This window comes from Hyperolius riggenbachi, chromosome 2 (genome assembly GCF_040937935.1).
Source record: "Hyperolius riggenbachi isolate aHypRig1 chromosome 2, aHypRig1.pri, whole genome shotgun sequence".
Classification (NCBI taxonomy): Eukaryota; Metazoa; Chordata; class Amphibia; order Anura; family Hyperoliidae; genus Hyperolius; species Hyperolius riggenbachi.
In genome coordinates, this window is record NC_090647.1 from 338,203,183 (window position 1) to 338,275,271 (window position 72,089).

At 44.1% G+C, this 72,089-nt stretch overlaps 1 protein-coding gene across 3 annotated transcripts; it reads right to left on the reverse strand.

Moving 5' to 3' along the window:
- Window positions 1–2,662: 2,662 nt before the first annotated feature.
- Window positions 2,663–56,250, reverse strand: LOC137546677 (tubby-related protein 1-like). Of its 3 annotated transcripts, none has more exons than XM_068269419.1 (13): window positions 56,126–56,250; window positions 41,196–41,301; window positions 38,901–39,041; window positions 30,040–30,138; window positions 26,978–27,088; window positions 25,816–25,935; window positions 21,702–21,796; window positions 17,893–18,063; window positions 17,597–17,709; window positions 7,916–8,024; window positions 4,208–4,306; window positions 3,863–4,034; window positions 2,663–2,872 (listed from the first exon to the last, which is right to left on the reverse strand). In XM_068269419.1, exons 1-13 carry the CDS (start codon window positions 56,138–56,140, stop codon window positions 2,739–2,741), a joined length of 1,485 nt encoding a protein of 494 aa, XP_068125520.1. In that variant the 5' UTR covers window positions 56,141–56,250; the 3' UTR covers window positions 2,663–2,738. The 3 variants fall into 3 exon arrangements, with proteins under 3 accessions (XP_068125520.1, XP_068125519.1, XP_068125522.1); XM_068269418.1 differs by having other exon boundaries at window positions 21,702–21,799; XM_068269421.1 differs by lacking the exon at window positions 25,816–25,935 and having other exon boundaries at window positions 21,702–21,799.
- Window positions 56,251–72,089: the final 15,839 nt, after the last annotated feature.

Sequence of the window (72,089 nt, forward strand, 5' to 3'; positions counted from 1 at the left end):
GTGGGCAGCAGTCATCAGAAAATAATCGTAATGTGGGCAGCAGCCAGCAGTCATCAGAAAATAATCGAAATGTGGGCAGGAGTCACCAGAAAATAATCGTAAAGTGGGCAGCAGTCACCAGAAAATCGCAATGTTCTGACTCACGTCTCTCTTCACCGGCTCTCTTCACCGGCTGCCGCTGCTCAGATTCAGGAGGCACTTCCGGTCTCAGTGCGAGGGAGTGGTTCCAGACACCCGGAACACCCCCTTCCGTGCGCCAGTGCTAAGGGTCTGCTCACAAATGTGAAGTATACACAGGCCCAGATTTACCTCACAGGAGCCTAGAAGCACAGATGTCCTGGCACTCTAGACTTCCCCCTCCATGTACCTACAAACCCCCACACTGCAAGTGTACTGGCTGTCCCAACTGTCACTTCTCCCTTACTTCCCTTGCCATCATAGCTGGTGTCCCATAGCCAGAGGTACCCTCAATATTAAGTAGCTAGAGGTGCCCTCAAGTATTAGGAGGCTATAGCAGCACACAGGGAGTAACTTCGGCGCCATCAGAAGACGGAGCTGAAGTTACTTTTAAAACACTATAATTCGGCCTCCAGCAATTGCTGGAAGCCAAATTATTTCATTCCCAACTATCCATGGCGGCCTGGATCGGGAATAGTATTTAACACGGCCGGGACTTGTGCAGGAGCAGGATAAGCCATACCGCTGTATCCTGCGCCCAAGTCTCCCGCACCGATTCCTCTCCTGCATCCAAGTCTCCCGCACTGATTCCTCTCCTGCATCCAAGTCTCCAGCGCCGATTCCTCTCCTGCGTCCAAGTCTCCCGCACCGATTCCTCTCCTGCATCCAAGTCTCCAGCGCCGATTCCTCTCTTGCGTCCAAGTCTCCCGAGCCGATTCCTCGCTAGAGGAGCCCCTTAAAAATTAGGTAGCTAAAAGGAACCTCAGCATTAAGTAGCCAGAGGTACCCTCAGTATTAAGTAGCTAGAGTCTCATTTACACTCTCATCAGGGCTCTGCATAGGGAAAGAGGGAGGGAGGCGCTCGGGCAGGGGACAGAGCCGCCTTCCCATCATCAGGCGCCTGTAGGCACGTGCCTACAGTGCCTTATGGTGAATCCAGCCGAGTATACAGTTTGCTTACCTGGCACATTTTCTATGGAACCCAAGCTGCTATTTCCTGATCAGCAAAGTATTCTTCTGGTAAGTTGGACAACCCCTAGTGTTTTCTGCCTTGCCTGAAACTCCTAACATTATACTGCTGCAAAACTGCACCTTGCTTGGCTAGAAGTCACAGAGGTGGTCTGCCACCCCAAGAAAATAGCACAATTAAGGTAGAAAACAGCCATGAAAGGAAAGAATTTATATCTTATCCTATCCTATAATATGTAAAAACATATTTTGATGCCACTGTTGTGGTTGAAAGTATCTTGTAAATTCAAAAAGATTAACAAAATGGGGAGTTATGAGTATATTTCAAAATCTTATTTATTGCCTTTGTGCAGCAATTTGCTTTTATTTTGTACATGTAGGCTATAAGGGTCCTTGCACACTGTGCACAATGCATAATGCACGTGTGAACTGTAATGGAGACTAGACTAATGCAGAGCCTGAATGCAGTGAGTTAGATATAATGATTCGTTACAGCACCATAGAATTGTATGGGCATTGAGTTGGCATGCAGAATTATTCTGCAACGCAATTGATGCAGTGTTCAAGAGCCTAAAAGAAAACTTTTATTAGAATTTGTTTCTGCACTTATGATAATAGGTGAAACAAAAGCACCAACAAGATTAAAATACACAGAAAACTGTTTAAAAAGGGAAGAAGTGGTGGGCTTGCCTCTCCTTCAGAAGACAAAAGTGATCTATTTCAAAAACACTTTTATTTAGACAATAAAATCCACATGCAATGCATTTTGTAGGTCACACCTGCTTCCTCAGTCAAACAAATAAAGGAGTATCTGTTTCTGGAACACTGAGTTCTGCACCTTCTGAAATAGACTCCTTGTCTTACTTTCAGATACAACAGAGAGCAACATCTTAACCTAAATAGGATTGGGTTTATTCTCCCCACCCGCCTGTACAGTGGCAGCCTATCAGGTAAGGTAACCCATGTTTGTGAGTATTACTGTATCTTAAGCTGAAAAGGTAACCCATTATCGGTACATATACCATATCGGACTCTCAGTCTCACCTTTTGTGTTTCCTTAAGCTGTTTCTGTACGTGGCTGTGTTACAGAGCGGCCCTTCGGTGGTGATTGAGGTTGCCTTCCATGTTTGGTAGTTTGAGCAGCACCACTGCACAAAATCCTTTATGTGGAAGAGTATTTGTAAATGTTATGCCACTCTGTGGGAGGACACAACAGTGTGTGACAGACACAGTTGAAAAGGGACAGACTTGCAGCTGCACTGCTAATCTTATGTGCAACTAATCTCTCTGCTTAAAAACTCTCAGTGGCAGTTACCTGTGCTTGTGGGGCAAAAAGATTAGTGAGCACTGGCCTTTCACAACGCTGTAAAGCATCTGTGCATGGTAAGGCTGAGAGGACGATAGTCACAAAAGTGAGTAGACCGGCCTAGAAATGAAGGTAAACTTTAATGCCAAAGTCCTTCCATTTCCTCATGGCAACATATGTTAAGTATCTTCAAAAATAAATGCATAAATGTTAAAATTTTCTGGTCTTTTATTATAAATATTCTTTTCAAGTAGCATGTACACATTTAAATAATGTCCTTGACACATCATTCACATGCCAATTTTCCATCAAAGCTAGACAGTGCAATAGCAAAAGCTTGAACAGCACACATGGGGTACTTGTAGTCCATTGTGAATGCGTCGTCAGCTATGCGACCAAACTGCATGATGATGTAATCGACTGGAAATAGAAAAGTACCCAAGTTAGTACAAACAATTTTTAAAGGTTTAGCTACTTTTCTCATATATTGTTATATTAGAGCACATATAGTATCCCGCTGCTCTGCTGGGTGCTAAACAAGATAGCAACTGGTGGAACTAGGAGGACTAACATTCATTTCTGAGTTGCTTTTAAGATTTGACTAAGATAAATAAAAATGTAAACACATATTTTACTCCACTAAGGCTGCACAGATATTATAACTTTTTAACGTACAACCCCATTTCCTATAAAGATAGGGCAGTGTGTGCTTGTATAACAGGAAACGGAGGAGTTGTATGTATAACACGGACCTTACCCAATCTTATCCTGGTACTCCTATATTATTTAATTAACCATATGCACCCAGCCAGCAACACCACTGCCTTCACTAACTGAAACCACACTATGAAATGTCTACTAGCCAAGGGACAGCTGCTCCTTTATACAAATATGTGGCCATTTTTGGGGTGAACAGATAGCACTACAAAACCTCACTCATATTACCAGAATTGCGTTTATCAAAGGGCTCCTATGCCCATCAGCAGTGGACAAGGTTCTGTGGAAGGGAAATAGGGAATATGTTACATGTCCGTCTCTGGGACTTGACCCACTGCTGTCATAGTTGGAAGCCTTGTTTTATATATTAAAAAACAAAACAAAACACTCTGTGGCTACAGAGTTTTGGTAAATCACTCATTACATTTTTTTTTAAAAGTTAATTAATGTGAACATTACACAAATGCATTCCCTCATGCATAATTACATGTTAAATGAATGCATACCTGTACCCATGGCTGTTAAATGTTTTTGCATGTGGAGATGGTGAAGCAAAGGCAACAAAATTCTCCAAAAAGGAGCTAAACTAGGCACCAAGGAAGTTTACGGCATGGTAACATATGAGGCAGGATACACTGCCATTTTATGGGGAAAAAAATCAGTGAGTATTTTAACACCATGAACTATACTTACGATCATCAGAGTGGACAATCTGAAAGTTTTTGACAGAAGGGTGAGTGACACGCCCATGGAAGTTGAGAACATAGGATTGTGTTTCATCATTCCATGTAGGACTCTTGTTATGCAGTTCAATGACATTGTCCATGTTCTTGTTTTGCCACCGCTGGAGCAGCCCATCATTGTCCTTAGGAGGAGAAGGCTTAGTTAATATGAATCATTCCAATTAGTTAAGCCGTGCATTTATTGACCACTAATAAACATTTTGTAAATCTATTTTGCTACCTATTTAAATGTATGTCAAACAGGATCAACAAAAACGTCTGCACTACAGCATGGTGAAACCTTTATTCAACTTACATTACGAGGACGAATAGGCACCCTTTCACAATCTTCATCCATTCCTGGTATTAAAACAGTCATTTTCCTAGGACCTTTAAAACCCAGTACATTTGTTTCCTGAGCAAGAAAGGTAAAATCATATTTTGCATTCAAAATGGTTTCAAAACATATCAAACAATATCAAAGTATGTTCAACACAGCAGAAATAAAAACAAGAACAAGAAAAATGTACGAAACCTATACTGACTTCCAATAGTATTTAATTTTTGAAAACAGTAAAAGCTTACACATGTGCCATGATACAGTGGGTTGCAAAAGTATTCGGCCCCCTTGAAGTTTTCCACATTTTGTCATATTACTGCCTCAAACATGAATCAATTTTATTGGAATTCCACATGAAAGACCAATACAAAGTGGTGTACACATGAGAAGTGGAACGAAAATCATACATGATTTCAAACATTTTTTTTACAAATAAATAACTGCAAAGTGGTGTGTGCATAATTATTCGGCCCCCTTTGATCTGAGTGCAGTCAGTTGCCTATAGGCGTTGCCTGATGAGTGCTAATGACTAAATAGAGCACCTGTGTGTAATCTAATGTCAGTACAACTACAGCTGCTCTGTGAGGGCCTAAGAGGCTGTCTAAGAGAATATTGGGAGCAACAGAGCAACAACACCGTGAAGTCCAAAGAACACACAAGACAGGTCAGGGATCAAGTTATTGAGAAATTTAAAGCAGGCTTAGGCTGCAGAAAGATTTCCAAAGCCTTGAACATCCCACACAGCACTGTTCAAGCGATCATTCAGAAATGGAAGGAGTATGGCACAACTGTAAACCTACCAAGACAAGGCCATCCACCTAAACTCACAGGCCGAACAAGGAGAGCGCTGATCAGAAATGCAGTCAAGAGGCCAATGGTGACTCTGGACGAGCTGCGGAGATCTACAGCTCAGGTGGGAGACTCTGTCCATAGGACAACTATTAGTCATGCACTGCACAAAGTTGGCCTTTATGGAAGAGTGGCAAGAAGAAAGGCATTGTTAACAGAAAGCATAAGAAGTCCCGTTTGCAGTGTGCCACAAGCCATGTGGGGGACACAGCAACCATGTGGAAGAAGGTGCTCTGGTCAGATGAGACCAAAATCGAACTTTTTGGCCAAAATGCAAAACGCTTTGGCCTCTATTCATAAAACGTTACCACAAGTTTACCGCTCAAAACAGCTGACTTTCCCGACCATTTAGCAAAGTGTGCATTCATAAAAGCTATTTCCGCATAAAAAGTTACAATTCCCCAGCAGAGCAATAAATTTCAGCCTTGTGCAGTGATTTTCTAGATTTATCTAGAAAAAGTAACAAAATGTCCATTCATAAAGATTAGAGGATGTGGTATGTGGACGGGAAATACCGCTTCCTCGGATGTAGCAAGAAGCGTGCGGAATACATGCAAGTGAATGGAGACAGACCTCCCAAGCAGCAGCAGAGAGAGCAGCGCACGGAGGGACTCTGCCAGCTTCTGTGTTTCCGCATGCCTTCCGACAGCTTACCGCCATCCTACAGCGGGAAATCTCCGCACTGCTATCGCAGCTGGAAACATTTTTATGAATGACCACCTTTGTGTGGCGGAAAACTAACACTGCACATCACTCTGAACACACCATCCCCACTGTCAAATATGGTGGTGGCAGCATCATGCTCGGGTGGTGCATCTCTTCAGCAGGGACAGGGAAGCTGGTCAGAGTTGATGGGAAGATGGATGGAGCCAAATACAGGGCAAACTTGGAAGAAAACCTCTTGGAGACTGCAAAAGACTTGAGACTGGGGCGGTGGTTCACCTTCCAGCAGGACAGTGACCCTAAACATAAAGCCAGGGCAACAATGGAATGGTTTAAAACAAAACATATCCATGTGTTAGAATGGCCCAGCCAAAGTCCAGATCTAAATCCAATCGAGAATCTGTGGCAAGATCTGAAAACTGCTGTTCACAAACGCTGTCCATCTAATCTGACTGAGCTGGAGCTGTTTTGCAAAGAAGAATGGGCAAGGATTTCAGTCTCTAGATGTGCAAAGCTGGTAGAGACATACCCTAAAAGACTGGCAGCTGTAATTGCAGCAAAAGGTGGTTCTACAAAGTATTGACTCAGGGGGCCGAATAATTACGCACACCCCACTTTGCAGTTATTTATTTGAAAAAAACGTTTGGAATGATGTATGATTTTCGATCCACTTCTCACATGTACACCACTTTGTATTGATCTTTCACGGGGAATTCCAATAAAATTGATGCATGTTTGTGGCAGTAATGTGACAAAATGTGGAAAACTTCAAGGGGGCTGAATACTTTTGCAACCCACTGTAGATCGCTAAACTACATTAGAGAGCTAATTACCAGTGATCATTCTAGGTGACAGTAACTGAGCCTCTGTATGTAGTTTTTGCTTTCAGTGTCAAGTATGAAAGTACTTTAAGATATATACAGTATTTGATTATACTTTACACCTTGCACCAATGCTACTGCAGGGAATATTAGAAAATGAAAAGCAATGGTCCATATGAAATTAACTTTTTTTTCCCCTGAGTTTTTCTCCTAGGAGATAACTTTTAGCATAGCTTTTCAACACTTTGCAATTGAAAAAGTACAAAGAAGTAGGTGAAAAAGTACTATCACAATTATTTTAAGTATTTTCTTGCTTACTGGTGATTTAAAAGGCATTTTATTGACAAGTTTGAAAACATCATTTTGGAGAAAACTCTGGAGAAAAAAAGTTAAAGCAGGATTGTCAGCCACAATATCAAATTCCATTTACCCACTGCACTGTGTTTATTATGCAGTCTGCAACCTAACCCTGAATTGCAAGCATTCCAATCTAATCATAAATGTGTCTGCTTAAATAAATCTTATCTCTATCAGCCTGGCTCTATTTGGTACATTGCCGAGAAGAAGGAAGCTTATCATCTCCCCTCCTGCTCCTCATTGATTGGCTGAGTGCAGTTCAGCGTGACACAAGGCTCAGAAGGGAAAAGCTGCTGAAATATGATCCATGCTGTGATCACATGTATTTACAAAGCAAGCTAGATATGGCAGTTTCCAGAAGAAAAGAAGCATAAGGAAGGAAAAAACATTGAGATTGGCTTTGGTCAGAAGGAGTAAAAATAGAAAATGCCAGGACAATGTTTCTCTTTATTTACTATATAAAAATCACTGAAATCAAAATGTGGACAGTACAAAACATATGTTATGCAAGTAAAACAAGTATTTATCTACTTATATATGTGTTTTTTTCCCCCTAGGATAGTATGACTGTCCCTGCTGCTTTAATAGCATATGAGCCAAGTGAGAGTTTTCTGACCCAATAATAGCAATCAAGTAATAAAACGTATATTTTAATTACAATACTCTTTAATAGTAAAATATGACAAACAGTTAAAATATGACAAACAGTAAAAGCCTGAAAACCCTCGCCTTGTTTTCTGTTTTCTAATTTGCTGCCTGATCGAGGGGTGGCTGACTTACCAACTGATATTGTTGTATACTAGTACAGGAAACGTCACATAGTTTAGCATTTTTAGTCGTACATTCTCTTTTCCCAGACAGAAAACACTAACTTTTAAGTGAGAGCTAAAAGGGGAAAATGTTACAACAACAACTAAAAATCTTGGTGGTTCTGGCTTCTGGCTTCTCTAAATGAGATTTAGTGAGGCTTAATTAAAAACTCTTACATACTTACATAAACAATTGCCGAAAGCTCCTGCCGTACATTGGACCAGTCTGAATTTGCTCTATCAGGATTTGCACCATTGTCAAATACTGTAAACTTTGTACCCATTAGATTAGACCTAAGACAATAAGCGATAAGTATGTGAAACAAACAGTAATCCTAATTTAAGTTCTAGAATTAATCTATTTTAAAAGGTATTTTTGATTGAACTGATACGTTTCTGGACAAAACTGATTGAATCCCCTTCTGTACAGCTGAATCATTTCAGAAAAGTAAATGCTGCATCCAAAACTATGCACTTTGAAGACCTATAGTACAGTGTCTGCTGCTATATTCTACACGTCAGACAAATGTTATTTAGAAAAATAAAAGTAATTAAAACACAGAAGGTTCCCTAACTGCTTATACATCTCCCTTAAAGAGAATCTGTAATAAAAAAAAAATAGTGCCCCTGGGGGTACTTACCTCGGGAAGGAGAAGCCTCTAGATCAGGCATGGGCAAACTCGGCCCTCCAGCTGTTACGGAACTACAAGTCCCACAATGCATTTGCCTTTATGAGTCATGACTGTGGCTGTCAGACTCCTGCAATGCATTGTGGGACTTGTAGTTCCTTAACAGCTGGAGGGCCAAGTTTGCCCATGCCTGCTCTAGATCCTAATGAGGTTTCCCCATCCTCCGTAGTAGCCCTAACCCAGCACTGGGACCCCCAGACAGCTGCAGACGGCAATATTTACCTGTTGGATCCAGCACAGGCACAGTACCATTTCCCCCACTTGGGCTCCAGTGGAAATAGCCAAGCTTGATCGGGCCTGCTCTACTGTGCAGGCACAGGTGTCTCATGCGTACGCAGTAGAGTGGACCCGATTGGGTTAGTTCCGCCGGAGCTTCAGGGGGAAGATGGTACTGTGCCAGCACTGGATCCAAAGGGTAAATATCGCTGCATGCTACAGGAGCTACAGCACCTGCATGCATCCTCTGACAAGCTTGTCTGTGGATTTTTGGGGAGAACCAGCGCTGGATCGGGACTACTGTGGAGGACTGGGGAAGCCTCATTAGAATCCAGAGCCCCCCCCCCCCAAGGTAAGTACCCCCCATGGGCACTTTAAAACTGCCAAAGTTGATTAGTCAGGCAATAGTAATTCTAAGAGGGGATATTAATAGCAGCCTCAATTTCTAGTGAATGATCAATTTTTTTTATAAGATCATTCAAATTGAAAGAGAAGATTGTTTTTCAATTATCCATTCCATTACAGAATCCAACGTATGATCAAATCTCCACAAGTTATAATAATATCTATGAAAAAATCTGCTAAGCAGAACGAATTAGAGATGAGCGTAATGACCTAATTACGATTTTGCGAAATTTCGCGTAATTAGTGTAATTACGATTATGGCCGTAAGTACATAATCGTAATGAAGAAGGATTTCGCGAAATTTCGCGTAAGCGTAATTTTCGCGTAATTTTCGCATTACAGTCGCATCATGCCGTAATTTCGCATTAAACGCTACCGTAATTTCGCGTTAAACCGTAACGCTCCGTATAATATAAAAAAGCCGCCGACTTTAAGGGTTAATAGCAAAGCCCCCTTAAATGCTAAGAGCCTCAAATTTGGAGAATATATTAAGGAGATCAGGAGGAATAAGAGGAAAACATTTTTTTTCAAAAAGACCTTATAGTTTTTGAGAAAATCGATGTTAAAGTTTCAAAGGAAAAATGTAAACATTTAAAAACCCGCCGACTTTAACGGTTAATAGCAAAGCCTGCTTAAAGTTTAGGAACACCAAATTCCCAGGGTATATTAAGGGGATCAGTGGGAATAAGAGGAAAAAAACATTTTTCAAAAAGACCTTATAGTTTTTGAGAAAATCGATTTTTAAGTTTCAAGGGCGAAAATGTCTTTTAAATGCGGAAAATGTCAGTTTTTTTTGCACAGGTAACAATAGTGTATTATTTTCATAGATTCCCCCAAGTGGGAAGAGTTTTACTTACTTCGTTCTGAGTGTGGGAAATATAAAAAAAAACGACGTGGGGTCCCCCCTCCCAGACCTCTTTAACCCCTTGTCCCCATGCAGGCTGGGATAGCCAGAATGCGGAGCACCGGCCGCGTGGGGCTCCGCACCCTGACTATACCAGCCCGCATGGTCCATGGATTAGGGGGTCTCGGAAGGGGAGGGGCATCCAAGCTTTCCCCTCCCCCTCCGAGCCCTTGTCCAATCCAAGGACAAGGGGCTCTTCTCCACCTCCGATGGGCGGTGGAGGTGGAGGCCGCGATTTCCTGGGGGGGAGGTTCATGGTGGAATCTGGGAGTCCCCTTTAAAAAGGGGTCCCCCAGATGCCCACCCCCCCTCCCAGGAGAAATGAGTATAGAGGTACTTGTACCCCATACCCATTTCCTTTAAGAGTTAAAGTAAATAAACACACAGACACTTAGAAAAAGTATTTTAATTGAACAAAAAACATAACCACGAAAAAAGTCCTTTAATATTCTTAATTAACCATTAATACTTACCTGTCCCTTTAAATAAATGATCCCTCGCAATATCCTCGGAAATGTTCTATCAGTTACAATGTAACAAAGTTATTACAATGTAACAACTTTGTTACATTGTAACTACGCCGCACCCGACGCCACTCGCCGCTCAGCCGCCGCATACGCGTCCGTGCAGGACGCTAAGTCCCCGCAGCTCCCGCTGTCCACCCCGCCCACATCTGTCACCCACATGTCACCCACATGTGGGTGACATGTGGGTGACATGTGGGAGAGGCGGGGAGGGCAGCGGAGCCGGCGGGGACTTAGCGTCCTGCACGGACCCGACAGAGCTCTGAGCTATATAGCTCAGAGCTCTGAGAAGCATCTTTGTATTTGGGCTCCAAGGAGCCCCATTGGTCCTTAGCAGACCAATGGGGTTCCTTCAAATCAGAAGGAACCCCATTGGTCTGCTAAGGACCAATGGGGCTCCTTGGAGCCCAAATACAAAGATGCTTTATAGCTATATAGCTCAGAGCTCTGTCGGGTCCGTGCAGGACGCTAAGTCCCCGCCGGCTCCGCTGCCCTCCCCGCCTCTCCCACATGTCACCCACATGTCACCCACATGTGGGTGACATGTGGGTGACAGATGTGGGCGGGGTGGACAGCGGGAGCTGCGGGGACTTAGCGTCCTGCACGGACGCGTATGCGGCGGCTGAGCGGCGAGTGGCGTCGGGTGCGGCGTAGTTACAATGTAACAAAGTTGTTACATTGTAATAACTTTGTTACATTGTAACTGATAGAACATTTCCGAGGATATTGCGAGGGATCATTTATTTAAAGGGACAGGTAAGTATTAATGGTTAATTAAGAATATTAAAGGACTTTTTTCGTGGTTATGTTTTTTGTTCAATTAAAATACTTTTTCTAAGTGTCTGTGTGTTTATTTACTTTAACTCTTAAAGGAAATGGGTATGGGGTACAAGTACCTCTATACTCATTTCTCCTGGGAGGGGGGGTGGGCATCTGGGGGACCCCTTTTTAAAGGGGACTCCCAGATTCCACCATGAACCTCCCCCCCAGGAAATCGCGGCCTCCACCTCCACCGCCCATCGGAGGTGGAGAAGAGCCCCTTGTCCTTGGATTGGACAAGGGCTCGGAGGGGGAGGGGAAAGCTTGGATGCCCCTCCCCTTCCGAGACCCCCCAATCCATGGACCATGCGGGCTGGTATAGTCAGGGTGCGGAGCCCCACGCGGCCGGTGCTCCGCATTCTGGCTATCCCAGCCTGCATGGGGGACAAGGGGTTAAAGAGGTCTGGGAGGGGGGACCCCACGTCGTTTTTTTTTTATATTTCCCACACTCAGAACGAAGTAAGTAAAACTCTTCCCACTTGGGGGAATCTATGAAAATAATACACTATTGTTACCTGTGCAAAAAAAACTGACATTTTCCGCATTTAAAAGACATTTTCGCCCTTGAAACTTAAAAATCGATTTTCTCAAAAACTATAAGGTCTTTTTGAAAAAAAAATTTTTCCTCTTATTCCCACTGATCCCCTTAATATACCCTAGGAATTTGGTGTTCCTAAACTTTAAGCAGGCTTTGCTATTAACCGTTAAAGTCGGCGGGTTTTTAAATGTATACATTTTTACTTTGAAACTTTAACATCGATTTTCTCAAAAACTATAAGGTCTTTTTGAAAAAAAAAATTTTCCTCTTATTCCTCCTGATCTCCTTAATATATTCTCCAAATTTGAGGCTCTTAGCATTTAAGGGGGCTTTGCTATTAACCCTTAAAGTCGGCGGCTTTTTTATATTATACGTAGCGTTACGGTTTAACGCGAAATTACGGTAGCGTTTAATGCGAAATTACGGCATGAACGAAACGCGAAATTTCGCGTTGAAAATTACGCTTACGGTATTTTCAATTACGATTTTAATGGCAATTTCGCTACGCTAATTTCGCATCGTAATCGCAAATTTCGCATGCGTAATTATAGTAATGCGAAATTACGAAAATTTCAGCTCAACTCTAAGAACGATTATTTGATTATTGATAATGCAATTGTTTAGGATCAATTTGGCCCATCAACTTCTCGGTTTTCATGCATTTCGATCTGAATAATCTGATTAATGATACCATCGTTCACTAAAAAAATTTACCATTAACTCCCCTCACTTGACATGTCCTTTAATTCTACACTGCCTTGAAAAGGGAACTTGTGCAGTCCTTGTCTGTTGGTGAAACCTCTAATGCTGGATACACACGGTTCGTTCCCGCACTCGATTCTCGTCGATGCGGTGCTCGATTCCCGTCGATTCGTTTATTTCAGACATGTCCGATTTGCATTTCGATGGATCGTTAAGTCGATTTGCCATACTTTACTTGGCAATCGACCTAAAAATCATCGAAATGCGCTCGGAAATGTTCGGGAATAATCTATTCGTCGGGAATCGAGCGGCGCATTCGATGCGGGAACGAACCGTGTGTATTCGCCATAAGAGATAGTGCTCTGCATCCTTTGACCATTTTCTATGTTGGTGCCAGTCATTAAAGTTGGTCACATCAGCCATAGAGATTCATAGGGGCAGCATGGGCAGCATGGTGGCGTAGTGGTTAGCTCTCTCGCCTTGCAGCGCTGGGTCCCTGGTTCGAATCCCAGCCAGGGCACTATCTGCAAAGAGTTTGTATGTTCTCTCCGTGTCTGCGTGGGTTTCCTCCGGGCACTCCGGTTTCCTCCCACATTCCAAAAACATACGGATAAGTTAATTGGCTCCCTCTAAAATTGGCCCTAGACTACAGTATTTACACTACATAATATAGACATATGGCAATGGTAGGGATTAGATTGTGAGCTCCTTTGAGGGACAGTTAGTGACAAGACAATATATATATATACACTGTACAGCGCTGCGTAATATGTCGGCGCTATATAAATACTAAATAATAATAATAATAATAGGGGTTTATTTGAATTTCTTGCTGCAGTTGATGTCACTAGCCACTTCAGGCTGCCAAATGCCCTACCAGAGTATATAAATAGAGACTGCAAGCAACATAGGGAGAAGCCTATCAATAATAAAGGCAGTGTTCTCCCCAGGGCCAATTAGGTGGGCGGGCCGCCCGGCTGTTTTCAAACCCCGCCCAGCTGCTCTTATTCGCCCTCTTAGCAAGAAAAAAAAACAGCGCTTAATAAACTGCAGGCAGAAGCGCTCCATTGCCTGCTAGCAACAGCGCCCAGCTCTGGTACACTACCGAAAGCTGATGCTGTACACTGCAGGAGCGCTCCTCTGCCTTTCACCTCACGCTTTCTGGTGGAGCAAGGATTGGCTGGGCGGCACCATGCGCTTCATCTAGCTGGAAACTCCAGCTTCATCTCTTCCTCCCGCCCTCCAATGAATAACAGGCTTTATTATCCCGGCACCTCTCTGTCCAATGAAAAGAGAGGTAGCCAAGGAAGCACACCCACACATCCTGTCAGCAGCCTGCAGGAGTTATGAGAGAGGAGACCACGTGGGTTCAGCAATCAGGGACAGCCATCAGGGATAGCTCATTCATTCTCTGTTTCCCCAGACAACGACCATGCCGGTGTATTTAGATAAGGAGCTGCTGGTCTAATCCAGCTACGGAGAGCAGAAGAGGTGATAGGACTTCAGAGCTCAGCTTTTTTTTTGTTTACGTTCATTCGGGGGACAGAGGACAGAGCAGTACACAGCATGTACAGTGACAGGGTGGTTCTGAAGCAGCCTCCTGTGCATTCCTCTCTAAAGCTGGCCATACACTAGGTCGATTCCCCGCCGATTGACAGCAGATTCGATCACTGGGATCGAATCTGCTGTCACATCGTTCACGCTACACACTAAATTTCGATCTATTTCGTCCGGAAATAGATCGATCCCGTCGATCGCTCCGTGCAGGAAATTACCGTTGATCGCCCGCGGGTAGGGAGCGCGTTGCTAGCGGCGTTCGAGTGCCCGACGACCGACGCAATAGAGCGGCAATGCATTACCTGCTCCGCCAGCGCGACTCCCCAGGTCTCCGCTGTCTTCTCCGCTCTGGTCTGGTCTCCGGGTCCGGCATGCTTCACTTCCTCCTGTCCCGGCAGGAAGTTTAAACAGTAGAGGGCTATACTGTTTAAACTTTCTGCCGGGACAGGAGGAAGTGAAGCATGCCAGACCCGGAGACCAGACCAGAGCGGAGAAGACAGCGGAGACCTGGGGAGTCGCGCCGGCGGAGCAGGTAATGTATGCGGGCGGGCGGGGGCAGAGGCAGCACCACCACCACAGATTGTGAACGGTTTCAGGCTGAAATCGGTTCACAATCTGTTTGCAGTAAAGGCAGCCATACGATCCCTCTCTGATCAGATTCGATCAGAGAGGGATCTATCTGTTGATTGAATCTGATGGCAAATCGACCAGTGTATGGCTACCTTAAGTCTCTCCTCTGCTCCCGAGTCCCAAACTGAAAGTTAAATAAAAAGTGCAATCTGCTCCCCTTCTGTGTCTGTCTCCCCCCTGCTTGCATCCTGTTTGAAGTGCTCTCCCTCCCCCTCTAACAATCACACTGCAGGAACAAAGGGGACCTGAACTCTTGCACAGAAGGAAAACGTAGTGAAATGTACTCTGTATGTATTTAGAGTCTAGCCTGTCTAATTAGCCCTCTTGTTTAATCACAATTTGTAATTTTAGTTCTCCCCTGCGTCACCTGATGCCATGGCAGATAAACTCATTTGAAAGCACAGAAGGATAACAATATGTCTGCTTCCTTGAAAGCAGTAGGTAGAAACAGTGCAGATTTATTGTAGAATTTGTATCGGCTGTAACAATTAAATGTTTTTCTTTAAAGTTTATTATGTTGTTGCTTATCTGTTAGAGGAGAGAGGAAGTTCTGAGTGCTGTTGTGCTTTAAAGGGACCTGAGCACCATAATCTGAAATAATTAATCCCTAATGCTAGGTGCACACAATGCAATTTTCTGACAGATTTACTGTCAGATTGACTATTTCCAACATGTCCGATCTGATTTCTGATCAAATTTGTGCTCAATTTCCCATAGAAGTGAACAGAAAATCAATTGAAAATCGGATTGAACATGTTGGAAATAGTTGATCTGAAAGTAAATCTGTCAGAAAATTGCATTGTATGTACCTAGCAGGTACAGTGGGTTGCAAAAGTATTCGGCCCCCTTGAAGTTTTACACATTTTGTCATATTACGGCCACAAACATGAATCAATTTTATTGGAATTCCACGTCAAAGACCAATACAAAGTGGTGTACACGTGAGAAGTGGAACGAAAATCATACATGATTCCAAACATTTTTTACAAATCAATAACTGCAAAGTGGGGTGTGCGTAATTATTGAGCCCCCTTTGGTCTGAGTGCAGTCAGTTGTCCATAGACATTGCCTGATGAGTGCTAATGACTAAATAGAGTGCACCTGTGTGTAATCTAATGTCAGTACAAATACAGCTGGTCTGTGACGGCCTCAGAAGTTGTCCAAGAGAATATTGGGAGCAACAACACTATTAAGGCTAAAGAACACACCAGACAGGTCAGGGATAAAATTATTGAGAAATTTAAAGCAAGCTTAGGCTACAAAAAGATTTCCAAAGCCTTGAACATCCCAAGGAGCACTGTTCAAGCGATCATTCAGAAATAGAAGGAGAATGGCACAACTGTAAACCTACCAAGACAAGGACATCCACCTAAACTCACAGGCCGAACAAGGAGAGCACTGATCAGAAATGCAGTCAAGAGGCCCATGGTGACTCTGGACGAGCTGCAGAGATCTACAGCTCAGGTGGGGGAATCTGTCCATAGGACAACTATCAGTCGTGCACTGCACAAAGTTGGCCTTTATGGAAGAGTGGCAAGAAGAAAGCCATTGTTAACAGAAAAGCATAAGAAGTCCCGTTTGCAGTTTGCCACAAGCCATGTGGGGGACACAGCAAACAAGTGGAAGAAGGTGCTCTGGTCAGATGAGACCAAAATCAAACTTTTTGGCCAAAATGCAAAACGCTATGTGTGGCAGAAAACGAACACTGCACATCACTCAGAATGCACCATCTCCACTGTCAAATATGGTGGTGGCAGCATCATGCTTGGGGGGTGCATCTCTTCAGCAGGGACAGGGAAGCTGGTCAGAGGTGATGGGAAGATGGATGGAGCCAAATACAGGGCAATCTTGGAAGAAAACCTGTTTGAGTCTGCAAAAGACTTGAGGCTGGGGCGGAGGTTCACCTTCCAGCAGGACAATGACCCTAAACATAAAGCCAGGGCAACAATGGAATGGTTTAAAACAAAACATATTCATGTGTTACAATGGCCCAGTCAAAGTCCAGATCTAAATCCAATCGAGAATCTGTGGCAAGATCTGAAAACTGCTGTTCACAAACTCTGTCCATCTAATCTGACTGAGCTGGAGCTCTTTTGCAAAGAAGAATGGGGAAGGATTTCAGTCTCTAGATGTGCAAAGCTGGTAGAGACATACCCTAAAAGACTGGCAGCTGTAATTGCAGCAAAAGGTGGTTCTACAAAGTATTGACTCAGGGGGCCGAATAATTACGCACACCCCACTTTGCAGTTATTGATTTGTAAAAAATGTTTGGAACCATGTATGATTTTCGTTCCACTTCTCACATGTACACCACTTTGTATTGGGCTTTCACGGGGAATTCCAATAAAATTGATTCATGTTTGTGGCGGTAATGTGACAAAATGTGGAAAACTTCAAGGGGGCCGAATACTTTTGCAAGCCACTGTACATCAGCTCGTCTCTCCTCATCCTCCTATGCTGTAAGCAGAGTTGTACTGGTCCTGCATTCCCCCGTCGCACCCCACCCGGCTATTTTTTCATGCCACCTGGCTGCAAAAAAATCCTGCGGAGAACACTGAAAGGAGACATTGCATTACATATCAAAACGTAATATTATTTTCCTATCAAACTGATTTCCCCCAACTGTTAGGAGAAGTTATTAGGAGGCAGATGTTATAACACTCGTCTACTTGCTATTTCTGTGACACCACACTAATGTGACTGTTTGGCTCTGTCCCTCCCATTAACAAATAAAATCACCTTTGCAGCATAAAGTAATTTTCTATCACTGCAACGCCAGGGCCTAAAAGGAGTACTTATGACATATGTAAACAATTGTGCCAAATTTAGCATGTGTAGCAGTTGTTTAGGACAAAAACATATTCTTTAGGTCTGTTTTTTACCTCAGCTTCCCAATGAAATTATCTCCTCCTCGTGACAGATCTGTTGCATCAATAGAAATTAAGTAGTTGGAAGTCTTACTCTTTTTCCGCTTTCTACCAGCCAATAAGAACACCTGAAATGTAACACATAAAAATTCAACTAGTGACTGACCAATAAAAATGACATATAACACCTGCATCTTTTTAAGCATCGATCATACGGACAAGATAGGACATAAAAACTTATTTCCATGGATGACTTTATAATAAAATAAATGTACTAATTTGAAACTGAAACATCACAGAGTGTCCCATACCTTTTTATCATTATCAAGGTGAACATAATAGGTTGGATACCACCCCCTGTCCATTCCTTTCTTATCTCGTGTTACTTTGCATTTGATGGTTATGCCTTGAGGGGCTGGACGCAGTACAAATTCTTCCAAATTATCAACTTCAATAACAGGTGACGGAGGGCGTTCTTCCTTCTGAAAACACAATACAACTGGATAGTGTTATACCAACTGGATAATTCTCTAAGGGCCTGAGCTCACTAATGCAGTTGTGTCTGCTTTTCAGTTACAAATCAATGTTACAGATGCTGAAAAGTGGACAGAGGTGGACACAACTGCGTTAGTGCGCTCAGGCCCTAAAGACATGAAGGAACATAAATAAACAAGACATCCAACAGTGAGCACATCTTAAGATTTCTGTGCAAGCACATGAATTGAAATACCACTCTAAGTTTTATTCCTTTACTAAGCAAAACTAGACACAACATATACATTAGGTTTAAAACAAGTGTAACAACCGGGGGAGCAGGGGCTATGGTAGCCCACACCTCCTCCCTCCCACCTTGCAGAGTAGCAAAGGGAGTGGTGTCATTTTATCAGTTCCATGCTGCATCTGGTCTCCTCTTCCTCTTGCTTTATTCTGCCGTCCTCCAGCTCCCAATCACATGACATGCATCGGGAGTCGGGTATGCAGCATAGAGCGCGTGGCTGCGGGGAGGAAGAGGAGACCCAAAGCAGCAGGAGCAGGTAAATATTTGGGGGGGGGGGGGGCTTGGGATCATGGGGGGATTCTGACTGGGCATACGTGCATGGAGGGATCAAGCAGCTGCAAGGGGCATTGTTGTTATGCTCTTGCACTAAATGCAATTTATACCAGCCAGATGAAAGATACCATGGCAAAGTTAAAACAACAACAATAAAAAAAACAAACCTAACTTACAATTCACATAAGAGGTGTGGAAATTGTGCTAACAAACAGTATCAGTTGCACATTTATTGAACTGTGGGAAAGGAAAGTGATTCCTCCTCATGTGTTACAGGTTAGATAAGCAGAAACCGCAACACTGACCCAACTGTAAAGGTAGTGGCCAGCAGAGTTATCCCCCTCTAATCTGAATCTGAGAATCTGAATCAGAGAAGAATCAAATCCTTTCACACACTGCACAAAGATTTTTAATAGATTTCAGCATGACATCTATTAAAAATCTAATGATCCGCAGCATTACACTGTTCTAAGCAGTGCAACGATATTGGGCCATCAATCTAACGCTGTTCCTCCCCTGCCACGATTGATTGAGATTTTCCATCCGATCAATAATTTAGATAGATTTTGGCAAAAACCCATTGAAATTACCATCAATTAGCCATGCTGTGGTACAGATTCCCGGGAAAAGGTGATCAGAGTGATCAAATCTGCTAGGAATTGACTGGGAACATCAACGTGTTTATGGCCTGCTTTACTCTTTATTGCTGAATTCCTATGATTAATATATGTATATTTAACATGATATACATCAGGACTATCTGCTGAAAGATACAATTTAGAGAAACCGAGAGCCCAATATAGTTATGCAAAAATAAAGTAAGGATAATCAGTGAGAAGAGTATACTCACAAGCGTTGGTTACCACATAAGCAACCACTGTATAGGCAGGCGAGGAGATTAGACCTGTCCTCACTCAGGGAAAAGAAGTCGCTCTCTGTAGATCAGAAAAAGGGGTAGATCACTCCTCCACCTGGGGTGGACACGGTATAGCAGTAGGAGAACAGAGACACCAGCAGGATAAAACTGGATAAAACCTTTAAAATTTGCTTGGATGAAGTGGTGGACTTACCTCCATAAAGCAGACACGAAAGACTGTCTGAATAGTAGCAATCACATTTATTATATAGTACCCCAAAAGTGCAGTGCAACACGTTTCGCAGGCCAAGCCAGCTTCATCAGGCAATAAACGTGGAGACAAAACAGAATTTCGGCAATAGCAGGTGTAGCGCCTCCTCCAAGCAAAGTTTAAAGGTTTTATCCATTTTTATCCTGCTGGCGCCTCTGTTCTCCTACTGCTATCTGCTGAAAGATGTACATTTTTTTCCTGGAGAAATTCTTAAAGTACACCTTAAGTGAAATAAAAAATGTAAATTAAGTATATAATCAATCAATAAACTTACTCCTGTAAGTCTTCATGCTGCTCTCTGTCTTTGGAATCCCTCTCGTTCCTTGTTCCCAGCCCTTTTAATATTCGACTGGCCCATCAGTTGAATCCTCTCCAGGAAATGCCTGTGGCTGTACACAAGCGATTCTGAACTGGGCATGTGAAAGTTCCAAACCATGCAATGCCCAGCTAAATGAAGCGTTCATGCATGGAAGAATGATGTGCACACATGTTTTCTTTCACTGGGCATGCATGGTACAGAAATTGTGCAGGCCTAGTTCAGAAAAGCTTGTTCACAGCCGAGTGAACTTCTAGGATACGAGGAAGAAAACTGATTTTGAAATGGGGAATAGGTGGTAGTCTAAAGACAATGAGCAGGGGGAAAAGATGTTTGAGTAAGTACTCTGGCTCCCCAGACTTTTTACAGTATATCAAAGTTTTTTCCGACTTCAGGTATACTCTACGCAAATCAAACTGCCTCTGTCTTGTATGGTCTTAATTAACCACCAGGTGGCACCATTGCCCACTATAGGATGCATAGCAAAGGAATTTCACCTTTTATTATCATTAACCTCCCTGGCGTTCAATTTCTGCGGCCATGCGTCCACGGGAGGGACATTTTTGTTACAAATTAGTGTTATATAGTGTAGCTAGCACTAGGCTAGCTACACATGTGCCCCAAGTCCCCAGCACCGCTCTGATCTCCCCAATCGCTGCCGGCTATATTTACCTAGCCGTGATCCCGCGAGAATGCAACTTGCCCAAACTGCTTCTGTCGTCGCTATGGCAACGATCGGACATAACATCTGACGTCATGACATAATGCGCAGTCCCGATCCTCCCCATAGCGACGCCTGGAGGCTATTGGAGAGGCTGTGCCATTGCGGGTTCGGGGGGGAGGTATGTATAAGGGTGGCGATTGGGGGGATCAGAGGGTGCCGGCAGCGATCAGGGGCAACATGTAGCTAGCCAAGTGCATGATCTAAAATCATTTTTATTTAAAGAAAAACCCACCCGGGCCATGTGATCCCCTGCGGCGGTATGGACGAGCTAAGCTCCTCATTTATTTAAATCAACAACACATATTTATTACAGTGAAGAAATACTTTCTATCTAATGTGTCACTTTGACAAATAAAGCTTCTTTATTCTTCAATGTAAACTTAAAATTAGGTCGAATGACTTTGGTGCAAACTTCCCCACACCATTTAATTTCTGACAAAATTGATCTGATTTTTCCAACCTTTCCAATCGATTTTAACTGAAAAAAAGCGACAATTTCGTTTGAATTTATGAATCGAAAAAAATATTTTCTCTTGATTTTTTCACACAATCTATTGTTTTAATCGAATTGGGGTAAAATCGAACAGAAAAATTGTAATATGTGGCCACTATAATAAACACACTTTCAACTACTGTAGTCCACAGAGATCAGCGCTCAATCCCTCGGGTGAGAGTTCGGGGCCAACTTCTACACAGACGTGTCACTAGCCTAGGGGCTATCAACGCCTCTGTTACTATGGACGACTGGGAGTAGGGACAACATGAGACCATTTGGAACTGGTAAATAAGTCTGCAGGTAATCCAGGCTTACTGTTGTTTCATTTGTCTATCATGAGTTCAGATTCACTCATAAACAGCTTATGCCCTCCTTAGTGCTATGAATGAAAGAAGCAGACATATACCTTTTTGGATTTCCTTCCCTTCTTGCCTTTTTTATTTGTGTTCTTCACGGGTTCCTCTTCTTCTTCCTCCTCCTCTTCAAGACTCTTTGAGGACCCTGCTGTATCATATTTGTAAAAATATGTGGGTGTAAATATAATTTTTTAATCTAGTACTATAAACAAAATATAATAATGCACACATAACAATACACTTAATGACAACAGTTATGAGGTGACTTAGCGGCAACTGCTCCATAGCATTTACCGCATATATTCAGGTATAAAGAGCTATAAACCAAGATTTTTTTTACTCCTAAAATGACCCTCAAAGTAAAATTACAGTTTATACTCAGGTCATACTTTGTGTCTAGTCCCCCCCCCCCCCCCCCCCCTCTACCTATACCGCGTACCTGGGCCCATATGCAATCAACCCTTTCTCCTAAGTTTTCATCTATCTTCTATTTAAAATAACTTCAGGACTTTCGCAATTGAAAAAGTCCACAAAAAGTAGGTGGAAAAATACTATCAAAACTATTTCAGGTATTTTCTTGCTTGCTGGTGATTTAAAAGGCATTTTATTTACAAGTTTGAAAATATCACTGTAAGGATCCCTCCTGTAGTGTATTTTGTCCGTTGCAGTGGAGCTGCAAACGGACAGTTCTGGCTTGTCTGCTGGCATTTGGTTGTGCATTTGCAATGAGTCACATTGCCATTTGCAAGTGCTCTGCAGTTCTGGGCAGCTCAGGATGCTGTCATCATTCCACCAATTGCTTACTACAGCTGAGCTGCAGCCAGATAGCCCTGGATTTCCTGCAGGCATGTTGTTACATAATTCTGCATGTATTTCCTATGAGAGTCCTTTGCATTTACAACCAGCTAGCAAATGATAATCAAGCCAGCTCAGGATTGAATGATTACCATTCAGATGTGTGGAGATTTGCATGCTTGCATCCATTGGTCGATGCCGGCATAAAAGTCTGTCGCCCCTTTTAGACCTTGCCCATCATAGCGATCACTATGCTGGTCTGCTGGGCACTGTGCTACTCTGTATAGTTCTGTAATTGTAGTTCAATGTGACCTTACTGCTTTAGCTAGTTCTTGATAAATATATATGCAGACTTGCTAATATATATTTATCCGTTAGTTGAGTCGTTTGCGATTTTCTTTATTCGAGCTACGGAGATTTTTCAGTTACTGTGTTAGTTAGTCTGTTTTTAAATTCCTACAACCACCTATAGAAAGTTCAACACAGGCCTCATTTGCCAATATCAAAATTTGTACTTTATTGTGAATAGAGCAATCGAAGAATGTGACAGCTTCACTACATAAAATATAAAACCATTAAAAACTTAGCGAGCATCAGAGATTTGCACAGCATACCCTCATCCCAGTATCCACTCCATACACACATCCATGCCATTCATTCCACAGGGCGCCACGCATGCATTAATGGACTTCTAGATAATTGCACGTGCTGGCCAATAACCTACTAGCCTCTGAAGAAAAACCAAGCTCAAAAACCAATAGGGGGGACACACTATCTCCAAATTGGAGGGTACTGGTTAGCAATAACTGCAGTCCTTGGCTAGTAATAGCACTAATGTGTGCAGAGGATATAGTCCAGTATTAACCACAGCCAATTTCAAAACTCGTGCATTCAGCACAGCAGTCCTAGTAGTAGACTTGAATAAGCAGCAGCCAATAGTTTCAGCGTAGCATTAAGTAAGTATAGCATGCATAGGCAGCATCAGACAGTCCATTCCACAAGAAAGCTCTGGTTAGATAAGCATAGCATGCATATGTAGCGTCAGGAAGTCCATTTGGCAGGGGGACCCTGTTTAAGGAGTCACCGTATTCCTGTTGTGGGTATACAGTACCTCTCTTCCCGGGCTGTCCACACTGCAGTGTGCTCCTGTGGGTGATGGCGGTTGGTGGTAACTCGTGAAGTAGATCTACCCGTGCGTGCCGTCACATCAGTGCACCAACGGGGATCACACTCGGAGTAGCGTGGAGATCGAGATGATGGGTGAGGCCGGCCTCATGTAGCTCCTCCCACCGACATGTTTCGGCCAATGGCCTTCCTCAGGGTGTGGCTTCGTTAGTTAGTCTGTTTAGCACGTTTCAGTAGGTTGCGCTTATCGTGACCACCCTTGCTTAGCTAGCATAGTTGTGTTGCTATTAGTTACGTTCTTTCCTGTAGTCTTGCCTGTGTGGATGCTTGCTGGTGACTTTCGTTAGCCTGCTTGCTCTGCTTCTGTGGACGTGACTGTGAGCTGCAGTTGCTACTAGTTACGGTCCAATCTATAGTCCTGTCTTGTACCTGTCTGAATGCTTGCTATTGCTAAGGCAGCGCAACATCGCACTGCGCTGCCATTGCGTCTTGTTTGTAGCGATATCGGAAGCCCAGAGCTGCAGTTGCTCTGGGCAGCCTGTGTAGCCTCTTCCATTATTCTGCTACCAGCCTTGTTGCTCTGGGTGGTCAAAGTAAAACCCCCAAGCATTACACTTGTGATTTGTAAACAGACAATATTGCTTATGAACACAAGCATTACAATCACATAGGAGTAAACTCAGAAGAAAAATTTAATTGCATATGGTCCCTGGTGTCTAGTGGTCCTTCCACTGCATCCCATAGAGTGTTCTCTGGTGTGTAGTGGTCTCCTTTCCCTCTCCACATTACCTAATTGCAGAACACAGCCAGAGGTGGCAGTGGAAGAGTATCACACCTGCTCCAGGGCAGTACACAGTGCGCCTGAACTCCTCTGAGTCTTCTTCTGCATTGGCCGCTAGTGTTTGAACTCGCTCTCTACTTCCTTTCCAGAGAGTTCAAAACACTAGAAGTCTAATGCGAATTGTATTGTTTCAGCCAGACTAGCGTGTTTTAAACAATTTTATTTGCAGGTTTAGAATAGGCAGCACATGTCCTCTGTTCTGAAATATTATGTAGTAAAGTGTTTATGTTGCTCACATGCTCCTTCCTAGCCTGTCTGTTGCCCAATTGCAGCAGTCTCAGCACATTGATTGCATCCACGAGGTTGGATGGTCTGTGGGGTGAAGTAGATTGGAAGGCATTGAGCAGTCCGGCCACTAGGGGGCTTGTGACAACCAGTGTAGCATGATTCATCCCATTACTGCGAACACTCATTATCACACATATAAATGTTCCACTGCAGAAAGTGGGAAATATTAGATACTTGTCATGTGTGCTTTTGATGCGGATAGCGGCGTCTCCGGCCCTCCCGCCTGGGTCAGGGAGGTCCGGTCGGTTAAGGGATACGAACAAGCGTCAGGCTCGCGTGCGCGTGGATCGCCGGCGCACTTATACCTTTCGAAGACGCATCAGCTGACCTGGTGGTCAGCTGCCACCTGCCACCCTGGTTCTGCATTCTGATTGGTTGGGCTTCCTGGGCGGCACTGTGTGAATCAGTCACAGTATTTCAGGACCTGCTTGGCATTCGAGCTTTGTCTGTTGTTGCGAAAACTTCACAGTGATAGCTCTCAGACCCTAGTCAGATCCGGGTGTGTTTGAACCGGCAGGACCCCGGGGATTCACACATAGCTTAGGATTATTATTATTACTGTATTGATTACTTATGTGTATGACCTTTTGCCTGAACCTCTGATTTCTCTCTCTGCCTCCTTATTCTGTACCTTACCAATCTGATCTGTTGCCGACCCTCTGCTTGATTACCGACCTCGATTTCTGCCTTACGATTCTGTACCTTTGCCAATCTGATCTGCTGCCGACCTTTTGCCTGTATACCGACTCCGATTTCTGTTTAACGATTCTGTACCTCTGATTGACCGATCTGTTACTGACTCTGCCTGTACGACCACTCTCTGTTTTGTGATAGCCCCCAGCCACTAAGGGCTATCTAACAGGAGTACTCCTGTTTATACTGTGCACCCAAACACGTGTGATCACATTTGAATAAATTACTGACTATTTGTTCTGATTGAGCTCACTCTGGTCATCCTATACGTCACTGATCGTTACAATACTATCCAACAATAAACTGCATCTTTCGTAATAATGTCAGAACAAGCAATTTGCTTTAAAAGTTGTTAATGACAATTCCATGTAATAATTTTTGGGTAATATTACTGCTAAATAATAGATTGCTGACACACGTACCCTTTTTTTTCTCTTTTTTGTCTTTTGTTCCTTCTCCTTTAGACTGAAACATTGTAGTTGAGTTTTTCTTTTCTGATTTTACAGACTTAGAACTGGATTCTGAACTTTTATCGCCCGCAGCTACAGTCAGAAAAAGAAAGCATTAAAAGATTGTGCAATGCTGTGAGTTTATAATGGCTGATGCATGTTTGGCAACAATTTTTTTGCCACAAGATACAACTTTCTCCTGTGACCTAACCTCTACCCTACTCTCACACAATGCCTCCTCCTTCCATGGTGCCATATAGAATGAAGCCAGAAAGCAGTAATTCGCTGGTTTCCAATCAAATTCCACATCAGGTGACACTGTTGTCCAAATGGACAGCAGGTTGTCACCTGGGGATGCTTCACTGTCTGGCCCGCAAAGACTTCTACATCATTTTATGTATACTCCGGCCCCCCAGAAGTCTGAATTATATTGATCCAGCCCTCGACCCAAAAAGTTTGGGGACCCCTGCTCTTAACTGTGAGATTGTGCTATGCCCACAGGGGACAGAAGAGGGGGGGGGGTGAGGTCATTGCTCATTTCCTGCATTTGAATTGTGCTGCACAGTTACAGTGCGCTTCTTTCCTCTCTTCAGGTCGCCGCTGATCTGCAGGTCTGTGAGTGTTGGAGACAGCAGAAAGATACATACCCTTACTGACGCCAAGGCCCTATACAGAGGGGAGGTGGGGCGAACATACATTTGGCTACCTATACTATGGGTGGCTATCTATACTGGGAGGACACATTGGTTACCTATACTGGGGTGGATAACTATACTGGGGGGTTGCAGCTTTGGCTACCTACCTATACTGGAGGGCTACCTATTATGGTGAGGGGGGAACACTTTTAGCTACTTACGGGGGGAGGGGAGGGGGAACAAATTATGTGCCACTTGTGGTCACAAAAACCTTAGCAGCAGCCCTGCCTCTGTGAGTCTGTGAGTGGAACTGCACATAGATTATATGTACTGAAATCAAGACAGAATTTTCAGGTTAACAGATTGATCCATCCATGTTTATGACAGTTGATATTCATTAAAATACATAATAATTATGTGAAACATGCATAACAGGTGATATCTTCAGGTACCTCATAAAACAGGTAAAGCAATGTTTTCTGTAGTACAGATCAATGTACCTTTCTTTTTACTTTTGTCTTTTTTCTCTCCATTTGTTTGGAACATACTTTCTGTGTCTTTCTTCTTGGCTTTGGCTTCATTATTTTTTGCTGGAAGGTCACTTTTATTTCCTTGATATAAACAGGAAAAAAAAATTCTCATTAAAACCAAATTTATCATATTGCATTTCAGTCTTATTTCAGTATCAAAAGAGATGGCAGTGTCACGGTTTTGCTAGCGCCATCTGTGCAATTGCTTGAAAATGCGCTTCCAGCCTCACTTAAAAAAAAATAATATATATATATATATTCTGCATGTCCAAGTCTGGAGAGGGTGCCAAAAAAAATAAACAACAGATTCACTTTACATTCATTGTTCCCTAGAGGGAGCTCCATAAACCCTAAACCATCTCATATCCTATCATATCATGATACAAGGGATCTTGATAAGAGGACTAGATAACCAGACCCCGGTCGTAAATTCCTTCTGACCAGAGAAACAGAAATTACTGTTAGATCATCTTGGGATAAAATAATAGTCATTTTACTAAATTAATCAGTTTTCTGCGATTGCTAGCAATGTCAAAATTATCAGATAATCTCAATATAATTGTTTTTAGTTTTTTTTTTTTCAGACTCGCAGAATCACGGGTGGCACATTTGATTCGGTAATGGACACGGCGGCCCAGTGGAAACCAACCATAAGCCATCACTAGTTATCATGCATGCTGATCCCTGCAATCAGGCTTGATTCTGCCTTAGATACTGGACCGGTCCTACATTGAACATGTTGCGGTACACTCCCGTATCCGTTACCTGATGCAGTGCTGTAAAGGAAGCAAACTGTGAGCACTATACGCCTTGCACCTGGAGGAACACAGCATGTCGGGTCAGCTTCAGAGAGCAGTGAGAGACTTCCAGCACAGCGTGCGAGCAAGCATGCAAGATGGATATAGGACTGGTCCAGTAGCTAGGGCCTTTAGCTAGGGTCTTGGCCTCCTGTTTAGTTCCTGGTTTTAGGGGACATGAGGGCACAGATCTCTCAGAAGTGTTCTATTGATGCAATTAAAATTGCTGACACATATAAAATGACAATTTTGTGATACATATGATATGGATTGCACAATGTATCATGCTTTCTTTTCAGGATACATGCAATTCAACACTAGCTTAGCTCCCCCAGTGTATTTTGTGGTAGATAGGATCATATAGGAGTTGTGCCACATTAACATTACCATTTAAATACATGCTGTGAGAGGCGTCTATCTTTCTTTGAGCTCTTCCACTCAAACTTGTGTAATTACACCAACCCCACCTATATTTATAGACTTTGCTAAGTAATGTACCAGGGCTATAACACGATGATGGAAAATTTAAATATGTCCCATCAGGCCACTATGATGTAACCCAGTCACATTACGCCGTTGCATCATCTGGCTATAAGTATGAGGAAGGCTTGTGCAATTTCATCTGTCACGTAAAAATGTTTGAAGAGTACAAATACTTCATGCAGCTCCTCTAACAAGACTGCAATTATCATACAACTAAAAGTGCATTTATGTAATCAGAAGAAGAAGAGGCTTCAACCAAAAGTAGATCAAGATGGGAGTTTCAGAGAAGAACCCTGAATACTTTTAGCAATTTAAACACATAGAATTAGACTGTGCTACTTTTCTCTCTTTTTTCACTGTAAAGCCTGGTACACACTTTTAATTATGATAGGCCAACCAATTACCAATTTTACCAACTCATGCAGTATGAGGGTCAACAGATATTGAATACTATGATCAGATTGTGTTGGGAAGACCTCATACTAAATGGAAGGGGTAAGATCGGTCAGTAATTGGCCAATCATAATTGAAAATAATGAGTATGTCACGGGTGGAGGGGGGGGGGGGGGCCTAGTCATATGACCCTATTGACGCATTCTGTCCATTGGTCATATGTTTGTCATTTTTTGTGTTGCGGTGGGATGCAGCAGGAGCATCCCATACCACCCCAAGACACGTGTGAAATTGGCCTAAAACTTAATACTTGGATGTTCTGCTTTTAAACACATTAGGACTGAAGATGCAATTGTTTCCCTCAACAGATTATCCTCTTCTCAGGTCTGCTTAAGTAAAAAAAACTGTACAAAACCCTGTGTAATTTTTTGATCGTTTTTACATTTATTACAAATGTGTAAAGAAGACCCCTGTACACAAATCGCCAGGATGAAAGCTCTGTACTCCAATCAGGGCAGCACTATAAATCCTTGCACTTTCATTATTGGGCTTCCCAGGACAGGAAGAGATCAGTGTCCACTGCTTTGCATTACTACAGCACTGACATTTTAAAAAAAATACTGTTTTAAAGGGAACCTGAAGTGAGAGGAATATGGGGGCTGCCATCTTCATTTCCTTAAAAACAATGCCAGTAGCCCAGCTGTCACACTGAGTTTAGGCTGTAGTTGTTTTTGATTCACACACCTGCAACAAGCATGCAGCTAGTAAATGAAAGTATTACAGGCAAAGAATCAGCACAGAAGTCAGGCAACTGGCATTGTTTATTAAAGAATGAAGATGGCAGCCTCTGTATTTCTCAAATACCAGGGTACCCTTTTTAAGAAAAACTGTAAAGGGAACAGCTTAAAGGAGTTATCAGGCAAATTTAGTAAACTGAGGTTTACTCACCTGGGGCTTTCTCCAGCCCTTTGCAGCAGACTGTCCCACACCGACCTCTCTGCTCCCCGCCGCTGTCCCGGTCTCGCTGCACAATGCAGAGGCTGACCGCGGGGTCGGCCTTACTGCGCCTGCGCGAGCCGCCGCTGTCAATCATTGTCACATGGTCTGCGGCGCACTGTGCAGGAGCAAAACTACTGTAAGAGGTCGGCCTCTGCACCGTGCAGCGAGACCGGGACAGCGGCAGGGAGCAGAGCGGTCGGCGTGGGACAGTCTGCTGTAAGGGACAGGAGAAAGCCCCAGGTGAGTAACCTTCATTTTACTAAATTTGCCTGATAACTCCTTTAAGGAAAATTGTTCAATTTTTGCAGCATTTTCTAGAGAATGCAACTTTGGTTATATATAGTATTTTTTCTTCATTACCTTTTGTTTTTGTTGGTTTGCTTCCTGATTCTTCTTTATTTGTCTCTTTCTTTTTTACCTTTTTAACAACTTTTTTATCTTCTGTTTCCTTTTCTGACCCTAATATTAATTTCGAAAGAATAGCAATTAATATCCAGTACTCAAAAAAACTTTTGTACAAAGTCCACAAGTGGTGAAATTTAACAACAGCACACCATTGCTACATGTAAAGTTTTAGTGTATACACTTAAAGCAAACCTGAAGTGAAGAAAAAACAAACAAACTAATGATATAATGAATTATAATTAGAAGGAATAGAACATTAGTTGCAAAGAAAAGATTCTCATATTTTTATTTTCAGTTATATACCGTAGCTTTTTTTTTAAATTTTGCCTCATTCTGTCATATTTACAGCTAACAAACCACCCTATGTATATTAAACTATAAAACAGAGCAGAACTAATGACCCTTTGAACTTTCCTGCAGTGAAACCTTAAACAGCCAAGAAACAGTGAGAGACAGGTTACGATAAGTGCAGCTGTGAACAAACGCACACGTTTTTCTGCATACAAGCACATGATGTTCAGAAAATGTGTGCAGAGAAACGCATGCAGAAAACTGGAAGATAAGTGTGGCCTCTGCCTAAAGGCCAGTTCCCACCAGCTGGCGTGCGTTTTGCAGGACTCATGCAGGCACTTGAGGAGATGCGAGCATGCATCCAGATGGCTTAGTCGCCGGTTACGTGCTGCTAAAATGCATGTCATCCAGATTTGCAACGATGTTCAAAGGGGAATGGCAAATCATTGGCAATATAGGCAGAATTTCCCCATGCAACTCACCCGCTGGAAAACACTGCAGATTTGGGCCGAATTCAGCTCTAGTGGAAACAGGACCCAAGGGCCCTTTTACACTTAATGTGTTGGTATGCATTATAATGCTTTAGTATGCTTTTTTAAATTTCTCCATAGCAGTATATTGTGAAAAAGCTTTCAGTTAAAATGTGCATAGTGGAAACTGTGAGCCATAGAGAAGCATGGACATTCCTTTGAAAATCAGCTGTCTTTTAGTTATAACCGAGGGCAACTGATTAAGTGTAAAACAGGGGTCTCAAACTCGCGGCCCGCGGGCCATTTGCGGCCCTCGATACAATATTTTGTGGCCCCAGGGCCCCAGAGCTTGTAGGGGCCCCCAGTGGCTACAAGAGGAAAAAAAAAATTTTCAAATCGGCCTTATAGTTTTTGAGAAAATCGATTTTAAAGTTGCAAAGGAAAAAAATACACATTTAAAAACCCGCCGACTTTAATGGTTAATAGCAAATCCACCTTAAATGCTAGAAACTCTAAATTTGCAAGATATGTTAAGGAGATCATTAGGAATAAGAGGAAAAAACAATTTTTCAAAAAGACCTTAAAGTTTTTGAGAAAATCGATTTTAAAGTTTCGAAGGAAAATAGTATACTTTTAAATGCGGTAAATGTCACTTTTAGTAGCAAGCCTAACGGTAGTGTAATTTTACATGTATCAAAAGAAAGAGCAATACATTTCCTGACAGAGTTTCCAGGGGGTCCATACGCAGCCGCAGCGCTTTGGCCAGGGATCGCTATACAGCCGCAATATGGCTGTATGAAGGTTCCTGGCATTTTTTCCTATTTTCCCAATTATTATTTTTTTTTTATGTTTAGAGTGTGGGAATTTTTTTTTTTTTTAATTATGTGGGGTCCCCCCTCCTGAAACTTTTTAACCCCTTGTCCCCCATGCAGGCTGGGGTAGCCAGAATGTGTAGCTCCGACCGATTGGGGCTTCACACCCTGACTATACCAGCTGCAAAAAAAGGTCCCTTCATGCCGATTTTTGTTCCAGGGTATCTGTTGGGGGTGGGGCAGGTTTATTTTGCTCTGGGGCCCCATTGTTGCTTAAACCGGCCCTGCCTGCCGGCAAAAGCAAAAGAGACATGGAAGCGAACTATATTTGCCCATTTTACCTTATAGTTCGCTTCAGTGCTCCCAAGTAATCCGCCGCATCCCCGCCGCTAAACAAGGGCTGCAGACCCCCAAATCCCCCGCGCAAACATCCACGACTGCGCTGAGGGGCAGAGCTTCCAGCTGTAGCTCTGCCCCTCCTGACGTCAATCGCCGAATGGATCGCCGCCTCTCCCCCGCCCCTCTCTGTGAAGGAAGAGTGAGAGGGGCGGGCAGAGGCGGCGCGATTTGGGGGCTCTGCAGCCCTCGTTTTGCGGCGGGGACACGTGAACTCCCTTATGCGGCCCAGCCTCATCCTGACTTTGCCTCCTGCGGCCCCCGGGTAAATTGAGTTTGAGACCCCTGGTGTAAAAGGACCCTTACATTTGGTGGGGGGAGTGGTAAAGTAGAAACACCTTAAGGGCCCATTTTCACTAGGGCCGAATCTGAGCCCAATCGGCAGCGTTTCCCCACATGCGAGTTGGAAACTCTGCCTATACTTTCAATTGTTTTCCATCTGAATTGCACAGTGTTGAATGTACACAGCAGGCTGTTGATTGCAATTCTGTAAAAAAAAACACAAATTGCACTTGTGGAAAAACAAAACCCCAATTAGCTTTTCAATCGCGGTGCTGTTGGGATCCGCAAAACGTGAGTGATATGGTTTTCGGATTGAATTGCAACAAGTGGTAAAGGGCTCTTAAAGAGAAACCGTGACCAAGGATTGAACTTCATCACAATCAGTAGCTGATACAACCTGTTCCAAGAGAAATCTTATCCTTTTCTCAAACGGATCATCAGGGGGCTCTGTATGGCTGTTATTGTGTTGAAGCCCTTCCCACAGTGTGATGTCAGTACCATGGTGCTGACATCACACTCTGGGAGCCTTGTTGCATTGTGGGAAATAACAGCTGTTTCCAACTGCCAAAAAAGCAAGCTGCGGCTACTTCCACTGACATCACCTGATAGCAGTAAAAATGTCATCATATTATAAATGTCAGAATGTAAATAAGGGAGAGGAAAGATTTTACACTGGGCAAACATTCACTAAATCATTTATACATAATTATTGTAAAAATTAAGCACTTTTGTTCATTACGTTATTTTCACTGGAGTTCCTCTTTAAAGAGAACCCGAGGTGTGTTTAAAGAATGTTATCTGCATACAGAGGCTGGATCTGCCTATACAGCCCAGCCTCTGTTGCTATCCCAAACCCCACTAAGGTCCCCCTGCACTCTGCAATCCCTCATAAATCACAGCCATGCTGTGAGGCTGTGTTTACATCTGTAGTGTCAGTCTCAGCTGCTCCCCCGACTCCTGCATAGCTCCGGTCCCTGCCCCCGTCCCTTCCCTCTAATCAGCAGGGAGGGAAGGGATGCAGGCGGGGACCGGAGTTCTGCAGGAGGCGGGGAGAGCAGCAGACTGACACTATAGAGATAAACACAGCCAGCTCTGACAAGCTGTTTGTCAGCAGTGTGGCTGTGATTTATGAGGGATTGCAGAGTGCAGGGGGACCTTAGGGGGGTTTGGGATAGCAACAGAGGCTGGGCTGTATAGGCAGATCCAGCCTCTGTATGCAGATAATATTCTTCAAACCCACCTCGGGTTCTCTTTAACGCAAACTTGTAGCGAAAATAAACATATGATATAATGAATTGTATGTGTAGTACAGCTAAGAAATATAACATTAGTAGCAAAGGTCTCTTGTCTCATTTTGTTTCTAGTACAGTAAGAGTTAAGAAACTTCAGTTGTAATCTACGTATGCAAAAGAGATTCTCTGAGCTCTCCATCCCAACTCTGAGCTCTCCATTCCAACAGTCCTGTTTTCTACCAATGTAATTACCAATGTAATTGACAGAGAAAACACACACAATGGGCAGTATTATGCTGCAAGGTGTCAGGGTTTTTTTTTTGCAGGCGAAAAACACATTCAAGTGTGAACTAGCCCATTGATTAATGTAAGTTCAGTTTAAATGCATTTTTATGTGCAGAAAATGCGCAAGAAAATAGACAAGTCTGGCCCCTGCCTCAGTGATATCAATTCTCTAACACTTCATCACACACTCCAGAGTAGGAGGGTTGTTTATTTATGTAAACAATGCAAAGGACATTCCAGTGAATAAAAACAGGACCAATATTAGTGATGTAAGTGCATTTCATATTTGACTGGATCCTCATTTTGAAACATTTTAACCGCACCTAAGTCTAAATATACTGTCCCTTTAAGACTCCATTTGCCACCCTCACACAAACATATCAGGGCCCATTGCTGAGCCATAATTTTGTGTTTTTAATACAGATTAAATAAAGATAATGTATTTTAGAGCTGATTTTCCAATTTTTGTTTTGTTTATTTCAAGAAATGTATTTTCATATTGGACAAAAATTATTGTATGCATGACTATGTTTTTTAGGTATGCTGTGCAGCTGATTTACAAGCGTATGCATAAACTAAAGTAACCAGCAAGCAAACTGCCTGATGTAACCAGTTGGAATTATTGTCCCATTTAAAGGGTAAATGGAATGATGAATTAAAAAAAAAAGTTAGATACTCACTTCAGTAGTGGATGGTCCAGACACTTTCTGATTCTTCTACAGCCCACCATTCCAGCCTTTTTACCTATTCGAATCAGGGAGTCAAATAGGTTTCTTCTGGCCGCAAGCACGGCCATGGACAAGCAAATCTGGACTGGGCATGCACAAGTAAGTTCTGCACATGCCCAGTAGAACAAAGCACTCGTGCAGAGAAGAAAAAAAATTATGCATGAGCAACTTTGTTCAATTGGGCATGCTCAGACTGGATGTGAAGCTCCGCAGCTGGGAGTGCAGCCAGGAGCTGAAGAGGAACCCTGAGCTGGAATGGTGGGCTGTACAAGGATCCAGGAGGCCCCAGGACACACACACACACACACACACACACACACACTCTTCAGGAGTGCTTGAAAGTATGAGCTTGGTTGCTCAGGACAACTGCTTTAAGTATTTTTCCTGTTCACTTTGTACTTGCTAGTACTAGTGTACTTTAGGGGACCCAGCGGGATTCCCCATAGACTAACGCCGCTAACACACTCACTGTTAAAAATTAATTGATACTGAGTACTAGGCCCCGGATGCAGCAAGTCATTTTTCCCTCGCTGCCCTGAGATGCTCTTGGCTGCTGATTGACTTATTGAGTGAAGAGTAAAAAAAAAAAGCTTTAAGACAGGAGCGGGAGCATCTGTGGGGAATCCCATGGGGTCTAAAGTAGACCAGCACCTGCTTGTTTTTGTAATTCAGCATCATCTTGGTGAAAGTGCTATATCTTTCTACACTTACTGTACCACAAACATCTGTGTCTGTCGAAGTCAGATTTACAGGATCTTCTAAAAAAAATTAGCATATTGTGATAAAGTTCATTATTTTCTGTAATGTACTGATAAACATTAGACTCATATATTTTAGATTCAAATACACACAACTGAAGTAGTTCAAGCCTTTTATTGTTTTATTATTGATGATTTTGGCATACAGCTCATGAAAAGCCAAATTTCCTATCTTAAAAAATTAGCATATTTCATCCGACCAATAAAAGAAAAGTGTTTTTAAAACAAAAAAAAGTCAACCTTCAAATAATTATGTTCAGTTATGCACTCAATACTTGGTCGGGAATCCTTCTGCAGAAATGACTGCTTCAATGCGGCATGGAGGCAATCAGCCTGTGGCACTGCTCAGGTGTTATGGAGGCCCAGGATGCTTCGATAGCGGCCTTAAGCTCATCCAGAGTGTTGGGTCTTGCGTCTCTCAACTTTCTCTTCACAATATCCCACAGATTCTTTATGGGGTTCAGGTCAGGAGAGTTGGCAGGCCAATTGAGCACAGTAATACCATGGTCAGTAAACTATTTACCAGTGGTTTTGGCACTGTGAGCAGGTGCCAGGTCGTGCTGAAAAATGAAATCTTCATCTCCATAAAGCTTTTAACCTCTTGACGACCAGCTAACGCCGATTGGCGTAAACTGGTCGTCTGCGGGTTACCATGGAAACGGCCGCTCGATCGAGCGGCCTTTCCATGTCAGTTCACGGAGGGTGTCTCCGTGAACAGCCGGAGAGCCACCGATCGCAGCTCTCCGGCAAAATGTAAACAGGCGGGGAAGAAATCCCCGCTGTTTACATCATACGGCGCTGCTGCGCAGCAGCGCCGTAAGGCAGATCGGCGATCCCCGGCCTCTGATTGGCCGGGGATCGCCGGCATATGATAGGCTGAAGCCTATCCTTCAATGCGCAGGACGGAACTCCGTCCTGCGCATTACGGAGAGAGGGAGGGAGGGAGGTAAGGAGCGTGAGGGCAGAAATGGCTGCGGAGGGGGGCTTTGAGAAGCCCCCCCCCCCGCAAAACGCAGATGGCCGGCGGCGATCAGACCCCCCCAGCAGGACATCCTCCTAGTGGGGAAAAAAGGGGGGTAGTCTGATCGCCCTGCTGGACTCCTGATCGGTGCTGCGGGCTGTAGAGCCCACGCAGCACCGATCAGTGTAAAATCCACTGGTCGGCAAGTGGTTAAGCAGATGGAAGCATGAAGTGCTCCAAAATCTCCTGATAGCTAGTTGCATTGACCCTGCCCTTGTTAAAACACAGTGGACCAACACCAGCAGCTGATATGGCACCCCAGACCATCACTGACTGTGGGTACTTGACACTGGACTTCAGGCATTTTGGCATTTCCCTCTCCCCAGTCTTCCTCCAGACTCTGGCACCTTGATTTCCGAATGACATGCAAAAGTTGCTTTCATCCGAGTACTTTGGACCACTGAACAACAGTCCAGTGCTGCTTCTCGGAAGCCCAGGTCAGGCGCTTCTGCCGCTGTTTCTGGTTCAAAAGTGGGTTAATGCTTCCATCTGCTGAAAAGCTTTATGGAGATGAAGATTTCATTTTTCAGCATGACCTGGCACCTGCTCACAATGCCAAAACCACTGGTAAATGGTTTACTGACCATGGTATTACTGTGCTCAATTGGTCTGCCAACTCTCCTGACCTGAACCCCATAGATAATCTGTGGTATATTGTGAAGAGAAAGTTGAGAGACGCAAGACCCAACACTCTGGATGAGCTTAAGGCCGCTAGCGAAGCATCCTGGGCCTCCATAACACCTGAGCAGTGCCACAGGTTGATTGCCTCCATGCCACGCCGCATTGAAGCAGTCATTTCTGCAAAAGGATTCCCAACCAAGTATTGAGTGCATAACTGAACATAATTATTTGAAGGTTGACTTTTTTGTTTTAAAAACACTTTTCTTTTATTGGTCGGATGAAATATGCTAATTTTTTGAGATAGGAAATGTGGGTTTTCATGAGCTGTATGCCAAAATCATCAATATTAAAACAATAAAAGGCTTGAACTACTTCAGTTGTGTGTATTTGAATCTAAAATATATGAAAGTCTAATGTTTATGAGCACATTACAGAAAAAAATTAACTTTATCACAATATGCTAATTTTTTGAGAAGATCCTGTATATGCCAACTGATGCATTTCAGTATTGCAATATTCAACAATTCCTGGGGAGGCTCCAGAAATGTTTCAGTGGAAGGTGGACTACTAAGCTAGTGGGATAGCTGCACTGTCACTAGCCAGTAAATGTATGGGGATGCTGTGCCAATGCTCTGGCAATTCATACAAATACTATAGCACCAGAAAGCCCCTTGCTTCCTTTGAGCAGCAGTTTACTGAAATGGTTTGTGTCAGCATAATGTAGAAATGCCTATGTTCATTTTATGAATCCATATTTCAGTCATTGATAATTCCAACATCTATGCTCTTTCTTATGATAAATGTAAATACAGAAGTGGCCACTCAAACTCCGAACAAATGTCAAGCAGCCTGTTTTGGATCCAGAGGGATCCTTCCTAAAGCACATATAAATATATACAGTGGAATGGCCAAGTATAAAGAAATAAACATGAAAGATGGGTATTGCGTTATTATAAGCACAACAGACAGGGTAGAAATGTAGAATAATGTGTATGCACATTTTCCCTTGTTCGCCTATCAATCAATCGGTTAATTCCTTTTCTGTTACAAAGTCACTGTTGGTAAGAGGTGGCCCACAGCGAAACACTAAATAGCTAGATGACTTCACTTCCCAACAAAAGTAGTGTTTCACTTCAACTGGAGTGAGCGGTATATGGAGGCTGCCATATTTATTTACTTTTAAGGAATACTAGTTGCCTGGCGGCCCTGCTGGTCTGTTCGGCTGCAGTAGTGTCTGAATCAGACCAGAAATGAGCATGCAAATAATCTTGTCAGATCTGATAATAATGTCAGAAACACCTAATATGCTGCATGCTTGTTCAGGGCCTATGGCTAAAAGTATTAGAGGCAGAGGATTAGCAGAATAACCAGGCAACTAGTATTGCTTAAAATGAAATAATTATGGCAGCCTCCATATACCTCTCACTTTAAGGGCGTGTTCACACCTAGGGCGTTTTTGCTGTTTTTTAAGCTCCGGCGATTTTTCAAAATCGCCTTAAAAGCGTTTGTGCAATGATTTCTCATGGGGCAGTTCATATCAGTGCGTTGCGTCTGCTTTCCGCTGACCAAAGCACTGCCTGTACTATTTTGGGGTGATTTTGCTACAATGGAAGGTACATGAAACGAGCAAAATGCTCAAAAAGCGTTGTATGTGGCGATTGCGTTCACACTTTTAAGAATAAATACAGTGTATTTATTATTTTCCAGGTCAAAGCGAAAAAACAAATCTCTCTGCAAAAACGCTTTGAAAAAGCACTATACACAAAATCGTAGCGCACAGTTAAACGCTGGGAGGGAAAAAAATCGTGCACAAATCGCAAAATGCGTCCGTCAGCAATTTCGATTTTAGATGTGAACAAAGCCTAGCAGCCCTACTCTGTTGGTCATTATGAAAACATTGAATATAACATTTTAGCTTGCCTGCTTTTTGTTTGGAATTTTTTGTGGCACTAAAATTTGATATTGTAGTCTCCTTTTTGTCTTCAGTAGAAGTCTTTGACTTTTTCTTTACTTCTTTCTCATCAGCATCTTCATCTTTCTTCTTTTTTGTTTTCTTTGCAGCTTAAAATACAAAAATAAACTATTTTAAGACATAAAAAATATCATGTAACCAATTTGCATATTTATTTACTAACTGTTTTTTTATTTATTGGGCACCGGGCAGTACACATGGTAGCTGAATGGTTAGTACTCACATCATGTAGCTTTGTTCAGGTGGATTCCTACCAAGAGCACTATTTGCATTGCATTTGTATGTTTTGTTTACATTGGTTTGTATGTGTATTTACACTGGTTTGCACTTGGTGAGCCTTTTAATTCCAAAAAAACATTCAAGCAGTTTCACTAGCTTACCCATATATCTGGCTTGGTATGTGTTAATAACATTGCATTCTGAACCCCTATTATTTAGCGGGTAAATTGGGCACAAAGTGTGCCTGGTGAATTGGGCACCGCCATATTGGTGCAGACTGTGTAATGCGGGCACCGGAGTTGCACTATTGTATAGCTTAAAGAGGAACTCCGGTGAAAATAATGTAATAAAAAAAGTGCTTCATTTTTACAATAATTATGTATAAATGATTTAGTCAGTGTTTGCTCATTGTAAAATCTTTCCTCTCCCAGATTCACATTCTGACATTTATTACATGGTGACATTGTTACTGTGGGCAGGTTATTTAGCTGTTTCTAGCTGTTAGACAGCTGTAAACAGCCAGTTCCTGTCTGTGAACATTGTTACATTGTGGCAGTTTGCCAGGAGTACCGCGGTATTCAGAGCCTCTTGTAGGAGGGGTTTCAGCACAAAATCAGTCACACAGCGCCCCCTGATGGTCTGTTTGTGAAAATCATTCTATTTCTCATGTAAAAGGGAGTATCAGCTACTGATTGGGATAAAGTTCAATTCTTGGTTGGAGTTTCTCTTTAACCCCGGCGGCTAGCAGCGTTAACTAGGGCTGGAGTTAGCAGGACTGCTGAAACCATGTTTCAGTCAGAACATTAATTTGTTTAAAGAGAATCTGTATTGTTAAAATCGCACAAAAGTAAACATACCAGTGCGTTAGGGGACATCTCCTATTACCCTCTGTCACAATTTCGCCGCTCCTCGCCGCATTAAAAGTGGTTAAAAACAGTTTTAAAAAGTTTGTTTATAAACAAACAAAATGGCCACCAAAACAGGAAGTAGGTTGATGTACAGCATGTCCACACATAGAAAATACATCCATACACAGGCAGGCTGTATACACCCTTCCTTTTGAATCTCAAGAGATCATTTGTGTGTTTCTTTCCCCCTTCTGCTCTCATGCACTGAAGTTTCAGGCTGCTCTTTTCTTCCTGCAAACAGCTTTGCCCTTGTCTGAATTTCCTCAGTATGTGAAAGCCCAGCCAGCTCAGAGGACACTTTATCCAGCTTGTAAAAGATACGAGAGCAGAGAGAAGCTGCATTAATCTAAATATCACACAGGCAGTGTGCAGAGAGGGGCCTGAAAGGGGGAATTCATAGCAGAACCACAACACTGAAGAACTTGGCAGCCTTCCAGACACTGGCCGACAAGTCTGACAGGGGAAAGATACATTGATTTATTACAGAGACTGTGATAGCAGAAAGTGTTGCATTAAGCCAGAACACATTAGAATAGCTTTTGGAACTTGTAGGATGATAAAAAACAGGATGCAATTTTTGTTACGGAGTCTCTTTAAGAGATGGACCTTAACAGACAAAAAATGTCTGATTGGCCATTCAATGTTGACAAAGTTGGTGACCAGCCACAGTTTTCTGACCATTCAGTACTGATGTCATCCATTGGTTTGCTTATTTCTGATGGTCCATCCCTTTATATATTTAAAAGCATTGGCAAATGTAAATGCAATCCAGTTTTGCCAAATGATTCTGCACAGCTAGAATGACAAATACAAAACTATCTTTTTCAAAGCAAAATCAATATAGGTTAAAAAAAAACCCTCTATTTACCACTGTATTTGTAGGGCACAATGGTAGAATTCTAAGATGTGAATGTGAGCAACAGAAAACAAAATATACATAGCAGCCAATGTTTCCAGTTATGGTCCAAGCAAAGCACGATGCAGTATGAATGAACTGGTGTCACAATCAACTTGGATTTTACAATAGTCAATATAAGATTTCTAGTGCTGATCCATGTATAGGAACAGCTGGACCCCCGGTTATCCACGTGTCAAATTCTCTACATTTGTTCTCACCTTGTGATTTTTCTCCAGAGTCTGTGGTTTCTTCTTTTTTCCCCTTTGATTTTTTGTTTTCAGCTTTATTCTTGGAGTCCTTATCGTCTAACTTCTGCTTTGATGTCTGCAATTATCATTATTGGTTAGAACAGTCACAGAATGGCTTTTTATAGCTCATTCATATAAGTAAGTTTGGACAATAATTGGGTATTAAATAAAACAGTGTATTCTGTCCTTCTGTTATCAGATTAACATAGGATTGGTGTTCCTTCATGTGGGTTGACTCACAGTGCCCATGATATGATGGCGCTTTATAAATACAATAAATAAATAATAAAAATAAATAAGCATGTACACTTGTAACAATGTCTGTAATGTAGAAAATCCACAAGACATCTAAAAATATCCCTGCGTTATCAAAGGTCACATTTATAAATTGTAACATGAAACGGGAGATCTCAGTGTTTTTAAATCAACTTTACCTACTACCCATTCTGTGACTGGAATGCTGTTATTTAGAGTCTCTTAGCATAATTCATACAATCCAATGTAAAACAAGTCCAGGTTAGGGATGCTCGGAAAATTCCGCGGAATTATAAATTCCGTGATTCCGGCCGGAATTACGTCAATTCCGATTCCGGTAGTCAAATCGGAATTCCTATTCCTCTCAAACGGAATTCCACGGAAATTTTTTAATTCCGACGGAATTTTCCGGAATGACATAAAAAATCTCTCAATCTCTCTCTCTCTCTCTCTCTCTCTCATCCATCTCATGCAGTAGGGAATTGCAGATTTTCAAAACAGCTTATATACCATAGCTGGGATTTGAACCCAGAACCTAGTGTGTAGTAGGTATCTGTCTTACCCTCTAGACCATGACCCACACTACATGCTAAAGCTGCCGGTAGCATAAACCATACTTCCATTATGATCAATTCGATAGAAAAAGTAGCATGATTAAGGATTTGTACTTTTTGAAAAGCATGCTTATTTATATACCATAGCTGGGATTTGAACCCAGAACCTAGTGTGTAGTAGGTATCTGTCTTACCCTCTAGACCATGACCCACACTACATGCTAAAGCTGCCGGTAGCATAAACCATACTTCCATTATGATCAATTCGATAGAAAAAGTAGCATGATTAAGGATTTGTACTTTTTGAAAAGCATGCTTATTTATATACCATAGCTGGGATTTGAACCCAGAACCTAGTGTGTAGTAGGTATCTGTCTTACCCTCTAGACCATGACCCACACTACATGCTAAAGCTGCCGGTAGCATAAACCATACTTCCATTATGATCAATTCGATAGAAAAAGTAGCATGATTAAGGATTTGTACTTTTTGAAAAGCATGCTTATTTATATACCATAGCTGGGATTTGAACCCAGAACCTAGTGTGTAGTAGGTATCTGTCTTACCCTCTAGACCATGACCCACACTACATGCTAAAGCTGCCGGTAGCATAAACCATACTTCCATTATGATCAATTCGATAGAAAAAGTAGCATGATTAAGGATTTGTACTTTTTGAAAAGCATGCTTATTTATATACCATAGCTGGGATTTGAACCCAGAACCTAGTGTGTAGTAGGTATCTGTCTTACCCTCTAGACCATGACCCACACTACATGCTAAAGCTGCCGGTAGCATAAACCATACTTCCATTATGATCAATTCGATAGAAAAAGTAGCATGATTAAGGATTTGTACTTTTTGAAAAGCATGCTTATTTATATACCATAGCTGGGATTTGAACCCAGAACCTAGTGTGTAGTAGGTATCTGTCTTACCCTCTAGACCATGACCCACACTACATGCTAAAGCTGCCGGTAGCATAAACCATACTTCCATTATGATCAATTCGATAGAAAAAGTAGCATGATTAAGGATTTGTACTTTTTGAAAAGCATGCTTATTTATATACCATAGCTGGGATTTGAACCCAGAACCTAGTGTGTAGTAGGTATCTGTCTTACCCTCTAGACCAGGGGTCCCCAAACATTTTGGGTTGAGGGCCGGGTCAACATACTTCAGACCGCTGGTGGGCCGGAGTAAACATAAAATGATGTAGAAGTCTTTGCGGACCAGACAGTGAAGCATACCCAGGTGACAATCTGCAAGCCAATTGGACAGCAGTGTCACCTGATGTGGAATTTGATTGGAAACCAGCAAAATTTCTGCTTTCTGGCTTCCATGTGGATGGGGGGTGCTGCACTGCTATTCCATATGTGGACCACCAATATTTAAAGATGTAGCTGACTGCATTTATAAGCAATACATTTTCTGTGTGGGGGGCCGGTAAGAAAGCCTTAGGGGGCCACATTAGGCCCGCGGGCCTTAGTTTGAGGACCACTGCTCTAGACCATCAACCACACTCAGGGCCAGGCTTTAGCATGTAGTGTGGTCAGAGGTGGGACAAGGTCCTTCAGCACCCAAGGCTGAGACAGCAAAGTGCGCCCCCCCATCCCTCCCACCCCAGCTGTCACACACTGATTGCTATTACACTAAGAGGTGCCCCAGGCCCCCCCCCCACCCCCAACACCTTAATCTCTACTTATCTGGCTTGCTGTCGCTGCCATGTATCACCTTTTCTTATTTCTTTCTGCTTCAAACACAATTGGGAATGACAGCTGAATGAATTGTGCACCCCCTCCTACACTGCGCCCTGAGGCTGCAGCCTCTCCAGCCTCAGCCTTACTAGTGGGTAAGACAGATACCTATTTCCATGCAGTGTGGTTCATGGTCTAGAGGGTAAGACAGATACCTACTACACACTAGGTCCTGGGTTCAAATCCCAGCTATGGTATATAAGCATGCTTTTCAAAAAGTACAAATCCTTAATCATGCTACTTTTTCTATCGAATTGATCATAATGGAAGTATGGTTTATGCTACCGGCAGCTTTAGCATGTAGTGTGGGTCATGGTCTAGAGGGTAAGACAGATACCTACTACACACTAGGTTCTGGGTTCAAATCCCAGCTATGGTATATAAATAAGCATGCTTTTCAAAAAGTACAAATCCTTAATCATGCTACTTTTTCTATCGAATTGATCATAATGGAAGTATGGTTTATGCTACCGGCAGCTTTAGCATGTAGTGTGGGTCATGGTCTAGAGGGTAAGACAGATACCTACTACACACTAGGTTCTGGGTTCAAATCCCAGCTATGGTATATAAGCTGTTTTGAAAATCTGCAATTCCCTACTGCATATGAGAGAGAGAGAGAGAGAGAGAGAGAGAGAGAGAGAGAGAGAGAGAGAGAGAGAGAGAGAGAGAGAGAGAGAGAGAGAGAGAGAGAGAGAGAGAGAGAGAGAGAGAGAGAGAGAGAGAGAGAGAGAGAGAGAGAGAGAGAGAGAGAGAGAGAGAGAGAGAGAGAGAGAGAGAGAGAGCCTTAAAACTGGTTCCCATCCTCACCTCCATCTACGCCAAGTCCCTATGTGAAGGCAAGGTCCTTGCATGCTTCAAGAAGTGCACCATCATCCCTGTACCTAAAAAGCAAGGTGTCTCCAACCTCAACAACTTCAGGCCCATGGCCCTAACATCTGTTGTCATGAAGACCCTTGAAAGATTGATCCTGTCCCTTCTTAAATACTCGACATTTGGCCCTCCTGGATCTGGTCCAGTTTGCGTATATAGCAAACAGGTCCACTGATGACACCATCAACATTTGCCTGGAGCTAATCATTGACCACCTGGAGAGACCGGACTCATATGCAAGTATTCTCCTTCTGGACTTTAGCCCAGTTTTCAATACCATCAGCCCCTGCATTCTACAGGACAACCTCGCCAAACTTGATGTCCACCCCACCCTTTGCTTATGGATTACAGACTTCCTCACAAATAGGTCTCATGTTGTCAATCTTTCCTCTAAACCAAGAGTCACCAACACTAACTGGAGCCCAACAAGGCTGTGTCTTATCACTGATCCTGTCTACCCTCTACACAAATAACTGCATATCAACAATATCAACAGCAAACTCAGATCAGCTGAAAGGATCACTGGAAAACCGTTTCCCCACTGGATTTCCTTCACAAGTCCAGACTGTGCTCCAGAGAAATGAATATTGCCAATGACCCGTCGCACCCAAGCTACAATTTCTTTAGCTGGTTCCTATCAGGCCAGAGGTTTTGAGCCATCTCTACCTGGACTAAAAGGCATAGAAACACTTTTTCCCCCTCTGTTGTCAATCTCATGAACTGTCTACACGGCCCCACCCCCACGCGTTTATACCCCCCCCCTTTCCCCCTTGGGCTGAGGCCGCAGTTTCTGCATCCTGGTTGTTATTGCTACGGATAAAGTATTTATGGACACTCTTTGTAAGCCTGCTCATGTGTGCTGTTCATTGCGTACTGTCTTCTTACTTTGAGCCCTGTATCTTCCCTGTATGTGACAAAACCAATTCCAGGTACAACCCATCATGCTTAGCAAATAAAACTTATTCTGATATTGACAGAAATGGTACCTGTTAAGCTTGGGGGTGTAATCTCCACAGTCAGCATACAACACATAAGCTGACGTGAAGGAGGTACACACACCAGCACAAGGGATCAGGATATCCCCAGTTTAGTGGAGGAGAGGACTGACTCCAATAGGAGATTGTGGTGCACAGAGCCGGTGCAGATCTGAACAGCCACAAACACTTTCGTAATAACGTCTCAGCGCAAAGTAGCGCTGAGCGCATAAACCAGGACTGAGGAGATCAGGACAGGTAGACAGAATGAACGCTTGCTAGCTAGCGATTACTTAGCGACAGCAAGCGTCCAAAACCAGACAGACTGGAATGAGGCAGCCAATGCGTTGCGGCGATGGCGTGCCTCACAAAGACAGGACAGGAGAGACAGGAAATAGCAGGATCGAGATAGATGAACGTAACACAGATAAATATACAATAAGTATGTTTTCCTAGCGTATTACAATTACAGCTATCAATGAAACTATTCGTAACGTCTGACTAACATATGTATATATTGGCAATGAACCGATATATGACATAAGCAGGAACTCTGACTAAGACTGAAGTAATACAGGGAACAGGACTCAGAAGGATTCGCTATCTCTTCGCAGAGATGAACGCAATCCACAAACAGGACCAGGAACAGGATTCAGAAGGATTCGTTATCTCTTCGCAGAGATGAACGCAATCCACAAACAGGACCAGGAACAGGATAACTAGCTCAGCACGGGTGTTCACGATACGCGCAAACTACCAAAACGTGCTGGAAAACTAACTGAACACAGGAAATAAACAGTTCGTGTACGTATATATCAGCGACACTGATATATTAACGTAACACGAATACAAGGAAAATAACAAAATGCGCAAGTATGCGTATATATTGGCGATGAACCAATATATGACACAAGACAAGCAAGTAGCAACTTCTAGAACAAGAGCAGAACTAGGAGGACTCGCTGACCCCTTCGCAGGAGTCAGCGCAGTCCACACGGACCAGGAACGAGGTGGGGCACGAGCAGAGTAACAGATAGAGTCTGAAACTATGATAGCCCATGAGACATTGCAGGAAGCAGTTCTTTATACTGAGGTCATCCAATGGGAGCAGACCTGCAGATTCCCACACAAGTGAATGGTAATTAATCACAGGCTGATAGCAGGAAAAGGCAGACAATGATATGCAGCCTGCAGGAAAGGGACCGCCCCTCCACTGCAGCAGACAATGTTTGTTTACACAAAAGCATATTAAACTGTCATTAACTTCAGAGCGACTGCAGATGGAATCAGCAACTAGTTTAAGTGCAAACCAAACTATGCAAGCAAATGCATGTAATGACATTAGAACTGTTTGGTTTGCAATACCACTGCAGTCAGCAGTAAACGCTGCAGAAGCGATCATAACAGTACCCCCTCCCTTAAACGCGGCCTCTGGACGCCTATGAAAACTGACATATTTCTCCTGAACCACCCAAACCAAAAAATCAGAAGTGGGAAATCCAGCAAACTGATCTGACTGAAAATTCATGAAGGTCGGATCCGTCCGACAAAACCAAATTCCCAAATCAGTCTCACCAAAACTAGACCAATTGGAACCAGAACCTACCGAACCATGCCCGTCAGCACTACAAGCCTCAGTGTGATACCCATCAGAACCACGACTTCCAGAGAAAAGCCCCCAGAAACTCTCTGAGCGATACCCACCGCCTTCCCGGGACTGTCCAAAAACGCCAAAGCCTTTGCAATGCCCACCGGAACTGTCCCCACCAACACAAAACCCACCGTTGAACCAGTCCAAGGTACCAGGACAAGTTTCCTCAGAGATCTCCCAGAACACTTGGAAGCTCCAAACAGATCCCCACAGGTCAGAACGCCCCTTAGGCTCACATGGAGAACCATCAAGAACCCCTATGGAACCCAGGGCAACTCTAGAGTCAGGGTCACAAGGACAAACATCAAGATCAGGGTTTTTAGGGACCAGAACCATCTCCGGGCATGCAGGCCAACCGGCAACATCAGAACATGTCTCCACTAGGGAAGCGTGTGAGCACGCCAACACAGACACACTTGGGCATTCTGGCATACGAAGCACATCTGGGCACACTGGCACAAGAGAGACTTCTGGGCATGTCAAGGAACTGCAAACCTCAAAGTCAGTCAAGGTAGGAACGAAACCAGGACTGGGCAAAAAAAAATCATCATGACTAGACTTCACAGTTACTGGATTGTCACTAAAAAATGCAGGATTAGACTTAGATGTCTCTGATTCCAGCAAAGTTATTAACAAATCATGTTCAGGGGCATTTACAAGACAGGACAAATCTTCTGATGTATGCACCGAACTAGACAGGGTTCCCATAACTTCTTCTGGACTAGACAGAGACTCATCAAATACACTGGATTGGAGCTCATGAAGGGCTGCAAAACAAGTCAGTAGTGCAGCAATCCCCACTGAACTAGGCAAAACTGAGTAACTCACTGGACAGGAAGGGGACTCAGGAATTTCTGCCACACCGGCCAGAGAACCAGAATTTTCCAGGATACAGGGCTGGGTTTCAGAAACACTCATTAACCCGGACTGAAATTCTGAGATTTCTATTATTTTTTCCAGCGAGTCAGAATTATCCATGTTACAGGGCAAGACTTTTGAAACATTCAGAGGACAGGGCTGGAGTTCCTCGGCTGTTACAACACTGGAGAGGGACTCAACAACATTGGTTAAATCAGACTGTGTACAGGGCAAGGTATCTGACACACTTGCTGACGAGGACAATATTTCAATGGCTTCTGCTTCGCTGGGCAGAAATTCATCAAGTTTTATTAGAGCAGACTGTAATTCCAAAACAGCTGCTAGACAAGTGAATATTACTGTAACACCAACTGAGGTAAGCAGTGCCTCAGACTGTTCTGCTAGAGGGTTTGAAGTATCCCAAGTACTGGGTGAAGCATAAGACTCTGTGACCACAGCTTCACTGGACAGGATCACCGAACAGTCTACATTGCAGGGCAAAACCATGGAAGCACCTGCTGGACAGCATAATGATTCTGTGACCTGAGTTTCATTGGAGAGATCTACTGCACAATTCATGGTACAGGGCAAGTTCACTGGAACATTTTCTGAACACGGTAATAATTCTGCGATTTCGGACTCACATAGCAGACGCTGTGAGTTATTCATGAGACTAGAGTGAGGTGTAGAAACAGGAAGATCAAAACACAATGTTTGCGCATCTAAATCACCATTCAATTGTGAAATTGGAAAATTCAGATGTTGGGGTTCTGAGATTTCTGGACAGGATTGCTGGGACTCAGAAACTGATGTAGTGCATCTATTGGCATCTGCTGGATCAGACAGGAGTTGAACTTTATTAACACAGGTAATTTCTGCAGAAGTATTTGCAGAGACAGGCAAGATTTTTCTGGTGTCTGTTTCACTGAACAAAGACTCATGAGTACTGGCTAAGCTGGACTCAGAAGTCAGCAGGACCTCTGGGTCCTCTGCTGAGAAATTTGTGCATGGCAAGATTAAGGAAGTATTAGTAATTTCTGTCTTACTGGGAAGTAACACTGAGTTATCCATGGTACAGGGTGGAATTACAGGAACTTCAATTTCACACAAAAGGAGCTCTGAATCACTCGCTGAATCAGCCAAAGGTGCTGAAGCAGGCGAGTCCTCAGGAACTGAGGAAGTGGAACAATCTCCACTAGACAGTGTGTCTTCCCTGGTATCAACTGATTGAATCGCATAAAAATCGTCCAGAATCATTCTCCACACATCGATCAATGGAGCCACAAAGTCATACCCACACACACCGGTTTTTATTAGGTTATAGGCAGACTTAATGCATGCATTCAATACTAATTCACTCTTTGCACTGTAAAACTGACAAAATGAACTTGCATCTTTCTTCCATTCATAGACCAGGGCTTCCATCTCTCCTTTCTCAAATGGAGGATCCCATGCATATTTAACAGCTGAGCATTCCGGCTGATCATAGTTTGCAAACGTGTTAGTGGCAGAAACATACATTGGGTTATTTAGCAGGTAATTGGCCGATTTCTTATTCCTAAGGATTTCCAATACCTGTAGCAAGTGTTGAACTGTAGTGTATGCAAATTTCCCTTGCTGCACGAATAAATTGATCTGTTCAATACTCTGTAATATATCTTCATAATCATATTCAGATAATTCATTTAAACAAGAACTTTTATTTTCCCTGGCTAGCAATGAAAGTTCATTAGTAGTTTCATAGGTCCATTTGACTCCCCTGAATGGTGACTGAATTTCATTATCTGCTACTGGCGGAGTCTCATTACAGATCTGATGCGCAGTCGCCAAGGGCAACGACTCCGCTGATTGTAATGCTTTTCTTTTGGAGCGTTTACGTTTGGCTTTAGACCCTGCTGCCTTAGCAGAAGAAAAGTTATCAGAACAATTATCTGCTTGCTGATTATTTTTGTAGGCAGTAGAAGGAGCAGCTGATTGACAAGCTGCCAGGAGCTTATCAAAAGGGCTAGGCAAATCGGTTTTGCGCAGCCAGTTATGGATCACAAACGCTAGAAATTCCAGTGGTCTTTCTTTTAAATTGGTATGATCCAAGACATCGTAGGCCCACTGAAACAATCTTCCCTTAAATAAAACATAAACTAGCTGGGGGGCCCACGTTGAAACAGGAGTAGCCTGGAGCTCAGGATTGGCCAGGAACCTGGCACATTCAGAAAAAAACTCATTTTCTGTTTCAGAATTGAGCTTCTCAAATTTCTTAAAGGAACAGGAACCATAACAAACAGTGTCATTTTTGCTGGGAACCCCCCCCACAATGGGGATTGGTAATGGGGCTATCATAATGTTAAGCTTGGGGGTGTAATCTCCACAGTCAGCATACAACACATAAGCTGACGTGAAGGAGGTACACACACCAGCACAAGGGATCAGGATATCCCCAGTTTAGTGGAGGAGAGGACTGACTCCAATAGGAGATTGTGGTGCACAGAGCCGGTGCAGATCTGAACAGCCACAAACACTTTCGTAATAACGTCTCAGCGCAAAGTAGCGCTGAGCGCATAAACCAGGACTGAGGAGATCAGGACAGGTAGACAGAATGAACGCTTGCTAGCTAGCGATTACTTAGCGACAGCAAGCGTCCAAAACCAGACAGACTGGAATGAGGCAGCCAATGCGTTGCGGCGATGGCGTGCCTCACAAAGACAGGACAGGAGAGACAGGAAATAGCAGGATCGAGATAGATGAACGTAACACAGATAAATATACAATAAGTATGTTTTCCTAGCGTATTACAATTACAGCTATCAATGAAACTATTCGTAACGTCTGACTAACATATGTATATATTGGCAATGAACCGATATATGACATAAGCAGGAACTCTGACTAAGACTGAAGTAATACAGGGAACAGGACTCAGAAGGATTCGCTATCTCTTCGCAGAGATGAACGCAATCCACAAACAGGACCAGGAACAGGATTCAGAAGGATTCGTTATCTCTTCGCAGAGATGAACGCAATCCACAAACAGGACCAGGAACAGGATAACTAGCTCAGCACGGGTGTTCACGATACGCGCAAACTACCAAAACGTGCTGGAAAACTAACTGAACACAGGAAATAAACAGTTCGTGTACGTATATATCAGCGACACTGATATATTAACGTAACACGAATACAAGGAAAATAACAAAATGCGCAAGTATGCGTATATATTGGCGATGAACCAATATATGACACAAGACAAGCAAGTAGCAACTTCTAGAACAAGAGCAGAACTAGGAGGACTCGCTGACCCCTTCGCAGGAGTCAGCGCAGTCCACACGGACCAGGAACGAGGTGGGGCACGAGCAGAGTAACAGATAGAGTCTGAAACTATGATAGCCCATGAGACATTGCAGGAAGCAGTTCTTTATACTGAGGTCATCCAATGGGAGCAGACCTGCAGATTCCCACACAAGTGAATGGTAATTAATCACAGGCTGATAGCAGGAAAAGGCAGACAATGATATGCAGCCTGCAGGAAAGGGACCGCCCCTCCACTGCAGCAGACAATGTTTGTTTACACAAAAGCATATTAAACTGTCATTAACTTCAGAGCGACTGCAGATGGAATCAGCAACTAGTTTAAGTGCAAACCAAACTATGCAAGCAAATGCATGTAATGACATTAGAACTGTTTGGTTTGCAATACCACTGCAGTCAGCAGTAAACGCTGCAGAAGCGATCATAACAGTACCATTTGGAGGAAAGTGAAGTTGTGGGACTGCTGCTATCCTTCTGATTGTGTAAGGTACCCAAAATACAACTTTAAAGGGCCCTGCAGTAATAGCCTATAGGTGCGTACACACGCACTACACAAGCCAGCGGATCGTTCAAGAACAGCCTTATCAGTCCGCATGTCTGCTGAAAGTCCGCCCAGCGGGAGGGTCCGACGGACCCATCGTTGGCTTCTGTAGTGCGTGTGTACGCACCTTATGACCTACTGTGAGTTCAGATTAACTGATAATTCAAACCTGTAGTAATTTAAACATTTAAAATGTACGCAATTCTGTCCACATCTTATTATAAATTAATTCCTCTAGTTTCTACAGTGTTTTTTAACTCAAGAAGTTTTGGGTGTTCCTATTGTTCATGTTGCATATGTTGTGACTGGGTCTGATTCGTGGCGAGACCTAACTTGTGAATTTTGCTCACTCATCCCTAGTGTGACCCATACAAAAAGGCTGCCACTGCAATGAAAATTTAGACATCTAGCCATTGGAACCTGCATGACACTGAAGAAAATCCGACCAATAATTGAACTTTATCCCAATCAGTAGCTGATACCCCTTTTACATGATAAATATATTCCTTTTCACAAACAGACCATCACGGGACGCTGTATGGCTGATATTGTGGTGAAACCCCTCCCACAAAGAAATTCTGAGTACAGTACTCTTGGCAATTTCCTGTCTGTGAACCCTGTTGCACTGTGGGAACTGGGAAATAGCTGTTTAAAGCTGTTTCCAACTGCCAAAACAGCAAGCAGCAGCTACATCACTTGCCAGCAGTAAAAATGTCACCATGTGATAAATGTCAGAATATAAATCAGGGATTTAAAAGATTTTACAATGGGCAAACTGACTAAATCATTTATACATAATTATTGTTAAAATTAAGCACTTTTTTATTACATTATTTTCACTGGAGTTCCTCTTTAAAGGCCACTAAGCTATGATTCAGCTACCAGAAGCTGAAATGCCAGTTATGAGAGGATTGGCTAATGCTGATTGTATTTTATGAATGTACATTCTAACTCTCAACAATGAGGGAGAAAAAGAGGATGGGCAGGCACACAGAACGTGACATGAACAGAACAGGCACTAAAAGACTGTCCATCCATGTTGTAATCTTCGATATGCTGAGTGTTCTCAATGCAAACTGAGATTCAGTAATGCATAAACAAAGGAGAGAAGAGTCCAGCTTAGCACTAATCAGATGTTTTATTGCCAACAAAGAGCAAATGCATATGAAAATCCATATATACAATTAAGTGCAATACTTATCCTGACAAGTTGGGGGTGCAAGATGTGGCAGTGGTTGCCAGCACCCCAAATAGTACCAAGCTGCACTCTTCTCTATACATTCTATCTCTTCTTGATTATTGTTTTATTGCACTCTGGTAATGAGTAGAGATGAGAGAATATGGCTATTGTTTTTCAAAAGTTTCACACTCTTGCAGATGGGACTGTTATATATGATGGACATGGCCAAAGACATTTTCATGAAATGTAATGAAGTCAATTATCATGATAAAATATATTTTTGTAAACGTTTTCATTTTTACAGAATTCTCTATCTTGTGAAAATCTGATATATTCTCATGAACTTTTCAAAATGTTAAATTACAATGTGAAAATGACTTAAAGAGGATCTTTACTGTACTGTATATACCTTAATGAATACAATTCCTTATTTTTACAATATTCCGTTATAAATTATTTAGTCAGTGTTTGCCCATCGAAAAAAAAAATGTTTCTATGTGAAGTGGGCAGGGACATCACATGAACAAGCAAGAGGGCTCTGGGGGAGAAAGCTGCATGGCATCATAGCATAGGCTAAACATTACTGGGAGAGCAGGTATACATGTAGCAATATACAGCAATACATACATATAAGAATTGTGCCTGACGCTGAAAAAAAAGGATAAATAAAGAATTTTAATAAAATTTAAAATTGTGAGCCTTATTTCTTCTATCCTATAAGTTCCTATGCCTGTTCTAATGTGCTCTGGCTTACTGCAGCCTTTTCTAGTTGCACTGTCTCTGTAATAAATCTTATCTTCTTTCCTCTGTCGGCTCTGTTGGGCTCAGGCTGGAATGTGTGGAATGTGCAGCACTGCTTGTGATAGGCAGAAGCTTTACACACCCTCTCCAAGCTCTGTATGAGTCACACAGTGAGCTGTTCTCAGCCTATCACACTCTGGTTAGCAGCCATGTCGTTTGTTTGTAAACACTCCATAAAAATGGCAATTACAAGCCAGGATTGCAGCAGGCAGAAACAGCACAGAGGGGCCCAGGAGAACATAATGAATAGAATGGTATGCTTTTTATTGTAAGAGTTTTAGAGTACAGATTCTCTTTAAGGTAAAATGGGTATAGTGAATAGTTTATATCTCCTTTAACAGCCCCTTCCTAACGTGTCACCAACCCCTCCTATTAGATTGTAGGCCTTTGGCAGGCCCCTCCCTCATTGTTTAACCACCCTGATCATGCATCCTCATTGTTTAACCACCCTGATCATGCATCCTGCTCACAGAATATTACCTGTATTGTGTTGTCTGTCACCCCTATTATCTCTTTAATCATTTGAGGCGATTCTCTATGGGACAGCACAAGACTAACTGTATAGTTTATGCTTCACCAAGTAGTACAAAGATGCTACAGCAAGGGGAGGCATATTTGATCAAAACGTATATACTATCTAGTGTGGAACACAGCAGGATATCAATTGTTTACCACTTATTAAAAATGTATACCTAGCTTTACATGGATCTCTCATATTATTATTATTATTATAAATTTACATAAAACTGACATCTTCTGAAGCGCTTTACAAAGAATATAGTCGTGTCACTAACTGAAACCTCAGAGGATCTTACAATCTGTACCTCAATTATGTCATAGTCTAATATTCCTACTATAGTCTGGTAATGACCAATTATAGGGGGAACCACTGAACTAATCAGTATGCTTTAGGACAGGGGTAGGGAACCTTGGCTCTCCAGCTGTTAAGGAACTACAAGTCCCACAATGCATTGCAGGAGTCTGACAGCCAAAGTCATGATTAATAAAGGCAAATGCATGCTGGGATTTGTAGTTTTATCACAGCTGGAGAGCCAAGGTTCCCTACCCCTGCTTTAGGATGTGGCAGGAAACTAGCATGCTCAGATGAAGCCCATGGAAGAATAGGTAGAACATACTAACTCCATGCAGATAGTGTCCTAAAAAAATCATACTAAGGACTCGAAAAACTGTAACATGCTAATGGCAAAACTGAATCCTGCCTGTTTCAGTAGAACAAAACTTTATCTGCATAAATACCAAAATGGAGGTCAGTGCCCACATCATTTTTTTTAAGTGAAGCACCTAAATGACTACTAAAGCCCATCAGTCTATGTACTGATATTTGACAGCCGAGTGAATGGCTTCCCAATTTACTGGATCTTCCCACTACTTATCTGTCTACACCAGTGTCCTCCTCTGTCATCAGGTACAGGTAAGTTCACACATCCTAACTATGCTGTGCTCCTCTCATGTCCTGTTCTAGGACTGGGAAGTATACTAAATGAGCTTGCACTCCTGTGGTATCACGTACTTGTACAGCTATAGTCGTACACTTATAATCCTGCATCTGTATCCATGTTTGAACTGTAGATTCCATTTTGTGAGTACCAATGAACTAATGAATGTAAAGGTTCACACTTACGAAAGCAATGGCTGTGCAGAAAAAATATGTAACATTTACACATGGCTTAAGTTTAAGTGGCATTTTCATGATCTCCCAAGTATAAAATACACAAGCAAGTCTGTTAAAGCATCAATATTATGAACAAAGGCTAAGCATCATTCATAAAAATTCTGTTGATATTGCTAGATTTTCATTTTATAATAAATAATAATAAGGCACACAAAAAATAAATAAATACATAAATAAAATAAAAATAGATGAAAGCTGTGTAAAACAAAGATACTATTTTTTACACACTCTAGACAAAATATTACATATGTATTCTGTGTAGCACTATGCTAACACTTTGCTAATGGCTTTACACATGCTAAATGTCTATATAAAGATTCAAGCTCCTAAAAATAATTCTGCGGTGTTCCTCCATGCATTTAACCTTATAATATATATAATCACACTAATCACTGTAAAAATAAACATTTATGAGACCTGCTCTTTCATATTTGATTTCGGACATAATGCCCATTGGACTCACCTTGTTGCTGGCCATGCTGAAGTGCACCCTGCTTTCTCAATTACATCATGATAAGGTGCATCACATCTTAGAAGCCATCACTTGGAGAACACAATCTGACCTCTCTGAGGCCTGCATGCGACATGCTAATTACAGATTATCCCGGGTCACTAATCTTCCTGTGACCATCTGTCTTTGTATCGGTGGCAAAACAAAAAACAGAGAAGGAGGTATAAGCTACAATATGACAAATTACTTAAGATCAAGTGTAAATTCTAAGAATAGTAATAATGATATTGTGTAAATGTATTCAGATGCCTCACTTATTTACTAAAAATCATGTCAACCAAAAAGTACAATGTTTAAATCACAAACTAATACAATATAAACACTAAATCATTTAATAAAACTATATTCCCATCAGAGCCACGTTTTCTAGTCAGGTACTCAAAGCTTTAAATATCCCAAATTAATGTATTACACGCAGGGCCAGATTACCGACCAGGCAACAAAAGCAGTCGCTTGGGGCCCCATTCAGAGTCAAAGGGGCCCCATCAGCACATAAACCAGCCCTCGCCATCCTGTCAGCGGTGGCTGGATGGTATAATGGTTAAAGGGACTCTGAGCAGTGCACTAACTATGGAAAGATGCATATCATTTTAAAGCTCTCTTTCTCCTCTTTCCAATGATATATAAATCGCCGCCCTATGCCTTTTAGTTTTCGCTATTTTCGCAATCGAAATCGTGGCCACAGCAATTTCGAATCGCGATAATAGCGAAAACTAAAAGGCTTAGGGTGGCAGTTTATCTATCATTGAAAAGAGGAGAAAGAGAGCTTCAAAATGATATGCATCTTTCCATAGTTACATTTTTACAGTATTACACAGGACGACTTTTCTCCAAAGTCGGCAGCTCGATTCAGCACAATGCAATGAAATATAAGGAACCCAGGGGGATATAATTACAAACATCATGCTGGTAGGTGTGAGGATATAATTAATTAGTTGTGGGTATGCTTAAAGGCATACCCACAGTCACTGCTCGGAGTCCCTTTAAGGGCTCTGCCTCTGACACAGGAGACCAAGGTTCGAATCTCGGCTCTGCCTATTCAGTAAGCCAGCACCTATTCAGTGGGAGACCTTAGGCAAGTCTCTCTAACACTGCTACTGCCTATAGGGTGCGTCCTAGTGGCTGCCGCTCTGGCGCTTTGAGTCCGCCAGGAGAAAAGCGCAATATAAATGTTATTTGTCTTGTCTTGTCCAATGATGCCGTGCGCTGCTGATTGTCTTCAGAGCCAGGCTCTCCTCCTAGGTCCCCCTCCTGCTACTGTGCGCTCTGCCGCTGCCCACTCCTCCCTCCCTTCCCACAGAGAACCACAGCTGCAGCAAGAATGATAGCAGCAGATGGCAAACGCTCACTCACCTATCCATGATCCAAGCGATAGAGATCCCATCATCTGAAACCTATCTGTCTCTTCTACAGTGCAGCTGCTCGCTCTGAACTTCCTGATTCTCAGATCAGACAGAAAGTAAGAAGTAGTAATAGTAGTAGTAACAGAGCAGCAGCACTCTAGAGAAGACAGATGAGCAATAGGTGAATGTGAGTCATCTGGTGCTGTCATTCTCCCGCGCTGTGGATGCCTTCTCTGCTGGACTATCGTATTGACTGGGATGGAGGCTGCATGGTGGCTGTCTAGTTTGGGAGGAAATCGGTTGTTCAGTGGTGGAGGTGGTTATGTAATTCTGTCTGGGGAACGGCTTCCGGTTTGGCGGTATCCAGAGCTTTCTGCTATTGCCAGGCTGGAGATGCAGGGGGAAAATGCTGCTGCTGTGATATCTGGCGCCCTCTTCAAAGGGGTGCCCCAGCCCCTGAGTGCAAATTTCCCAGCCATTCATCTCTCACTCTGCATTTTGCCGCTGCTATTCCCTGCATTGTGCACCCACAGAGGAAAGCGGGCTGTTGCCCATAGCAACCAGTAGCTCTGCTGCCTCGGTATGTTGCTGTGAAGCTGCATCTTCTGATTCTATTATGACATGATGGGGGGGCCCAAATCAGTTACTTTGCTTAGGACCCCATTTAGCCTTAATCCGATTCTGATTACACGGTTCTAATTAAAGCTGATCTAGCTGTCAGGCTCTGCCTCTGCTGGTGACATCTCTGTGAATGAACTTTCTCTCTTCACCAGCAGATGTCAGTACGAACTAACCTTGAAGCATGTTGTTTCCCTGCCTGCCAGCAGAGGGCTCACTCTTCCAGAACTTGCTCTCCTCTGCAGACTATTGTTGGGAGAAGATTTGGATGATCACCTGATAGCTTTGCACAAGGATATAAGCCAAGACTGAGCACTACTCCAGTGCTAGCTCATCCTACCTTTGACCTGGTCCTCCTAGCCTGAGTTCTGGCCTTTGTATCCTGTATCCTGTGATCCTGTGTTCTTGATTTCCTGTGTATGACCTCTAGCCTTGCTCTCGACGATTCTTTGCCTAGCGACTACACTGTTTGGTTTGATGTCCTGGTTAATGCTTTGCCTGTATGACTGACCGTTAGCTTGCTCCTTCTGTACTGCGAATTATCTCTTGTATATATTGTAAATATCCACTGTGTATATATAAACCAGGTTCCGGGGTCTGTGTGCACACAATAATATATATACACTGGGTTGCTCTGCATTACTCCTTATGCAGGGAGATCTATTTATATATACAGGTAGTCCCCGGTTAAAGAATCAGATAGGGACTGTAGATTTGTTCTTAACTTGAATCCGTTCTTAAGTCGGGATGTTTGAAACGGCTTCTTCAAACTGCTTCTTCAAATGACATCATCACGATGGGATCGGGCCGTTCGCATTGGTGGGTCGTTCGTAAGTCAGGCGTCTGTAAACCGGGGACTACCTGTACTCCAAATAGCATATGTACGTCAAGTTTAATACATTTGCCTATAGAATTATCGTGTGTATATGTTTGAATATCATTGCATATAATTGCCATTGCTGTGCATGAGAATATCACTGCATATTATTACCATTGCTGTGCATGAGATTTATCATTGCATATTGTTGCCATTAACATTGCTGGTCACGTTCCTTTTGTTCTTGGTTAATAAACTCTCATTATTCCTTTACACCTTGTCTCAGTATTTCAGTCATTTCCTGAACAGTGACATTTTTCATTTGGTTGGTCATTGCTCACAAGAGTGCTTGTGAAGTGCAATGCACAATTCGATTGCAAGCTTTATGCTGGGCATACACAGTCAGTTTCCTTGTTATCAATCGAGCCGCTGAAGGCTCGATTGATAATATCCAACGTGTCCGATCACGCGGGGGATCGATTCCCGGCTCTATCCCCGCGGGTGGACAATAGGCAAAAACGAGGCACTGATAAGCGCTGAGAAGGAAGTGCCCGTGGGGACGAGCGGGAATCGATCCGCGCGAATGCCCGGACGAGCGGTGACGCGCCGGCATCGAGATGCTGGCTCGATCCCGGCGCATAAACGTGCCGTGTATGCCCAGCATTACACTAGCATTAAATAATGCAAACAGACCAGCTTATATTAGAAAAGAGGTAAAGGAGGTGCCACACAAATATATGAAATGATTACATTTATTTAAAGAGGCAAGGGTTGGTTTACCTAACCTCAATACTGTATACACTCCTAGCTCCTTTCATTGCAGCCAGGGCACTGTACGCATCATCTGATTGTGCTCAAAAAATAGTTTTTAGCCAGATCAGTTGTCTGCAGGGCCGGGTCCCTAGGGCAAAAGTAACTTAGGCCCTCCCATCATGCAATGTCAGCCCCCTGGGGCCTCCCTCCACTGGACCTCCTCAGGTGGTCTCCCGCTAACTGCTCCCCATTTACCCATTTACTAGCAGGGGGCTGTCCACTATACTGGGGTTGACCTGTAGTTTCCTATCTCACCTGCAGACCAGATCTGATGTCTGGACTGTCCAGGGGAGTCCTGATCCCTTCTGGCAACAACCATTGAGCATGTATATAAGAGGCATAAATAATCACTTTACTCAGAAGAATCTGAAGAAAGTAACATGGCAGCCTCCATGAACCACCAGGCAGCACATTGTGCTGCTCAGACCAGCAAAGTTAGATGACTATGTGCTTTAGTAAAACAATGTAACTTAGGCAGCAGATAGATAAGAAATGCATCTGATGATCTATCTGATGCGTTTTTAGAACATTTTTTACCAGGATAGAATTCCAATAGATTTCAGTTTGAAATCTATTGAAATTCGATCTGATGGCATTTTTTTGCCATCAGATTTCAATTAAGGCCAATGCAAACTGATAAGCAATCTCATCAGATCGACCTAAATTTTCCATCCTGCCTGGTCGATGGAAATCCATCGAAATCGATCGAAATCGGCCATCGATCGGTCGATTGGCCAACCGATTTGCAAACGATCAATCGATCGATCGATCGGCCAGAAAATCGGCTGAGTGTATGGGCCCCTTTAGGCTCCTAAGCAACATCAGAGATTATATCTACTGAAGCAAAGTGCAAATTAGGGTTACTTTAATTCCCCCTAACCCCACACACTCTTATTAATTATGATGGCTCTGTTTTTACATTCCACGAATCTCTACCTAGAAAAGTATAATGGATATTTTCAACCCTTTAAACTTAGACACTAGTTTAAAAAAGACAGACAGCCTATTTTACTTTCCCCGTATTTACTGTATTTCCCAGCTGTTTCATTCCCACTGGAAATGTTTACTTCAAACATCTAAAGCAGTTCTAATTAACATCTATAGAGGCCTTGAAAGCAGGTTCAAGGTGTATCAGCAAAAGCATGCTTGGTTTAATAACACCTGGTGTATGCTGCACTTGGTTTGGCAAAAGTCCACAACAGATAACATATTGTACATGTTTAGAAAAACCTTTTTCTGGAATTATAAAGCAGTTTGCAACCTCCTTTGCCTAATGAATGCTCCATTATTATGGACTCAAAAACATGAATGAATGAATTTGGTTTTACAGAGATTACTTTGGTCTACGAGATTACAGTACACTGAGTCTAATTTACTAAAGGCTCCTTCGGATTAGTATCACCACTAGGGATTTTATAAAAGTAATACTAAAACCTGGACTGGATTAATTAATAATTGTCTGGTAGGTTGTTAGGATTAGCCACCATCACTTTGGGCCTAGGCTTTCAAAACATGGAACACATATACCCCTGGGAGTACTTTCAAAGAGCCCAGGGGGTATTTGAACTTGCCATAGTCAATCCATTATAGTAAGTTTTGAAACTAAAGATCCATTAAAAAAACATATATATATTCAAAAACTCAAATAAGTATTTAGACTTAAAGGACTACTGTAGAGGGGTAGGGGGAAAAAGAGTTGAGCTTACCCGGGGCTTTTAATGGTCCCCCGCAGACGTCCTGTGCAGTGGTGCTCACCGCCAGGTCGTGATCACGCTTACGCGTGGATTCACGACCATTTTGACGCATTCCGCCTCGGACACGCTAAGCCGTGAATAGATTTTCAACCACGAAAATCTGCTTCGGCTTCGCGTGAATGCGGACAGAAATCCGCATTCACGCTCGTGAAACCCGACGCTGAAGTCGTGGTTAGCGGAAATGCGTCAAACTATGCAGAAGTGACACATTGCAGGCCAATCAGAGGGCCCCAGCCAGGCCCTAGCAACCAATCACAGGAGGGGAGCTATGCCCTCCCCTCCTGAATATAAAGCGGCGGCCATGATGGAAAAGCTCTGTCCTTGCTAGACTGTGGTGCGGAGAGGATTATCTCCAGGCCATTGTTGTTTGAGCAAGTGCATTTATTGTGTTAAAAACAAAGCGTTTTTTTTGCTAACACTGCTCTTATACTGTACACAGTTAGCTAGTCAGTGAGTGATTGCTGTAGTTAGTTGTAGTCAGTGTAGTGTAGTGGGAGTGTGGGAATCTAGTGATTATTTAATTGTGTGTAGTGCAGGCAGGTTCAGTGCTGCAGTGTAGTCAGTGTAGTGGGAGTGGGGATTATCTGTGTGTAGTGCAGGCGGGCAGGTTAGTGCAGCTGCAGTGTTCACTTGTATATTCCAGTGACAGTTATACACTTGTACTATTTGCAGGCAGCCAGTCACACCACCGGCGTCGCCACTCTCTGCCAGCGCTGTTCATTCATTCTGTCAGTGACCTTGTGCCGTGCCCAGTGCCCACTGCTCGCTCGCTTGCATATAAGCATCTCATTACACACTTGTATATTATTTCAGTGACAGTTATACACTTCACTTGTACTATTTGCAGGCAGCCAGTCACACCGCCGGCACCGCCACTCTCTGCCAGCGCTGTTCATTCATTCTGTCAGTGACCTTGTGCCGTGCCCAGTGCCCACTGCTCGCTCGCTTGCATATAAGCATCTCATTACACACTTGATTATTATTTAAGTGACAGTTATACACTTCACTTGTACTATTTGCAGGCAGCCAGTCACACCGCCGGCACCGCCACTCTCTGCCAGCGCTGTTCATTCATTCTGTCAGTGACCTTGTGCCGTGCCCAGTGCCCACTGCTCACTCGCTGGCATATAAGCATCTCATTACACAGTGTGACATCCTTGTGTGCCCACTGCATCCTTCAGTGACCTAGTTGTATATCCAGTGCCCACTGCTGTGCCCACTGCATCCTTCAGTGACCTTGTACTGTGCCCACTGCATCCTTCAGTGACCTAGTTGTATATCCAGTGCCCACTGCTGTGCCCACTGCATCCTTCAGTGACCTTGTACTGTGCCCACTGCATCCTTCAGTGACCTAGTTGTATATCCAGTGCCCACTGCTGTGCCCACTGCATCCTTCAGTGACCTTGTACTGTGCCCACTGCATCCTTCAGTGACCTAGTTGTATATCCAGTGCCCACTGCTGTGCCCACTGCATCCTTCAGTGACCTTGTACTGTGCCCACTGCATCCTTCAGTGACCTAGTTGTATATCCAGTGCCCACTGCTGTGCCCACTGCATCCTTCAGTGACCTTGTACTGTGCCCACTGCATCCTTCAGTGACCTAGTTGTATATCCAGTGCCCACTGCTGTGCCCACTGCATCCTTCAGTGACCTTGTACTGTGCCCACTGCATCCTTCAGTGACCTAGTTGTATATCCAGCGCCCACTGCTGTGCCCACTGCATCCTTCAGTTACCTTGTACTGTGCCCACTGCATCCTTCAGTGACCTAGTTGTATATCCAGTGCCCACTGCTGTGCCCACTGCATCCTTCAGTGACCTTGTACTGTGCCCACTGCATCCAGTGATTCATTACTAGCAACATGTCTGGCAGGGTTTCGCGGGGTGAGAGGAAAGGGAGTTCAATTGCCTCAGCCACTTCTGGGACTGCTCCACGTCCAGGGAGAGGACGCCCAGCTGTACGTGGTCGTGATGCAGCAGAAAGGGGGGCAGCAAAGCCTGGGCCGAGTCAGCGGACGCCATTGTCCAAATATTTTAAAGTTTCTGGTCCCCGTGTGGTGGTTGAGCAAATGGAACCTGACGTACTCATGGACATCATGACTTCCTCCCAGACCTCTACTGTGAGCACCACTCCAAGCAGCAGCAGCAGCAGCAGCCAACGTCCCACGCTTGTTGTGACGTCCACCCCAGCACCCACTGGTCAGCAGCCCTCCCAGGATGACAGCGTTCTGTCCCTCAGTCCGGCATCTGGGAACCTGCTGATGCAAGAAGCTCAGGACTTACTGGGGACTGATGTGGCAGAGATTGAGATCGGGCCACAATCACAAGCGTTGTTGAGTTCTGGTGATGAAGAAGAGGGGTCTGTGTCTGGGGATGTAGGGACAGAAGAGGAGGCGGGGGAGTCAGAGGAAGAGCTGGATTATGATGATGCTGCTGATGATGACGACATTGTGGACCCTAACTATGCGCAGCCTGCTGAGTCCGTGGAAGAATGGTCAGAGCAGGATGACGAGTCGCCTAGGCAAGGATATCGCCATATGTCAGGCAGGGGCAGGGGCATCGGCAGCAGTGGGCGTGGAGGAAGTAGACAGGACACTGCTTCAGCCGGCACCACCACCATGCAACCCCCGGTAACTACTACCACACATTGTTCCGCTGCACCCTCTGCTAGTGGGGGCCGCAGTAAATTAAAGTCACCAGTGTGGGATTGCTTTGACGAATGTACTGATGACAAAAGGTATGCGGTGTGCAGGTTATGCAGCAAAAGATTGAGCCGTGGGAAAAGTCTGAGCAAGATGGGTACCTCATCCCTCCAGGGCCACCTGAGAAGCCGCCACTGCCGCGAGTATGCGGAGTTTAAGAGGAAGCAGGCACTGCTGGCAGGGGTTCCTGAGAGCAGAAGGCCCACCAGCGCAGCAGCATCATCCCTCCCTCAGGGTCGTGAATCCCCCACAGCAGCAGCATTAGTAGCAGGCAAGCGCTTTTCCACCTCGGCTACTCAGGACACAGACATTGAGGCTGGCAGCCAGTGTTCGTCTCTCTCCTCTGTCTCCCCTGCATCCCAGCGTCGTCAGACCCTGCTGAGCGACACCTTTCAGGGTCTGACCAAGCCTCTGCCTCCAAGCCACAGGCGGATCCGCAAACTAAATGGCTTGCTGGCCCGGGCCATGGCATCACAGCTGCTTCCCTACTCCCTGGTGCAGGAGGGGAGCGCCATGCGGACGCTGCTCCAATTTGGCATCCCCGAGTGGCAAGTCCCCAGTCGCCACTATTTCAGCAAGAGCGCGATCCCAGCACTCCACAAGTTTGCGGTGGAAAACGTGGCCCGTTCCCTGGACTACTCTGTGGGCAAGCGGGTCCACGTGACCATGGGCTCGTGGAGTAGCAGATTTGGGACAGGTTGCTACCTGTCCTTTACGGCCCACTGGGTGACACTGATGGAAGGGAGGGAGGACAAGAGCGCATCAGCCCAGCTAGTGGTGCCACCGCGCGGGATCAGGGGGGATGCAGAAGGGTCCTGTCACGACACTCCCTCTGCACCCGGAAAGCAAGCCCGCCTCGGCAGCAGCAGCGCCATGCCTCGGCACTGCCAAGCCCTTTTAAAATTGGTGACCCTGGGGAAGGAGAGGCTTCCTGGCCGCCCTCAGGAAGCAGGAGCGGAGGTGGCTGACCCCCAGAGGCCTGGAAGTGGGGCCAACCTGGTGGCAGCAGTGCAGCAGGGAAACCTCTAGCACATCCCCTGCTTGGCCCACGTGCTCAATCTTGTGGTGCAGCGCTTCTTGCGCACCTACCAGGGGATGAGCGAGCTGCTGCAGGATGCCCGGGCGGTGGTACGCTTTTTCCGCCTGTCAGCCACTGCCTCTGCACTCTTGTCCACCTTACAGCAGCAGTATGGAAGGCCACAACACCGGATGATCATCTACATGCCAGTTCGCTGGAATTCGACTCTGGCCATGTTGGAGCGGCTGTGTCAGCACAGGCTGGCTCTTAGGGCCTACATGCTAGACCCAAGTGTCCCCAGCAACCAGCAAGTCCCCATGATTACTGCCACTCAGTGGACACTAATGCAGCAAGTATGCCTGGTGCTGAGTCCCTTCCTGGAGGCAACCAAGATGGTCAGTGGGGAGCGGGCCTCTGTGTGCCAGTGGGTGCCCTTGGTTTGTCTACTGGAGCAGGCAATGGACAATTTAATTGAGCGTGGGGATGAAGCCCTGAGGCAGTTGGAAGAACAGGAGCAGATGGCAGCACAGTCCAGCTCAGAGGAGGGCTCACAGCAGGTAGTGGAAGAGTTAGAGGTCCCTAACCTGAATGAGGAGGAGGAGGAGGAGCAGAGTGCAGCAGGCGTTGTACGTGGATGGCGGTTTGAGGAGGACAACGACAAGGCACAGGAAGAGGACAGGCATGCGTTATGGGACAATGGCGAGGACGAGGAAGATCTTGCTGGCAGGGCCCACTTGTTTCCCATGGCTGTGCACATGTTGCGCTGCCTTCGCAGGGACCCCCGGGTGATCCAGATGCGTTCAAGGGAGGACATCTGGATTACCTTGATGCTTGATCCCCGTCTGAAGGGGAAGCTGGGAGACTTAATGACGCCATCCACCACCGAGCAACGCACAAGGGAGTTGAAGGAGGCCCTTGTGCGCAGACTACTGGAAGCATTCCCCCAGCCTTCCACCCCCACTGTAACTGCTCTGCCAAGCCAGCAAGAGGTGCCTGCCATTGCCACTAGCAGCACAACAACAACCACCAGCACCAGCAGCAGCAGCAACTGGCACCCCGGAGACCTGAAGAGCCTAAGCAAGAGCCTGTATGCAGTGCAGCAGCCCAGAACAGAGGTGCCCGCCACAGCATCCACCACCAACAGCACAAGCAACGACTGACCACCATGGTGTCTGACTATATGGGGTCATCCAGCGGGCTCAATGACACCGACAGCCCCGTGGACCCCTTGGAGTACTGGGTCAAGATACTGGACATCTGGAGCGAGCTTTCCCAGTACGCCCTGGAACTCCTATCCTGCCCTCCTTCCAGTGTCCTCTCAGAGAGATGCTTTAGTGCGGCCGGTGGCGTGGTCACAGAGAAGCGCTCTCGGCTCTCCCACGCCTCTGTGGACAAACTCACCTTCCTGAAAATCAACCAGGCTTGGGTGGAAGGTGAGTTCCTGGCCCCTATTGTCGGACACAGGGGGACATGAAGTGGCTGCTGCATGTGCTGTTGTTAACTATGCCTGCCTTTATAAAGACAGTTACTACCTGCCTACCTTGGTTAATTTTTTGGTGTTATGGTACTACTACCAGTAAGTTGCCATGGTCCTCCTTCTGAGCTGCTGAACTGACCGCCCGCTTTGTCCTCCTGACTCAGTCGCTACTACACTCTGCGTTCAGACTGCCCGGGTCACTGGGTGCATTTAATTTTTTGGCCAGCACTATGACGCTGTGCTACTACTACTACCACCAGTATGTTGTCATGGTCCTTTTGTGCTGCTGAACTGACCGCCCGCATTGTCCTCCTCCTCCTGACTCAGTCGCTTCCACCAATGTACTCTGTCTGCGTTCACACTGCCCGGGTCACTGGGTGCATTTAATTTTTTGGCCAGCACTATGACGCTGTGCTGCTACTACTACTACCAGTATGTTGCCATGGTCCTTCTGTGCTGCTGCTGCTGAACTGACCGCCCGCATTGTCCTCCTCCTCCTGACTCAGTCGCTTCCCGCTGCTGCACTCTGCGCTCACACTGCCCGGGTCACTGGGTGCATTTAATTTTTTGGCCAGCACTATGACGCTGTGCTACTACTACTACCACCAGTATGTTGCCATGGTCCTTCTGTTCTGTGCTGCTGAACTGACCGCCCGCATTGTCCTCCTCCTCCTGACTCAATCGCTTCCACCAATGTACTCTGTCTGCGTTCACACTGCCCGGGTCACCGGGTGCATTTAATTTTTTGGCCAGCACTATGACGCTGTGCTGCTACTACTACCACCAGTATGTTGCCATGGTCCTTCTGTGCTGCTGCTGCTGCTGCTGCTGAACTGAACGCCCGCTTTGTCCTTCTCCTCCTCCTGACTCAGTCGCTACCACGGTACCACCAATGCACTCTGTCTGCGTTATCACTGCCCGGGTCACCGGGTGCATTTAATTTTTTGGCCAGCACTATGACGCTGTGCTACTACTACTACCACCAGTATGTTGTCATGGTCCTTCTGTGCTGCTGCTGCTGAACTGACCGCCCGCATTGTCCTCCTCCTCCTGACTCAGTCGCTTCCCGCTGCTGCACTCTGCGTTCACACTGCCCGGGTCACTGGGTGCATTTAATTTTTTGGCCAGCACTATGACGCTGTGCTACTACTACTACCACCAGTATGTTGCCATGGTCCTTCTGTGCTGCTGCTGCTGAACTGAACGCCCGCTTTGTCCTCCTCCTCCTCCTGACTCAGTCGCTACCACGGTACCACCAATGCACTCTGTCTGCGTTATCACTACCCGGGTCACGGGGTGCATTTAATTTTTTGGCCAGCACTATGACGCTGTGCTACTACTACTACCACCAGTATGTTGGCATGGTCCTTCTGTGCTGCTGCTGCTGCTGAACTGACCGCCCGCATTGTCCTCCTCCTCCTGACTCAGTCGCTTCCCGCTGCTGCACTCTGCGTTCACACTGCCCGGTCCACTGGGTGCATTTAATTTTTTGGCCAGCACTATGACGCTGTGCTACTACTACTACCACCAGTATGTTGCTATGGTCCTTCTGTGCTGCTGCTGCTGCTGCTGCTGAACTGAACGCCCGCTTTGTCCTCCTCCTCCTGACTCATTCGCTACCACGGTACCACCAATGCACTCTGTCTGCGTTATCACTGCCCGGGTCACCGGGTGCATTTAATATTTTGGCCAGCACTATGACGCTGTGCTACTACTACTACCACCAGTATGTTGGCTTGGTCCGTCTGTGCTGCTGCTGCTGAACTGACCGCCCGCATTGTCCTCCTCCTCCTGACTCAGTCGCTTCCCGCTGCTGCACTCTGCGTTCACACTGCCCGGGTCACTGGGTGCATTTAATTTTTTGGCCAGCACTATGACGCTGTGCTACTACTACTACCACCAGTATGTTGCCATGGTCCTTCTGTTCTGTGCTGCTGAACTGACCGCCCGCATTGTCCTCCTCCTCCTGACTCAATCGCTTCCACCAATATACTCTGTCTGCGTTCACACTGCCCGGGTCACCGGGTGCATTTAATTTTTTGGCCAGCACTATGACGCTGTGCTGCTACTACTACCACCAGTATGTTGCCATGGTCCTTCTGTGCTGCTGAATTGACCGCCCGCATTGTCCTCCTCCTCCTGACTCACTCGCTTCCACCAATGTACTCTGTCTGCGTTCACACTGCCCGGGTCACCGGGTGCATTTAATTTTTTGGCCAGCACTATGACGCTGTGCTGCTACTACTACTACCAGTATGTTGCCGTGGTCCTTCTGTGCTGCTGAACTGACCGCCCGCATAGTCCTTCTCCTGACTCAGTCGCTACCACCACTGCACTCTGCGTTCACACTGCCCGTGTCCACTGACAACTCTGCTGCGATGTCATTGCTAATTGCTGCAAAAAAAAACAAAACAAAAAACAAATTACAAAAACCTCTCTGGGGCCTTTTTGGCGTCAGCCACTCATTCTCCTCCAGCGGTACCTTCGCCGCCAAGTGCCATTGGAACTCACCTTCACCTCTTTGATTGCTTAACGCGTATATCCCTTTTTAAAACCACGTATTACCAATTAATAGCCCCATTTACAGTGGTGATTTGTCTTTAAAAGCCATTAAAAAAAAAAAAATTGGGGGGAATTTTTTATGTTCAAGTTATGTTGCCCCTTATCACCTCGATAATCCATGCAATTTGGGGGATTGTAGCATGTATGGGGGCTTTGTTATTCACGTTAAAAGAAAATCCGCTTCCGGGCGGGAATCCACGCGTGATTACGCCATTCACGGCAGAAAATCCGCGTGGTTGCGTGGACGCGGACGAAAATCCGCATGCGGCGGGGCCGAATGCGGATTTTTTTTTGCAACCACGCGGATTGCCGAATTCGTGGATGAGGCACATCCGAGCATCCCTGGTCCTGTGCCCTCGCAGCCACTCATCGAAGCTCCAGTCCCAGCCTCCGGTTCGCTTCTGGAATTTCCGACTTTAAAATCGGAAAACCACTGCGCCTATGCAATACACTCCTAGTGATGTCAGTGGGAGCGAGAGCATGGCCGTGCAGCACAGTCGTTTTCCGACTTTAAAGTCGGAAATTCCGGAAGTGAACCAGCAGCCGGGACCGGAGCATCGGTGAGTGGCTGCACGGGCACAGGACGTCTGGGGGTTACTATTAGAAGCCCCAGGTAAGATCAACTCTTTTTCCCCCTCCCCCCTACAGTAGTCCTTTAAATGAAAGCATCAAGGAATGTTTGAAAAGATTTCTGCACAATTACGGCAAGTCAAGGTGTACTTGAGAGGATTTAACCCACCCCGGTGATTAGAGTACTTGGTCAACACAGTCTTTATTAAATCTATCTCTGCTACTGCCTGCTGTGCATGCCCTAGTGGCTGCAGCTCTGGCTATTTGAGTCTGCTGGACCAATAAGAATCCACCTAGCGGAACAATGGGAAGCCCCAGCGGGAGCTATGAAGATACTTTACTGAGTTCTCCAGTGGTTTTGCTGAAGCCGGAGTGGAGCAACAGTGCCTCGGAAGTTTGGCGTGTAGTGGGTGGACATTGGGTGAGCCCCGGAGTTCCCGGGGCTGAAGTGGCAGCTAGTGACCGGCATTCAACGTAGATTATTTAATCAAGATTTAAAGGAGGAGACAGAAGAAAGCGAGAAAGTCTGCATCCGTAAGAAGCTTTACATTCTTTTTATCAATACATTAAAATCGCTTCCATAAATATTGTTTTCAAATTCCTTTTGAGAATTACAACATTGTAAATTATCGTTTTTAACTTCATTATCTTACAAATGGATCACTTTTTGTATTAAGTTATTTGAAGCAAAGAGGATGCAGAGATGCAACAGCACCAGAACCCCTGGACCTGAGAGTCCCACATGGGGCACTCCTCCAGTTGCTACATTAACTATTTATTTGTGCTGTAGAGGCAATGATAACCTCCATGTGTATATCAATACATCATCTCTCACACAATGTCTGTTTTTGGAAATATATTACACATATAGTGCTGGGAGGGGCCCCAATGTAAAATCTGCACTTGGGGCCCAGCACTGTGTGCTGGCGATGTCATGATTATCTGCTTGCCTTTACTGTGTGTCCCTCCAGTACTGAGGGGATTATATACCTGACACTATTGGCATTACTGCTAGGGTCACTATTGAGGAAAATAGCCCTCTTTCTTTGATAATATCTAGTTGTCATCAAGGGCGTAGCAAAAGGGGTTGCAAAGGTTGCAACCGCATTGGGGCGCTTGGGCCAAAGGGGCCCCAAAGGGCCCTCCCTCAACTACAGTATTAGCTTCCTATTGGTCCTGTGCTCGTAATAATCACTTCTATAGATACTTGAATGAGTGGTAATCATTAACAAACTGTTCCCCATTCCCCTCTTGCACCTCTGACACTGCAGTTGTCCCTGGCAGGTTTTGCTGCGCCGTATCAATTGTTATGTATAGAGTGCTTGGCGGGGCCCCATTGTAAAACTTGCATCGGGGCCCACAGCTACTTAGCTACGCCACTGGTTGTCATACATAATATTTTCTTGTCATTAGTATTATCTGCCTGTTGTTGACATTATCTATTTATCAATGTAAGTTGCTTGTCTTTGGTAATGCATCCATCAAATAAGGGTGCTTGGAAAAAAAGGGTGCAGGGTATAGCCGATATTGTCTATAACAAGATTTTTATAGTTTCTTCATCTTTATCTAACATAGAATAATAAATATGTTAAAATAACAGTAATTAAATCGCAAAATATCGTCTATAACAATGAAAACGAAAACATAGTATCAGTCATAATAAGCAAGCCCGACGAAGGCTGCAAGGCCGAAAGCTTGCTTATTTGTATTCATTGTTAGTTAGCCAATAAATGGTATCATCCTGATTTAAAACGTCTTGCTTTTACTGATGGCTAACACGGTACAATACCCTACTGCTACTACAGTCGTAATAAGCATAGTAAAACATTGGTAAATATCACCGATATTTTACTACAACTACACCTAACCCTACTCTCCTTGTACTGATGCCTAACCCTTAGACCCCCCCCCCCCCCGGTGGTACCTAACCCTTAGACCTCCCTTGGTGGTCCCTAACCCTAAGACCCCCTGGTGGTCCCTAACCCTTAGACCCCCCTGGTGGTGCCTGCCTAACCCTAAAACCCCCCTTCCTATCCCCTAACTCTAAAACCCCCTTCCTGATGCCTAATTTAAAAAAACCCTTTCTCCTCTCTGATATTAAAGTTCAAAATTATAATTTACAATATTATAATTCTCAAAACAAATAAAAAAATTGTATTTACCGTAACATTAATTCTGAAAACTAAAAATTTAGTTTGGGCGGTTCTGGCAGCCACTATTTATCGGACGCCCTCATTACTTCTT

Bases quoted from the DNA above. Each gene is read 5' to 3' on its own strand.
- LOC137546677 (XM_068269418.1), bottom strand. The intron at 27,089-30,039 runs GTAATGAAGAAA...GTTTATATCAAG, and splicing joins CAAACCAACAAAAACAAAAG to GAAATAAAAGTGACCTTCCA. The intron at 21,800-25,815 runs GTACGTGTGTCA...AATATGATACAG, and splicing joins CAAAAAAGAGAAAAAAAAGG to CAGGGTCCTCAAAGAGTCTT.